The sequence below is a fragment of the Anastrepha obliqua genome, chromosome 6, assembly GCF_027943255.1.
Source record: "Anastrepha obliqua isolate idAnaObli1 chromosome 6, idAnaObli1_1.0, whole genome shotgun sequence".
NCBI classification, from domain to species: Eukaryota; Metazoa; Arthropoda; class Insecta; order Diptera; family Tephritidae; genus Anastrepha; species Anastrepha obliqua.
In genome coordinates this window covers 49,907,470-49,979,558 of record NC_072897.1, presented here as the reverse complement: position 1 = coordinate 49,979,558, position 72,089 = coordinate 49,907,470, and the positions used below count along the sequence as shown (strand labels likewise).

The 72,089-nt window shown below is 35.0% G+C and overlaps 4 pseudogenes; all 4 read left to right on the top strand.

The window, feature by feature from the left end:
- Positions 1-35,837: 35,837 nt before the first annotated feature.
- Positions 35,838-36,021, top strand: LOC129250978 (U2 spliceosomal RNA; annotated as a pseudogene).
- A 5,158-nt stretch (positions 36,022-41,179) lies between these two features.
- Positions 41,180-41,363, top strand: LOC129250977 (U2 spliceosomal RNA; annotated as a pseudogene).
- Positions 41,364-46,523: 5,160 nt separating this feature from the next.
- On the top strand, positions 46,524-46,707 carry LOC129250975 (U2 spliceosomal RNA; annotated as a pseudogene).
- Positions 46,708-48,201: 1,494 nt separating this feature from the next.
- LOC129250974 (U2 spliceosomal RNA) lies at positions 48,202-48,385 on the top strand (annotated as a pseudogene).
- Positions 48,386-72,089: the final 23,704 nt, after the last annotated feature.

Sequence of the window (72,089 nt, the reverse complement as noted above, 5' to 3'; positions counted from 1 at the left end):
GGCCGCGGCTCCGTATGTATGTATGCACCCTTATATGTTTGTAAATATGTCTTCTAACTGTGCGACAGTCGCGAGTTAATGCGACTTCCAGCGAATCACACATTGCTGTCCGCAAAGCCGCATATATGTACCTTATGATCAGAAAGTACCGGGAATGTTTAAATTAAACAAAACAGAGTTAAATTTAAGGAAAATTTATATTATCTCCTTCAAAATATGACCCGTCTGAAGCAACACATATGTGCCAACGCTTAACCCAGTCCTCCAAACACTCCCGGCAGGCCGATTTGTATTCTCTTTGATCAGTGCGATGGCGCGTTATCATCATGCAAAATCTGAGAATTGTTTGCTCACATTTCCGGCGGTTTGCAACACACAGCATCTCTCTAAGGTTTCAAAACGAATAAATAATATTCTCTATTGACTGTCTGGCCCGATGGAAGGTACTCATGGTGGACTATGCCTTGGCAATCGGAGGAAACAGTCAACATCACCTTCCCGGTTATTTTTGCTCATAGGGTATACATATCCCATCTTTTCACTGACGGACAAGAAGACGGTCGCAGTTGTTGTTTTTTATATGCATACATTTTGCGTCCGTTGAAGGTTTGCATATATTTGTATACATATGCGTGTATGCGCGTTTGGCTTTCTGGATGCATCCATGGATATTAGAATATTTTCTCATCAATATGTGTATGTAAGTAGTTCAGATTTGACTGAAGAAATTAAATATAGGAATGCATATTCATATGATTGTCATTATGGCTGTTTTACATATAAATTAATTCAAATGAAGTATTAATAATGTTATATAGAAAATAAATTTATAAAAAACAGGTATTAGAAAAACCTGAATACACTATTTTAAATCAATTTCAATTAAACCAAATATAAAAAATGAAATAAAAATATCGAACAAAAAACTGTGCACAGGATTTGAACCTGAGTCAAATATGAGACGATTTACTGCATACACAACACGTCTTTCACGATGGCGCTAATTCTAATCTACAATTATTTATGATCTTTTCTAAATCACTCATTTATTCGATTCGCAGTTTTATATGCACATATTCTGCGTTAGTTGAAAGTTTGTATGCGTAATTATATGAATATGCATGTGTGTATGCGCGTTTGGCTTTCTGGACGGATATTAGAATGATATTTTCTCATCAATATAATTTGGATTAGATGAAATAGATTATAGATATATGTACATATTTTCTGTTTTGATTGATTTATATAAAAGTCAGGTTATATCCAGTATGAACTATTTTATACCGAAAAGAAATTTCCATATATAAAATACAAAAAAAAACAGTATTTTAAAGAAATTTTAATTAAAATAAACTCAAAAATTTTACCAAACTTTCCTGGTTTGAATTGTAAAAAAAAAATGTGCAAGAAAAAAATATGACTTCAGGACTTGAACCTGAATTATATACGTGCCAAAAAACAAAACGAATAATTCCGTCGACTTTAGCTTCTGCACCACAAATTAACTGCCGCGCGGCCTTCTTAATCGCAAATTTATTCGCTTCGATTTCCTTAGTAGTGTGCCGAAAAATCTTATGAACTTCCTCAGTAGTTTGGTAAACGCAGAAAATATCTGAATTCTTGTCCTAGCGTGGTAAGTAAATATAGAAACCCTCCACTCGCGTCACTCGCGTGGTAAATATCTGCAATTCCCCACTCGTGAAGATAGTTGAATTTGAAATGACCTTATTATGAATCTATAAATTAGAACTCGAAAAAAGCTCATTTAACATTTGCTCCTTCTCATTGCATTAACATTCTCTGGTTATAATACCAAAAAATGTTAAATGAGCTTTTTTCGAGTACTAATGTGTAGATTCATACCAGAGAATGTTAATGCAATGAGAAGGTGCAAATGTTACTGTGAGCTTTTTTTAGTACAATTGAGATTTGAAAGATTTGAAGTAAGGGAATTTAGCACACCGAGTTTATAGACACCTCACTGACTTTTGCCCACACAAAAATTAGAAACACCACACATCTTTCACCTCAACACACAACACATTTCTCACCTCGACATTAAATCAATTAAATTTTTACTATTTTCGTATTTTTGAAATAATAAGCGAATACGTAAAATTTATTACATAATTTTTTTTTTCAATTACATTAAAAAAAAAACGATTTAAAAAAAACAATTTATAAAAAAAGTTTGCGCCGGGAATTGAACTCGAGTCTAACATGTGGCGAGGAAAAATAGGCGGTGCGTTTATTTCTTCGACTGCTTATTTTTTTACCATTTTGTTACTTTTGAAATGATAAGCGGATACATAAAATTTATTACAAATTTTTTTACGATTACATTAAAAAAAAAATTTAAAAACGAAAAAAAAAAAAAAATTGCACCGAGAATTGATGCCGAGTCACGTGAGGAGGATAAATACGCAGAGCGTTTATTTCTGCGCCTGCGTTTTGAACAAAAGGTTTTGTGCATGCGCGCGACGCGAATAAATTTTAATAAAGTTCTGAAAGTAATTCATGAAGTTTTTCATTACACACATATGTACATAAATGAACGTATACTTTATATGTAAATAAATGATGGTATATGATAATATACATAAGCACATAATATGTATGTACATGTCAATAGGAGGTAGTTGCATTCAGAAAAAAAGAACGGTTTAAGATAAATAAACTCTTATTTTATATTGTATGTCAAGTTATGGTTTATGTATTCGACATTATTTACATACATATGTATGTATGTACATTTGTATTTGAAAAACAATAATGCACAAGCGCAAGAACATCATATCACATATGCAAGTATGCCCAAATAACCTTGACTTATGTATGTACACGTCACAGCACATCACATTCTTACAAGAAATCAAATACACATACGCACTAGTGAACGAGTTTCTTCCTAACAAGTGCAAAAACAATTCTGCTCTATGTATGTATATATACCCCCTTTATGTCCTAGCATATATACATACATATACGAGTATACCTACTTGCCTTCTAAACTTCCTACAAAATAATTGTATTCATATGTTACTACATCCATGCACGTTCATACATTCATGCATATGTACATATATGCGCGAGCACAGCGCTCCCTTCTTGCTTCCGTGTACTTTTGTCTATCACCAGTCGATATTCTTAATATTATACTTACAAAAACACAATACTTTGATAGACGCAAAAGCAACAGCAAGCGCAACGCGATGGCCGCTTTGCCACCACACATTCTAAAATGTTCTAGAACACAACAAAAACACATACCTCACATGCGCATGTCGCCCAAAGCTAAAATCTAAGCCTAGCGACTACAAAAACAAAATACATTCGTAGACGCAGTCGCAGCGGCCATGATTCTATCAGCGACGGCGCTGACAATTTAGAACAAAAACAAAAAGTTCATTCATAAGTTAGAGCTCATATTTCAATTTCATTCATAAAACGATCCGCCCATATGCCAATTTTCGCGACCATTCGAAAATAGTCAATATTGGAATATTTCGCGTGGAGTTATTTGCCAATATTTGATAAATCTTAAATTTTTGTCATGTCGAGTGGCCGCGGCTCCGTATGTATGTATGCACCCTTATATGTATGTAAATATGTCTTCTAACTGTGCGACATACGCGAGTTAATGCGACTTCCAGCGAATCACACATTGCTGTCCGCAAAGCCGCATATATGTATCTTATGATCAGAAAGTACCGGGAATGTTTAAATTAAACAAAACAGAGTTAAATTTAAGGAAAATTTATATTATCTCCTTCAAAATATGACCCGTCTGAAGCAACACACATGTGCCAACGTTTAACCCAGTCCTCCAAACACCCCCGGCAGGCCGATTTGTATTATCTTTGATCAGTGGGATGGCGCGTTATCATCATGCAAAATCTGAGAATTGTTTGCTCACATTTCCGGCGGTTTGCAACACACAGCATCTCTCTAAGGTTTCAAAACGGATAAATAATATTCTCCATTGACTGTCTGGCCCGATGGAAGGTACTCATGGTGGACTCTGCCTTGGCAACAACATCACCTTCCCGGTTCTTTTTGCTCATAGGGTATACATATCCCATCTTTTCACTGACAGACAAGAAGACATTCGCAGTTGTTGATTTTTTTATGCATACATTTTGCGTTCGTTGAAGGTTTGTATATATTTGTATACATATGCGTGTATGTGTGTTTGGCTTTCTGCCCAGCAAAACCTGCGTGACCGAAACTCTAACACAATTACACTTTTTTGTATGTTACAAACACATATACACTCGTATTTGTTTGAAAATCGACTTTTGAAGTGAAAACTTCTTTAGAATCGTTGGGAGTGATTTGAGACTCAATGAAACGAAAAAGCGACACCAAAAAGAAGAAGAAAAAAGATATACGTATATATATGTATGTATAGAAAATGCTTCATTACCAGGCACACAGAAGGATGGCATAAGCAAATTTAAATTTGTGAATTTATATATGTATGTATATATGTGGATATATGTATATATGTTGTGTGTATGTACATATGTGCCTCGCCACAGCAAAACATACGGTAAAATTTTTCAAGAAATCCAGCGCGCAGTCATAGGCACAGCGCACATTCATAGGCACAGCATTGCTCTATGAAAATCGTATTCTAGGGATCAAAATAAGAAACTTTGCCGAAGGAACCATACCTCTAAAACGAATTCTGATGTCCCCCAATTTCAAAATATCACCATTTTTGGCCTTTACATGACCAAATCAGCTAAATCTATGTTTTATTTATTTTTATTTATTTATAATATTATCTATTTTTTCTCTTAAGAAATTTATTTAGTCAGAACATATGTAAATGAATGAATGTGAGTTATAGAAAAGAAACTAAAAAGTTCGACCCATATTGAGGGACATCAGAAATCGTTTTAGAGGTATGGTTTCTTCGGCAAAATTTCTTATTCTGATCCCTAGAATATGATTTTCACAGAGCGATGGGCGATTTTTTTGCCTTCCCACAAATCGACCCGTCCTAATGTACAGTAACCTTGAACAGGCAGCTGCGGTTGTCGAGCATTTAGGAACATATACTTACATGCATATATGGGTGCAAACATATTTACGGAGCTGCGGGCACTCGACTTGACAAAAATTGAATAATTCTACGCGAAATATTCCAATATTGACTATTTTCGAATTGTCGAGAAAATTAGCATATGGGCGGCTCGTTTTATGAATGAAAGTACTTGCTCTTAGAACTATGAGCTCGAATTTATAAATTAATTTTTTGATGATGAGTTTTTGTTGCACTGTACAATAGTTGAAACTGTTCGGCGCCGCCGCGACTGTTTAGCGCTATGGCAACTAGGATGATGGCCGCTACGCCTGCGCCTATTAATGCATTTTGTTCTTGTATTCGCTAGGCATAGAATTTTAGCTTTGGACGACATACGCATTTACAGGAATAAAGTGAGTGGCCTGTGTGTGCGGTTGTATGTAGATGCATATGTGTATATTAATAAGCATTGTTTTGCTGGAAGGTCAGAACACAAATATGTATGTACGTCCATAGGCTAGGCCATAGCATAGCATACATACATACAAGTGAAACCTTCCGTAAAACAAACTGAGAGAGAATGAGACGAAAGCAGCATTAGGAGCGAGATAATTATAGGTTCATTATAATATTGCTATAAAGTTCATATTTTATTTTCTTCATTTTATTATTATTCATCCTCAATGTTTACAATTTCAACAAATGATACGAGTGGCTTATGATAGCTAAAATATGACACAAATGCTTTGGTTTCGATGTTGTCAACATATCTTTGAAATACCGCGTCAATTGTTGTTTTTGATCTCATTCTCTCTCAGTTTGTTTTACGAAAGGTTTCACTTCTATCGCGTCTAACCGTTAGACTGGTATTTTTTTGTTTTATTCTCCGTCACCATTGGAAAATGTGTAAGCAGTAAGCAAACTTCATTCATATATTTTTTCTCATTTGTGCATCAATAGAAAAAAAAAACAAAAAAAAAAAACGGCAAGTGGCTGCCAAAGCAATAAGTCAAAAAGATATATTTTCTCTCTTTTTGATATCAAAGTAGGCCGAGAATCAAATTGTCAACCTTTGGCAAATGTGTAAGCAGTAAGCAAACTTCATTCATATATTTTTCCTCATTTTTGCATCAGTCAAAGTAAACAAACGCCATAGCCGAATGGGTTGGTGCGTGACTACTATTCAGAATTCACAGAGAAAACGTCAGTTCGAATCTCGGTGAAAGCAAAATTAATAAAAACATTTTCTAATAGCGGTCGCCCATCAGCAGGCAATGGCAAAACACCGAGTGTATTTCTGCCATGAAAAAAATCTCCTCATAAACATATCATAAAACAAAATAAAATAAATGTATAAAAAAAAAATTTTTTTTGTGATTCGAACCAAGGATTTCGGATCGGAAACCCACATTGCTAGCCGCTAGGCTATTGCGCTGTGCTGTCGGTGCTGGCCTAAAAGTTATTTTGTTCGTCGCTACGTTTATATGAAACTGGCACTGAAACGAATCCATATGTATGAAAGGGATAGAAAATCACACGTACACAAAGTTTTTGGCACGATTTTCCCAACGCTCTTAACAACGTGATTGTAAAGAGGTGTGGTTAGTGACCGTTTAACGTGAATCTACAAATTAGTACTCGAAAAAAGCTCATTTAACATTTGCTCCTTCTCATTGCATTAACATTCTCTGTTCATACTAAGGTAATTTCAAATTCAACTTTTCTCACTAGTGGGGAATTGCAGATATTTACCACGCGAGTGGAGGGTTTCTATATTTACTTACCACGCTAGGACAGGAATTCAGATTTTTTTCTGCGTTTACCAAACTACTGAGGAATTTCATAAGATTTTTCGGCACTCTACTAAGGAAATCGACTTATTTCATGCCCACAGCGAAGCGAATAAATTTGCGATTAAGAAGGCCGCGCGGCAGTTAATTTGTGGTGCAGAAACTAAAGTCGGCGGAATTATTCGTTTTGTTTTTTGGCACGTATTTAATTCAGGTTCAAGTCCTGAAGTCAAATTTTTTTTTTCTTGCACATTTTTTTTTACAATTCAAACCAGAAAAGTATGGTAAAATGTTTGAGTTTATTTTAATTAAAATTTCTTTAAAATACTGTTTTTTTGTATTTCATAAATGGAAATTTCTTTTCGGTATAAAATAGCTCATACTGAATATGACCTAATTTTTATATAAATCAATCAAAACAGAAAATATGTACATATGTCTTTAATCTCTTTCATCAAATCGAAATTATATTGATGAGAAAATATCATTCTAATATCCGTCCAGAAAGCCAAACGCGCATACACACATACATATGCATATAATTACGCATACAAACTTTCAACTAACGCAGAATATGTGCATATAAAACTGCGAATCGAATAAATGAGTGATTTAGAAAATTTTATTATTAATTATAGTTTAGCGCAATCGTGAAAGACGTGTTGTGTATGCAGTACATCGTACCATATTTGACTCAGGTTCAAACCCTGTGCACACTTTTCTTTGTTCGATATTTTTATTTAATTTTTTGTATTTGGTTTAATTAGAATTGATTTAAAATAGTGTATTCAGGTTTTTCTAATACCTGTTATTTAGAAATTTATTTTCTATATAACATTATTCATACTTCTTTTGAATTGATTTTAATGTAAAACAGCCATTAAGGCAATGCATATGAATATGCATTCATATATGGATGTGTGTATTTAATCTCTTCAGTCAAACCTGAACTACTTACATACACATATTGATGAGAAAATATTCTAATATCCATCCAGGAAGCCTAACGCGCATACTCACATATGTGTATAAATATATGTATGTACAAACTACCACCATTCTAATGGCCTCGGAAGACGGTCCAGCATGCTTGACTGAGCTTTGTGTGTGTTAGTGCAGTCGGGTGTCGTCGTGTCACACATACTTGTTGTCGGCTTTTGAATGATGAAAATCAAAAATTTTAGATATTAGCGTCAATCAGCCGACACGCACACATATAAAGTTCTTGTCAAACAATGCTTGACCAGTGCCAGAGGCCATAACAAACCCAGAACACAAGCTTCTGCGCACACTTGACACAGGGCATGTAAAGAACAACAACCATTCGCTGTGGTCGCCTACTCCTTACCCTTCAGGAAAATACGGTATATCTACAATACATATGCGGTTGTTCACACACGATTCGCTAAAAAGGAATCCGCGCGCATTCAAAGGCACAGCATTGTGCCGAAAATTATGAATTATGAAGCGAAAACAAAACTGCCCCATAATATACTTAGATACCTTTTTAGACCTTTTGTATGAAGTGTACTTATTATTTGGTATATGAATACTTATATTAATGTCGAGTGTTAAGTGTTACAGCTTTGAAATAAAAAGTACATATTGATTGAAAAATTTTAGTTACAAATTTTGAGACATCGGTCTCTTTTGTTATGAACAATACTGCACATCAACACAACTCGCAGAAGCTTCAGTGATTTCTTCAATATTAAATGTTTGGCACTTTGTGCTTCATGGGAAGGCTGAATGTCTGCACAGTAGCCTACAAAAAACCGCACTCTTATTTTACAGTAAGTTTATTTCTTTGCTGCTAATATGCATATGCTTTTGTGCACTTTTTATCAATCGGAGAACCACATACGTAAAGGAATATGTTAACTTTATATTTATATACCACGCGAGAACTAAAAATAATGGTTTAAAAATTTTCCCTAGTATCGAAATGTCCTGGCCAGAACTTTTTCATATACTACTTGTCGTTTTTTTGTGCCTATTACTGTAGCTTTTGCGAACACTTGACTCACACCAGCTGCGGCTGTCGAGCAGTTGGAACACATATTTACATACATAGAAGCGTGCATACATATATATGGAGCCACGGCCACTCGACATCACAAAAATTCAAGACTTACAAAATATTGGCAAATAATTTCAATTCGACGCGAAATATTCCAATATTGACTATTTTCGGATGGTCGCGAAAATTGGCATATGGGCGGCTCGTTTTATAAATGAAAGTAAATTGTTCAGCACCGTCGCGACTAAAAGAATCATGGCCGCTGCGACTGCGTCTACGAATGTATTTCGCTTTTGTATGAAGTGAGTGATATGTGTAAATACATATGTATGTAGGTCAAGGTTATTTCGGCATACATACATGTACATATGAAAGGAAGATGATGTTCTTGCACTTGTGCATTATTGTTTTTTATATACAAATGTATATACATATATTAGTGCATAAGTTACGTTCTCTGCAATTGCGAACGCGAAAAAAAAAATACTTTTGAGTATTTCTGCTAGGCTATGCCTGCTTTATTTGAAGTTCAATTTAAAACTTAAAACTAAATTTACATGTTTTAGTTTTTATACAAAATATTACTTTGAATATGCACCAGACGCTTATTAGGCATAAATATGTAATTGCAAAAATAAAAGAGTAATTTCCTGTTTATTACTTTTAACATAAATACCAGTAAATACCAGTCAGCAGTTATTGGTTAATGTAATTTGCAAATATTAATAAAAAGGAAAACAGTTTCCTGTTTACCAATTTATTGCATTTTATTTCGACACAGCTATTATTGGCTTTTGGGTCAATAACTAGCGTAAGTGTCAAGTCAGCGAAGAATTAACAAAGCGCGTGTTAACTCTTCCCCTCTTAGGTCGATTGTCCTCAATCGGCACAAGTGTTATGAAATTATAAAGTGACCTGGAAAAATGGGCCTTTAGGTACGTCTGTTACATATTCTTTAATTACATGCAATTTTTGGTTATAATAATTTTTTTTTTATAAAAAAAATGAGAGAAACAATAATAAAAATTAGCATAATTATTACATCAGTACTTATACTAATTATATGTTTGTTTTTATTATCTTTTACCAACAACTGAATGTCGCTCTTATGTTCTAATTGGCTTACATATAGAGCCTCGATTTTTAAATTTAAATTTGTTTCATTTTTTTCTCTTATATGCGTTATTAAATTTGGTAGAATAAATGTGTCATAACTTTTTAGATTAAAGTTGTTGTAGGTTACGTTTGATATTGTGATTTTACAATTTATAAATTTTATCAAAAATGTTCCTTTATTTAGAAATTTCAAATTGTTACAATCATGATTTATATTTCCATAAAAATGTTTCAGTATTAGTATTCCTGGTTCGATTTCTGTTACTGAAGATTCTGTTAAATTTTTTACCTTACATTGAGCTTCTTTAAACTCCAAAATATTGATTAAACATTCGTGATTTTTCCTAACTAAATTTTTCTCTAAATTATCCCTAACTTCTAAATTGTAAATGTAGTTATTATTATCTACAAGTACTTCATATTCGCTTAAAATAATTGATTTATTTAAGGTATTGGGGAGGGGCTCAAATTTTATTTTGGATAGTATACTTGTGGAAAATTGTGGAATAAGTAAAGCAAGTATAATGGTATTTTCCTGTAATATTACGGCTATCTTGATATTCCTATAGCTGTCGTAGTCCGTGATTAGGTCCAGTTCTTTTTGCGTCACTATGTCGGTGGGAACGATGCCCAATTTGGTAGAAAATATGATTTGTTCAATGTCGTCTACGTGGTTTCTCAAGAGCGTTATATCATTGTTAATCCTATACGTATGCTCAATAAATTCAATGTCGTCTTCTAATGTTTTTATTTTGTTCATTGTGGAGTGTCTGAATGTATTTATGTAGTCGCTTATAAAGGTCTGTTGCCTATTTATGTGGGTCGTAATGTTCTCTATTTGTTGCGTTAGAAAATTGTTAAAGTGCGTTAATTTAATTGCATTGTCTGTAATCGTTTGGTCGTTACTACGTATCTGATCTAGTGCATCCTTGATATCTCGTTCATCGTCACTGTCCATGGAGCCTGCTATAAATTTCAAACCTTTACCTATTACGTTAATTAGTCCTCGTTTTGATTTCGGATTTGGGTGTAATTTGTCTATTTTTGCTTTCAGTAATAGAAAATTTTCGGTAATGGATTCCAAGATTTGCGAGTCCTCGGAGGAAGTCGTTTTTAAAATATTTATGTTGTCCATAATACGTAACATCGTGTCATCGTATGTAGTTAAGTTGATAAAATGTAGTACCTTGTCGTAATGATTAATTGTTTTCAATTCCCCTATCTTAATGGGTATGTATCCGTTGTTATTTGTTAAGTTCTGCACGTCAATTTGTTGGCTTTTGACACCAAGTACGAATGTCATGGCAAATATTGTCGTTAATAGCATTTTCCTGTGAAAAGTGAGGATAGCTGATTTAACTTTGTCTAATATCTTTTTTGTGAACTACCCTGCCTGACTTAGTTTTTATGGTTGTGTTAAAATTTTCTGCTACGATTTCCTTCTTATATTTAATAGGTCTATGGATAAGTTCGTGCGGTTTTGTTTTACAACAGATGGCGTAACTTGATTATTATTCCATCGATCCACATTTCCAAACATTCATTGGAGAGCTACTGTCGTAAGGCACAAACGTCAGTATAAGTTTTTTATTTGAAGCGTAAACAACAATATTTTTACCACACTTGAAAATGTCGAATTTCGTGCCAAATAATGTGTTTTTGCGGGGAATTTTTTAATATGAAGAAAAAAGCAGCCGAAAGTCATCGTATCTTGGTGGAAGTTTATGGTGAGCATGCTCTAGCTGAGCGAACGTGCCAGAAGTGGTTTGCACGCTTTAAAAGTGGTGATTTTGGCCGCGCCGCCAAAGTTCATGGATACCGAATTGGAGGAATTGCTCGATCAAGATCCGGCTCAAACGCAAGAAGAGGTTGCAAAAACTTTGGGAGTTGATCAATCAACCATTTCCAAACGTTTAAAAGCCATGGGAATGATCCGAAATTCAAATTGACAATTCAAACTGACAACTTACTTCCTATTCTCTTGTTTATTTTAACGTATATAGTGTCTCCTTCTGAGAAGGTTTTTGCGGTTTTCCTGTCTTTGTTGTGATAAGAAAGATCCTGTTTTTGTTTATTTTGTAATTTCTCCCTGATTTCCTGTCTATCCTTCTCAAGGAGTTTGGGATCACTGCTAATTCTTCTCCCAAAAAATATTTCTATTGGTCTTTTCCCTGTGGTAGAATGCACGGAGTAGTTGTACTCCTTGACGGATTTTTCTAATAATTCACTGAAGGATCGGTGGCACTTATCGACTTGGAGACAGCGCATTATTTCCTGTGGAGTGGAGTGAAAGCGTTCTACCTGCCCATTTGAAGAACTAGTATATGGAGGTGTTCGATATATATCTGTGCCAAATTCATTATTGATCATGAAGTTTATTGATTCTGAATTAAAGGATCTTTCGTTGTCCATAACTATTGTTTCTGGTACTAAGGTAAAAAGGATATCCCTTAGCGGTTGCCTTGGAGCGAATAACTTTTGCTACTGCATATTTAGAAAATTTATCTACAGCTGTTAAAATAAGTTGTTTTCCCACTATTAATATATCTATATGGACTATTTGACCTGGGAATTGAGGTATGGGTGTGGCTTGTATTTGAGGCTTTGGTGGATTACGCTCGTATTTATTTTCCTTGCATCTAACACATGTTTTGATAATTTTCTTAATTTTATTTGCCATTCCGGGAAAGTAGTACCTTTCTAAAATCTGTGTTTTGTTTTCTTTACTATTCCTGTGGGCTCTATTATGTGTTTTAATAATAATTTCCTCCTGCTCTTTCTCATTAGTTATGTCTTGAACTTCTACTTGTGAGAACCTGATGCGATATTTGCTGAAATGTAATGGGTATAATTCTTGTATTTTTCCCATTATGGATTCTTCGGTTTTAATGCAATTTATCACCGATGGGTTGAGGTATCTCTTAAGAATTGAGATAAGTATTTGTTGAGAGAATTCTACTTCTGTAACCATATGGCGATGATATGTTGGAAATATTATTTTGAATTGGTAAGTGGGGCTCTCGTTGATCTTGAGGAATATCTGATTTTTGAAAGCGTTAATACGTGCTTCAACACTGTATATCAAATTGTGGGATGAACTGTCATCCGAATTCGTTGCCATAGACAAAGTGTTAACCTGTGTTTCCGTATGAGGTATTCTCGATAGGGCGTCGGCTACGACATTTTGTTTACCAGGTTTATAAAATAATTCGTAAGAGTATTCCTCAAGAGCTGCCTTCCATCTCTTCATTTTCGAATTGTCATTTTTATTGCTAAGCGCGAATGTAAGTGGTTGGTGGTCAGTAAAGATTTCCACCTTGGCTGATCCGTATAAAAAATTTCTAAATGAGTTTAAAGCCCAGATTATGGCTAACATTTCTTTTTCGTTAGCCGCGTAATGTTCTTCGGCTCTACTTAGAGTTCTTGAGATGAACGCTAATGGCTTAGAGTCCTGCGATAAGACTGCTCCAAGAGCAAATTTGGAGGCATCTGTTACTAACTGAAAGTTTTTGTTGTAGTCGGGATATGCGAGTACAATGTCCTCAGAAGTAAGTGAAAGTTTTATGTTTTTGAAGGCTCTTATGGCTTCTTCGTTTAAAATTATTCTAACTTTTGCAGATTTATTCTTCGATATTCGCCCTTCTTCCCCTCTAAGAAGGGTTGTTAGGGGTTTTGCTAATTTTGCGTAGTCTTTTATAAATCTACGATAATATCCGGACATTCCTAGAAAACTTCGTAGCTCTTTTGAAGTTGTGGGTTGCGGAAAATTTGCAACCGCTTGGACCTTCTCAGGGTTAGTTTTTATGCCATTTGAGGATATAATGTATCCTAGGAATTCAACTTCCTTTTGAAAAAATTTACATTTGTCCAACTGGACTTTCATATTGGCCTCTTCTAAAGTTGCAAAGATTTTTCTAATATGATTGAGGTGTTCATCCCCAGTTTTACTAAAAATAGTAATATCGTCAATATAGACGTAACAGTATTTCCCTATATGCTCGCGCAAAATGTCATCCAGAGCTCGTTGAAAAATGGATGGCGCATTTTTAAGCCCAAACGGCAAACGAGTAAATTCGTATTTGCCGGATTTGATTGAAAATGCCTTTTTTCGATATCAGATTCCTTTAAAGGAATCTGATGAAAACCGCTTTTCAAGTCTAATACGGAGAAATATTTGCTTTCTCCAAGATTGGAAATTACCTCCGATATCTCGGGTATCGGGTACCTGTCGGCCATTGTAACTGAATTCAATTTTCTATAATCGGTTACCATGCGATACTGCTTGTTACCTTCTGAATCTGGTTTCTTAGGTACAACCCACAAGGGTGAATTATAGGGAGATCTGCATGGCCTTATAATACCATCATTTAGTAATGTTTTCACTTGTGATTCTACCTCGCCTTTCAAAGATGCTGGATAGGGGTAGAATTTTGAATATACAGGTGAATCATTCAATGTTCTAATTTGTCCTAAGACCTTTGTTGTATATGTTAGCTTTTCATCGGGTTCAGAGAAAAGATTGGGATATGTATTTACGATGTCTTTCATAATGTCCCTCTGTTTGGGGGATAAGCCTTCCTCTTTTATATTTATTGCACTTACGCTTTGTGAAGCCTTCTGCTTAACACGTTCCCTGTCCGCTGAGCAACATATGGTTCAGGAAACGTGCGCCTGATAAGCACTGATACGTTCCTGAGCCATATGTGTGTCAGGGGGTATATGAAACTTCTGAAGCAAATTATTCGACTGGAAGTAACGGAACTGTACAGTTTCTGCACTGAAAGTAAAGAAAAACGCCGGGACATACGAAAAAATATTTTTATTTTACGCAGAAATCACAAATTATTTTTAATTATTTCTTATTACGACACTCCCAGGCTTATCCAAATCACCAATCTCGGGGTCACGCCCTATGTAAATATCATAATTCCAGACAAACCCCTCTTCTGTGCACAGTTTATAGATTTCCAAGCCGTATTTATGAGCTTTTGATGGGTTGTATTGACGGAAAGATATCCTGCCTCTAAACGGCATCATCGACTCGTCAATGACGATACATTCACCAGGTGTTAATAAGCTCTTCCAGTTATTGTTAACAAGGTCCAAAAGTGGTTTTATTTTGTATAGACGTTCGTTTTGATCCCTCGGAGCTTCATTATCAACAAAGTGCCAGCAACGTAATATTGACGAGAACCGATTATGTGACATGTTTACGTTGTGAAATATTGGACTTGTCGGTCAATTTTGCATTCTTGTATTGGGACAGGGAACGTGTTAAGTCTGACCATACGGCCATTTCTTAAAATCATCTTATTATCCGCGGTGTATATTACTGCTTTTAGTGCTCTAAGTGTGTCGTTTCCCAAAATACCATCAAATGATTTCAATAAGGGCATAAGATAAAATTTAATTTTTTCTTCTATATTAAAGAGTTTTACGTAGGTGTGTTCTACTATTTTTACATCTCCTACAATTGATTTTGCATAGAAAGGCTTTTTATTTTGTATACGTTTTTTGGCTTAATTTGGTTTCGCATAATTTTTACTAGAGCCTGTATCTATATTATTAGAAATCTCAAAATGTTTCCGCTCTCCGTCTTCACTTCGATGTATGGAAGCGAAGAGCTAATCATGCTAAAAAATGAACGTCATTGCATTCTGCATATTCGTCATATTCAGTTTCCGCTTGGTTGCCCTCTCCTGATGTGTCTATATGAAAAGTCCTTTGATTTTTTGTGGGTGGCTGATTGTTAACCGATGGCGGTCTTTTGCCCTGAAACTGATTCTGAGGTGGTCTATTCATATAGTTGATTTTTCGTGAATGTAAGCTTTGATCCACTTCCATTGGTTCTGGCTTCGGTTGAGGCTTCGGCGGCCTTGGAGGAGCATTAGTAGATTGATTTTGGTTGGAGTATTGTGGTCTAGCCTTCCACCAATTGTTCGTAAGCCAATTGTGGGTAAAAGGACTGTTGTTGTGTTGGATATTTTCCCGAATTTGGGTATCCTTTTTTAATATTTTGTGCATGATTTGTACGATAATTCTGGTTGACCAGTTTCATGCATAAATGCAGAGCTTGGGGAAGATCAGCAGGCTCTCTGATACCTAATAACCGTGGTAGATCCCCATTCAGACCCCTGACGAATGTATCAAGTGTCTTGTCCCTATAAGATTGGGTCATCATGCGAAGAAATTCGCTACCCATTTCTACACATCCTAATTTGTTAAGTATTAACGATAGATACTTATACACTTGTTGGTAGAATTGCGCTACAGTTTTATTACCTTGCACTAAGGTGGTTAGTTGATATTCCAAAGTGGAAATATCCCGTTTGTCTGCATAATGCATTGCAAGACACTTTACAATCGCTGACCAATCAAGTGGGTTCATATAAACTCCCCATTTACGATCTACGCTTTTCTTCCAGGAGTTAAATTCCCCAGGACGTCCAGAGAAATCCTTGAGACATTTAACTACGTCTGGTATTTTATCTAAATCTGCCAAGTTACCCCGATGCCTATCCTCAATTGTTTGGTCTATCGCTGAACTTAAAAATGCATTTGGATTAAGGGTAGCCTGTACTACTCTTGGTCCCTGTTGCTGCAAAATATCTGTTGCTATGTTCGTTATTAAGGGGTTATATACCTTGTGTTTTTCAAAAAAATCAAAATAAATTTTATTTCTTTATCGTAAAGTACAATCCCTTGAGAACATTTTCCAAAAATTTCATAGAGATCTGAGCAATAGATCGAAAGTTACAGCGTTTTAAATTGTGCGTCGTCACGTCCTGAGCGTACGGCCTCATGCGGCGCTTGAAACTTTAAACGCGATTATCTCAAAAACGTGTTTTTCCAAAAATGCTTTTGCGGTGGACGCGATTGCAAAAAAAGTATTCAACCGATTTTTATAATTTTTTTTTTTAATTGTTCGTAATTGATGTCGCCTCTTAGTGAATGATCAACTTTTTATGTATAAATTTTTATTTTGCAGATATGAATTTTTTAATGCCAATTTTAGGACTGTAGAAGTGGAGTTTTTTAAAAACATGTTCCTATTTTCACAAAAATCAAAATATTTAATATATTGATCGTTCACTAAGAAGATATAACCCTATACTAATGAAATCTTTTCGATTTTTTGATTTCAGTTGACTTGGTGGACTTGAATCGCGTCCACCGCAAGCCTCTTCCAAAAAAAGGGTCTTGGGGGAAAACGCCATAACTCCGCCATTTTTAAATATTTTTACACAAACAAAGCCTTTTTTTCTTTAAACATTGTAATATCCAATAATAAAAACTTTTATACAATAAAATTATTGCTACATATCTTTAAAAAAAACCCAACTTTCGCTAATTTCACCGGACCACAAGGTATATAACCCCTTAAGGCCCTTAAGTCTTCTACGCTTAGTTGCCTATCATTTGCGGATTAGATTGTTCGGATTTGCCATTTTACAATAATTTAAAAATATTTTCGTATTTATTGTATATATATATATCTATGTTTATAAATATTCCTTTTTTTCTTAATGTTTTTTGATTTTTACTCCTTCTGGGAAGGAGAGCTTTTTTACCCTGGAGGGTCCCGTAGGAATTGCAGAGTTACGCATTATATTATAAGACCGGAGGGTCCCCCTTTCGGTGGTGAATCGCGGCCTTTTATATTTAATTTTATCTGGCTGTACAAGCCGTGAGTTATATTACCTTATTTTTTTGGTCCTATAGTTTTAAAGCTAACACTTTGGCTTAGTCTAGGATCTTATATATACGTATGTAATTCCTTTGAAGTTTCTCACCGTTGCTGCCTGTCTTAATATCTTTTTATCTCTGCTGCTACTTATCTTACGCTTTTTCCTGCTGCTGCTGCTTGTCTTAGCTTTTTTTCCTTTGCCGCTGTTGCTGGTTTTACCACCTTTTCTACTGCTGCTGCTTGTCTTAATATCGTTTTATTCCTGCTGCTGCTTCTCTTAGCTTTTTTTCTTTGCTGCTCTTGCTGATTTTACCACCTTTTCTACTGCTGCTGCTTGTCTTAATATCGTTTTATTCCTGCCGCTGCTTGTCTTAATATCGATTTATTTCTGCTGCTGCTTGTCTTTACATTTTTTATCTTTACCGCTGCTGCTGGTCTTACCGCCTTTTCTACTGCTGCTGCTGAGATTGAGATGGCTGGCACATAATGCCTTCTCTTTTGCTATTTACCGCTACTTGAGGGCCACTTTCCCAATTTCAGTTTTTCCTTTTATAAGAATTTTTTTTTTTTTTTTGTTTGCTCACTCGCGAATTTTTTCGTGGGTTTGTCCTTTTATAAGGATTGTTTTTTTTTTTGTTCACTCGCGAATTTTTTTCGAGAACTGTGCTCGGGCGCCAGTTACGTTCTCAGCAATTGCGAACGCGAAAAAAAAAATACTTTTGAGTATTTCTGCTAGGCTATGCCTGCTTTATTTGAAGTTCAATTGAAAACTTAAAACTAAATTTACATGTTTTAGTTTTTATACAAAATATTACTTTGAATATGCACCAGACGCTTATTAGGCATAAATATGTAATTGCAAAAATAAAAGAGTAATTTCCTGTTTATTACTTTTAACATATTTCTGTTGACGTAGCTATTATTAGCTTTTTGGTCAACAGCTAGCGTAAATACCAGTCAGCAGTTATTGGTTAATGTAATTTGCAAATATTAATAAAAAGGAAAACAGTTTCCTGTTTACCAATTTATTGCATTTTATTTCGACACAGCTATTATTGGCTTTTGGGTCAATAACTAGCGTAAGTGTCAAGTCAGCGAAGAATTAACAAAGCGCGTGTTAACTCATACATATGTACATATATATGAAGTCGCGACCATACGACCGTTCGCCCTCTGTGTAATAAATACACTTTTCCGCGTAGAGTAGAATGGGGTAAGATAGGTCATTTTTTTTGGAGAGCTCTTGCTACGGTGTTTTTGCATTGATTTTGAAAAATAAGCAAGATTTTGAAAGGTTATTTATCTGCTAACATTTTGGTTATACTGACTTATGTTTGCCTAAATATTTTGGAAGCTGCATTCAATAAGACAAAGGTACTTTTTTTCGATATTTTCAAAATCGGGGGGCACGATAGGTCACTATATGTGAGGGGAAAAGAACAATGTACATGGCTTGGAAATTAACGTTTTAACTTTTATTTATAGAGTATGAACACTGCACATGTTATAAAAGTTAGGAATTTTTCTTTAATTAGTTTTTCTTCTCTTCTTTGGTAAATTTTTGGCGTTTTTGTATGAGTTTCTGCCTTTTTGCAGCCTCTCTTTCTTTTTTTCTTTCGGCGGCAAATTGTTTTTTGCTTCCGCGTCCGATTTCTTTTGAGCTGCAGCTGCTTGCTCAGCGCGTTATGACTCTAACATCACTGCATCTGTGAGAAGTGCAGCTTTACGTCGCTTACGGCCTCGATTTGATGGTTTGCGCAGTGGAGCTTTAGGAAACGGCCGAAAATCCTCAATTGGAATTAATAGGTCGAGATTCGATCGATCTGGCTCTTCATCGGCATTCGATAAAACAGACTCTTCATGGGGTCTCGAGATATAGGTCAAAACGTGGACCCGGGTAACCTTTGGTTGTGTATATACAATATGGGTATCAAATGAAAGCTGTTGATAAGTGCTTTAATACGGGGTAATTTGTTATGTTATGTTATGTTATGTTATGTTATGTTATGTTATGTTATGTTATGTTGTGTTGTGTTGTGTTGTGTTGTGTTGTGTTGTGTTGTGTTGTGTTGTGTTGTGTTGTGTTGTGTTGTGTTGTGTTGTGTTGTGTTGTGTTGTGTTGTGTTGTGTTGTGTTGTGTTGTGTTGTGTTGTGTTGTGTTGTGTTGTGTTGTGTTGTGTTGTGTTGTGTTGTGTTGTGTTGTGTTGTGTTGTGTTGTGTTGTGTTGTGTTGTGTTGTGTTGTGTTGTGTTGTGTTGTGTTGTGTTGTGTTGTGTTGTGTTGTGTTGTGTTGTGTTGTGTTGTGTTGTGTTGTGTTGTGTTGTGTTGTGTTGTGTTGTGTTGTGTTGTGTTGTGTTGTGTTGTGTTGTGTTGTGTTGTGTTGTGTTGTGTTGTGTTGTGTTGTGTTGTGTTGTGTTGTGTTGTGTTGTGTTGTGTTGTGTTGTGTTGTGTTATGTCATGTTATGTTATGTTATGTTATGTTATGTTATGTTATGTTAAAGTATATGTTATGTTAATGTTAAATTTTCTAGAGCATCTCTAATGGAGTCATTTTTAAGTTGTTTTATTTCTTCTTTTAGTTGTGTAGGGAGTTTATGGAGTTTGGTTTTGTCTTGTGGTGCTCTGGTTTGTTGCCATTTTCTTCTCAATCTACGTTTATTTTTTATTAGCATTAAAATCTCCCTCGGATAACTATTTCCTTTAAGTCTTCTTTTTATTTCCGGTGTGCATTGCCAGGCCGCTTGTTGGATAATTTTGATATATTTTTCGATTTCTTCGTCTAATTTCTTTCTCGATTTTATGGAAGCATTCAGATTTATATTTTCCTTTAGAATTAACTTAAAACTTTGCCAGTCGGTTTTATGATTCACGAGTGTTGGTTTGTTTATTTTTGATATTAAGTATTCGCTTAAAGTGAATACAATTGGTGAGTGATCAGAGTTTAAATCAGCGCTTTCTTCTACTTGTAGATATGTAGTTGCAACTGACATTTTTTACTATGAAAAAGTCTATTGAGTCTGGAACTTTGTTTTGATCTGAGGGCCAGTATGTTGGACTCCCTGATGAATAAGTTTCGCAATTATACTGGTTTATTGCACGTAGTAACTCCTTTCCTTTGTTGTTGTCAATCTGGATCCCCAATGCGTGTGCTTTGCGTTGAGGTCGCCACCTATAATAAAGCGATCTCCAACATGTTTGAAGAATACAATATAATCTTCTGTTTTAAGTGCATGTTTTGGTGAACTATATAGACTTGCTAGCGTTATGCTGTACTTCTTTGTATAAATTTTAATTAGTGTTGCCCGAATTTTTTCCATTTGATATTTTGGTTCTTCACTGTACTTTAACGTTTCTTTGATGATTATGGCACTACCTCCTCTTGCTGAATTTGATGAATGTATTATGTGATACAAGTTGTAACCTTTAAATTTTATAAACGACGGTTTTGTGAAATATGTCTCTGCTATTAAGCAGACATCTATGTTGTTTTCGTCTAAAACAATTTGTAACTCATGTTCATGTTTAGAAAGACCGTTTGCATTCCATAGCATTACTTTGAAGGTATTCAATATGTTTACTTCTTCTTTTGGATACTCCTTCCGTTATTATATTCTTGTTGTTTTAATCGTTCATCAATATTTGTAATAGCTTCTTCCATATTTAATAGCTTTGACAAAATATTTTGTAAGATTTGACTAGTATCAAAGTTTTCGGTTGGCTGCGGTGCATTGTCAGATCGAACTATAGTAGCATATGTCTGTTGTGCTCTTGTTTCTAAATTTTTATTTTCAGGTTCTCTTTCATGCGATTTAGTATTTAAACTATTGCGAGACTTATTTCTGAGCTTTTGCAGTTCCTTGGCAATTGCACATCCCCTATAATTTGCTGGGTGCGCTTCTCCCCAGTTGCTACATTTTGGTTTTTCAGTTGACAGTTTTGTACAATAAACTGTAAGGTGCTTTTCTCCACATTTTACGCATTTTGGTGGTTTTCCACAATAATTTTTAGTATGTCCATACGATTGGCAGTTCTTACATTGTGGTATTAATGTCGAACTTTTAACTGGTTCTACATTAACTTCAGTATTTAATATTCTATTTATCTTGAATATATCTTCTATTTTATCGGTCGGTTCAAAGCTGACAAGAAACATATCTAGTGGCTTTTTGGTTTTCCAAGCTAGTTTGTTAATAGCACTTTTCGGCTTAAAACCTTGTCCTTCTAAATTTTTTAGTAAACTGCTTAGTTGATTTGAGTGGAGCAAATTTTTTATTACAACTTTGATATCTCTGGATTGCTTATTTTCATATGTGTCCCAGGATATATTTTTATCGGATAATATTTTGGTTACTACTCTGTAGTTATTTACATCAAACATGTTTATTTTGTGCACATCATTATTCAGTAATTTAATATTAAATTCAATTTCCGAGTTATCTTTTATATAAGAATATAGTTTTTGGTAATCACTTACATTTGTCACCATTATAGGGGGCGGACGCTTAGCAATTGATTTTTTCATCACCAATTGCTGCACCACACTGTTGCTGGTTTTGCTGTAGGAGTTGTTTGGTCAGCGTCTTCCAACTATTCATCAACTTTTCTCTTTTTAGCTGGCCTTCTTGTTTTTTTTAGGATCCAGCCGATTCCTCGGTTAAGTTCTTCCTCATCAGTTTCATAATTAGCGACAATTTTATCTTTCAATGTCCCTGTATTTAGTGAACCTTTTAAATTTAGATTTTCATCCTTTAGCTTAGCATTATCAGCTTTAAGTTGAAGCATTTCTTGCTTAAGTTGCATACATATTGCTTCAAGTTCAGAGATCTTGTTTTGTAAGAAAATTTCAGATTCGCAATTATAGTAATTTTTTTTTTGTTTTGAGCCCCACTTGGGTTAATGTCGGCATCAGTTTGCTTTGCAGCGCCACCTAGTGGTGGGGAGCGATTAATAGTGGCTCGATTTTTTAACGAATTTCCACCGCCCGGTGGAGGTATTCTTTGCAAATTCATTTTTTTTTTATTTAAATGGCAGCCCTATTCGTCGATAATGCAGGTGGTGTAAGATTTCTATGCCAGTGCATAGGTGGCGCGCCGCACAGTATTTAATTTTGATAAACAAGTGCAGCTGAAGGCCGCTCTCCTCTCTCTGCCGCAATTGTTTCAGTTTTTTTTGTTTTTTTTTTTGTTTTGCTTACTTATCTATTTGTTTACTTTTCAATTTGTTCCAAGTGATTTTGCTGATGTCCAAGACGGGTATCCAATCGCTGGTACCTAGTCACGGTAACTTTTGGTTTAATTTGACACTTTAAAATTGTTTAAATCGCCGGAAGTTTTGCCTTTTTGAGATCCCCGCAAACTTTCCATTGGTGTGCTGAATACTTTATCTAATCCAATACAATTTCCAAATTATCATAGGCATCTTTAAGCTTCGTCGAATGAACTATTGGAATTGGCACTAATATGTCTCCAATGTGAAGCAAGACAGCTTTGATACTTCTAGTTGATGAATCTATAAAGAGTCTCCACTCATCGTCTTTATAGATATTAGATTTTAATTCATTAACCAAGCCCTTAACATTGGAACACCGAGTTCTCATCGCCCTTTGTGAAAAACTTCCGGAACTCCTCTTCTCTATTCCGATAAAAGTAAGCCGTTACCTTTTCAGCTAACATATTTTTATTTTTTGGTCTTGATGCCAGTAATTCAGCTCCATCCTTAGGCAAATTTAAATCTCGTATGATATCATTTAGTTCTTCTCGAGTAAATGTTTTAGGGTCTTTCGTTTTCCCATCTGGCATGAAATCTCCGTCTTTGGGATTTTCATCTTCAGAAATTTCTTCTTCCGCTTCTTCCTCCATTGGCACTTCTTCTTTTTCTACTTCCATCTCTTCAAGAGCTTCGGATTCATCAACAATAACTGTTTTCTGTGGCTTAACAGCTGACGAAACATTGGCGAACTGTATTTAACTTCTATTCGATGAAGTAAAACCGGCAATTTCAGTCATACAGAAGTAACAGTTATGCGAACTAGTTGGAGAAGTCCAGGTCAGGAGAATTGTAAATTTCAAGTTTTCTCTGTTTGTGGTTTTTTCCCATCCCCAACATAATATTACATCGACCAAACAAAGTGTGGGACCCAGGCTGAATCCAAATTTGTAATTTGAATGCAAAATAATCCTTCATAATTTCGTTTTAATCTATCTGAAAACGTTCTGCGGTTTTTTACCGGTTCAAACTCCCCAAAAACGTAACAAAATAAATCAGGACTCTTATTGCATAGATGAGTATTGCTTCTTGTAATAGTATACTCTCCAGTAACCAAGCTTTCCACTACTGAAGAGCTGCAGTCGCTGAATGACGACGCCTGCGGGCCTGCTTTCTCACCCTGACCAGACGCCTATATTGAGTTTCCGAATCCCTGCATCGTTAAGTACTCATCACTTGTACCTGCCATGACGGCACACACGACGTTAACCCATTGCGGTTTTTTGCAGTTTTATGAATGTCTGAGGGGACTATGGGCCAAATTCATTGCAGAATTGAATCGAGCAGATTAAATTACATGAAAATCTTCGTCAATCCGGATCCACAAAATTTTGTATACCAAAATATTCCAATTTTCTCCGATTTTTGCAATTTTTAAGGAAATTTTACAATTTTTTTAGAATTGAAAAAGTTTATGATTAAAGTACGATCGAAATTGTATGTAACGGATCGAAATACATAAAAATTATGCTCTCCTTAGATCTCAAATTTTTTGCCATTTGATCGAATTTTCGCTATTTTTTGGGTTTTTTTTGCAATTTACTCGAAATTGAAGGCTGGACGGCCCAAACTGACTTGAAATTTGTATTCAGCAGGTCGAAAAACATGCCCGTAGATAGGTGGCGCCCGGTGTACCGACAATTTTTTTTGTTTGTGTGCCGGTGTTATATATAATATATAATATATACATATATATTATCTTATCAAATAAACAGTACACATAATACCTAATATCTTTAAACTATTAGTATGGGGGATTGGAGTAACTCTGGGAAAGAGAGGGAAAGAGAGGGAAAACACATTTATGTTTCCTACAGATATGGAAAGATGTGCTTTTGTTAACAGACAGATTAGCTCCGAATATTTTTGACCAAGTGTTTACGTCCGCCAAGATGTTAGAGAACGCAGTTTTCTTTGTAGCTAGGTCTTTGATTTTTGAAAATATATGGACGCCATCGGCATAAACGTAATATTCAATTTGGGCGAAATTATTCTCCTAATTCCATTGAACGCAATCGTAAATAGGATAACTGATAACGGCGACCCTTGATACCACTGTAAAGGGCAACAATTTTTGATTTCAGATTATTTTCACGAGCAAAAAATTTGCGATTGCCAAGAAAGGATTTTACGATATTGTAGTTATTATATAATATATTTTTTCACCAACTTTCCAACGTTTAAGTTCTTGTAATACGCAATGCGCTCCAATTCTGTCATGTGCCTTTTCAATGTCTAAACTAAGTATTGAGACGTAATTTTTAGACGATAGGGGTTTAGTAGTAAAATGATGATATAATAGAAGAGGATCTATTACGCTTACATCTTTCCGAAAAGCAAATTGATGTGGGTTTATTAGATCATTTTGTTCGGCAAACCATACAAGTCGTCGAGTAATAACGAAATTGGTTAATAATTTGAAATCAGAGAATTGGGTCTGCTTGGTTTAGGGAGCATGTTTCCCATGCCTGTGGGTATAAACCTCGGTCTAAAATCAGATTATATACTCTTACAACACTTGATTTCACAACAAAGGGAATATTTCGTGAAATAGGATACGATATTTTGTCTACACATGGAGTTTTGCCTTTCATTGAGAAAATAGTACTATCAAATTCAAACAGGAGCATCAGCACTTGGAGCAGACAGTGTAGGAGAGTGATTTTGATAGTTTTCGCTTTTGGTGTTTGCATTTAACTTATTAAAATCTGGACTAAAATTTGAAGAATGTGAGTAGTCTGACCATGTGTAAGTAAGTTTTTCAAGAGATTTTTGTTCTGAAGATTTAAGTTCTCGCCTGAAAAGAGCATTGACTTTTTTGTAGTTTACATAATTTTCGTAAGTTTTTCATAAGTTTTTCTTTGTATTTTTTGTGTTTGTTTGTGGTATCGCAAGGTGAGCAGCTGATCGAATTATCAATTTGATGGTAGATGCCTCTTCATTGATGTTCGGTGAAAAGGTTACTTCTAGACAGATAATAATAAAGATTTGCAGAATTGTGGCCAATCAGCTTTTTCTGTTATGAATTTGGCAATAGGTTTAACTTGGTAGGAAAAGTAGTTTCAAGGAAAGAAAATGATAGGGAAGTGGTCATCATTATGCAAGTCATCCAGTGTTTTGGATCATAGTTTAGGAGTTATGGATGCTGAAGGTAGGATAATATCAGGGTGGGAGAGGATTTATGAGTGGAAAAATGGGTGGGTGCACAATCATTAAGAACAACTAAATTTTTGGAGAAGCCTATGGCCTCCATTATGGTTCCTCTTATGTTGGCAGAAGCGGAGGCCCAAAGGGGGCTCCATGCGTTAAAGTTTACTAATAATATGACTGGAGTTGAAAAAGGGTCTAGAATATTGAATCGATATCTGTTATTAAAATTTTGATTTGTAGGAATGTGGCACGTAATTATTGTTACTTTAAAACCAAAATCGACTTCAAAAGCTAACGATTGGATGTTTGAGTTGATAGGTATTTGCTTATGGATAACTAATTTTTTTACAAATACAGCAATGCCTTGTTCGCTGCAAGTATTTTGTGAACTATTTTGGAAATAACTCACATATTTAATAGGGGGATTAGCTGAATTTCTGGCTGGGATATGTGTCTCTTGTAGTGCTATTATTTCGGGAGTAAATTTTGTAATTAATAAATTTAAATCAGGATAATTGTTAAGAAGGCCATTAACATTCCACTGTAGTATTCTAATGTTTCATTATCATTCATTGCTACTGTATTACTAGTACAGTCGAGTCCCGATAATTCGAAATGGCAAGGGGATCAGTTATCAGTCGATTTACACAGAAATTCAAAGTATCGCGATTTCCATTAAACGAGGTTAAAAAAAAAAATTCAAATAAACGAGGCTTTTACATGTATCATGTATACATATATAAATTTAATTAAAAAAAATATTTAAGTACATTCAATTGTACGTTTTTCATAATAAATCATAATTGAACAGTGAATACAATTATAATAACAAAATTCATAGTTTTTAAAAAAGTCTGTTATTTTCGATTGTTTGACGCTTTTTGAAGTGAAAACTTCTTTAGAATCGTTGGGAGTGATTTGAGAAAAAGTGAAACGAAAAAAGCGACACTCTTGGCTACGAATATTACATATAAACGTAGCGACGAACTAAATAACTTTTAGGCCAGCGCCGACAGCATGGCGCGATAGCCGAGCGGCTAGCAATGTGAACTTCCGATCCAAAATTCTTGGTTCGAATCACAAGAAAAAATATTTGTTTATACAATTATTTTATTTTATTTTATGATATGTTTATGAGGAGCTTTTGAAGTGAAAACTTCTTTAGAATCGTTGGGAGTGATTTGAGAAAAAGTGAAACGAAAAAAGCGACACTCTTGGCTACGAATATTACATATAAACGTAGCGACGAACTAAATAACTTTTAGGCCAGCGCCGACAGCATGGCGCGATAGCCGAGCGGCTAGCAATGTGAGCTTCCGATTCAAAATTCTTGGTTCGAATCACAAGAAAAAAAATTTTTTTATACAGTTATTTTATTTTATTTTATGATATGTTTATGAGGAGCTTTTTTTCATGGCAGAAATACACTCGGTGTTTTGTCATTGCCTGCTGAGGGGTGAGCGCTATTAGAAAAATAGTTTTCCTTAATTTTGGTGTTTTCACCGAGATTCGAACTGACGTTCTCTCTGTGAATTCTGAATAGTAGTCACGCACCAACCCATTCGGCTACGGCGTTTGTTTAATTTTACTGATGCAAAAATGAGGAAAAATATATGAATAAAGTTTGCTTACTGTTTGCACATTTTCCAAAGGTGACGGAGAACCAAAAAAAAAGACGATTTTCAAACAAATACGAGTGCATATGTGTAATTGTGTTAGAGTTTCGGTCACGCCCCAGCAAAACCTGCGTGCATATGTGTTTGTAACATTCAAAAAAATGTAATTGTGTTAGAGTTTCGGTCACGCAGGTTTTGCTGGGGACGCTCATAATAGCAACCGCGTGTGTATTTTTATATTCGTAAATATTTTCATTTTTAAATATTTACCGCAATTATGCCGAAAAATAATACAGAAAAGTGTCGTGAGTATCGACAGAAAAAAAAATCAATAAATAGCATCACGGAATTCATTCACGAAAATTTAATAAAGTATACACCAGAAGTATCGCGGATACTTAGAAAAGATTACAATAAAGTTCCAATGATTTTAAGTGGCGATTTTAACGTAAATTTTGCATTGGACACAGCGGTTCCTTTAATTGACGTTCTCAATACAACATTCAATTTAAAAATGTGTAACAATCGCACTGAATCGACAACACGATCAAAAACAACCATTGACGCGGTATTTCAAAGATATGTTGACAACATCGAAACCAAAGCATTTGTATCATATTTTATCTATCATAAGCCACTCGTATCATTTGTTGAAATTGAAAACATTGAGGATGAATAATAATAAAATGAAGAAAATAAAATATGAACTTTATAGCAATATTATAGTGAACCTATAATTATCCCGCTCCTAATGCTGCTTTCGCCTTATTCTCTCTCAGTTTGTTTTACGGAAGGTTTCACTTCTATCGCGTCTAACCGTTAGACTGGTATTTTTTTTCTTTAAGTTTTTCTATATCATTTTCCAAACTAATAAGGCAATCAAAGACACGGTCTTGAATATCATTTGTTGAAAGAAAATATTTCAATCGATGTACTAACGCTATGGCTTGTGTGGTTGTTAAAGTTTCATTTCCTTCGGCGTCATCATCATCCTCGTCACTTTCATTACTGACATGCAAAACTTCTTCCAAAATGTCGTTATCTGTTACCATACCAGTTACAGCAATGTCAACGTTAACATATTCCTCGAAAGATCAGACATTTTCAGAGTATTCAGATATAGCTTCCCACAGATAATCTATGTTTAATTGACTATCTTCTAAATAATCATCATTTGGAGCATTCCATGAAAAAGTGGAACTCTGAACTGTTTTACAAATATGCATTTTTTATATATTATTGCACGTACATAGTGAGATTATGTTCTCATCTATAGTAATTTACAAAAGTTGTAGTGAGTATGTCTCATTTTTAGGAAATACCTTTATTTATTGAGAGTAACAACAAGTTGGATTTTTTCATTAGTCTTTACACAACTTTTTGCGAGGTCGCTGCCGCCATTGATAGATAGAAACTAGATTTCTGTTAGTTATAGTGTATAGTTCGCTGTATTTAACTGTATACTCATTTTTTTGCTTAAGTGTTTTTTTGATAAGAAATTAATCATAACGGAAAGGTAAGTTTCGATGTCCCATACGTGACGCTTAATTCCTTTTTCTATTAATAATTGTAAAACAAGTCGACTATACAAATTGAATTTTTCTGTTAACAGCTAACTTTTAGCGGTCTAAAAACTGGTGAAACAATTTTGTTTGAAATCGCTTTGCTTACAATAATAAAGTGTCTGTACGTGACGCCGAAGAATAAGTTATCTGACATCTTCAACTTTTACTGGCGTTTGTCATAAACAAAGCCCTTTTTTGTACTGCAAATCTCAATAACGCAAAAATGAGCGACCAGCAACCATCAACCAGTGCTAGCCGCATGCGAAAATTTCGAGAAAAGCAAAAAGAGAAATATCCAAACTTTATCGCTAATGAGACTAAAAGATTGCGTGAGCTTCGTAAACGAAAAGCAGAAAATTTTTCTGAAGGTGAGTTAAAAGCAATTTCACTTAAGGAAAGGGATAAGAAGAGATTGCAAAGGGCAAAAAAGCGGGTTGAACTTAAAAATCCTACTGATTCTCCTGTAAGTACTGAATCTCCGTACAAGTCGAAACAGACTTTATCTAAAGCTGTTCAAAAGTCTCTAAAAGCACTGCCTCAATCACCAAGAAAGAAAAAGCGGTTGTTACAGAACTAGCGCGTAAAATGAACATTGCTCTAGCAGAAAGCCCAAACATTAGCACATCAGGTGTCGATACTCGTTATAACGATGACGGCATTAAGAAGAAGTGTCAAAAGCATTATTTGACTTTGTACCTACGAGAAGCCTTTTTCATTTTTAAAGAATTTTTTCCTAATATCGAAATTGGATTTTCAAAATTTTTTAGTCTAGGACCGAAAAACGTTTTGCTAATGAAAGACACACCTTCAGACCAGTGCAAATGTTTAACTCATGAAAATTTTATTTTCAAATTGAAAGGTTTGAAACAAAATTATTTTAACGACTGGTGGACTATGATTTAATGTGATCCTTCTTTGAATTCGAAGTGCTGGAAAAATGAATGTGATACTTGTTCTGATGGCAAAAAAATTTTAATTTCTATGGACTTAAGTACAATCTGTGTATAGAAGGAATGGGAAAAAAACTCAGAAAATAAACTACGTTTAGTAAGCCACGAAACAAGTTCAGGTGAACTTAAAGAAAAATTGATTGATTCTATCCATATTATGATGAAGCATGTTAATTTAAAACGAGTTCAAGCCGGTGAATTTCAAAAAGACCAACGCAATGAAAATGTGCGAATCCTTCAAGTTGATTTTGCGATGTCTTTTGGCTGTGAATACCAGAATGAAGTTCAAGGCGCACTCTAGTCACGAACAAGTGTTCTTTTATTTACTGCTGCAAGTTTTTACAAAGGATGCTTTCCATTTCAATTCAACCGGGCTGCTCGGGTCATGTTCTTCGATTTCGATGTAACTTAAATATGTTGCTCTCTGGTCAAAATAATGAGACACGTATTTTTTTGTTCGCCCGAAAAAAATTTTTTTCAAGAGTTATCGGCAATTTTGTTTTTTGCCTCAAACTCGATTTTTTTTAATTATATAAGAAAAAAATTTTTTGAAATGCCCATAACTTAGTCAAAAATGAACCGATTTTAATAATTCTGGGTTCAAAATGATCGTAATTACTTACACAAGCGACTTCATGTAGAAACAATTGCAAAAAAGTAGTTGAAAATTTTTTATTTAGTAAAAAAGAAAAAAAATTTAAATTTTTTCAAAATTCAATATTTCAAAAAGTGCATTTTTTTTTTTTTTATAACTTTTTCCAAATCAAAAAAACATCTCAAACTTTAATTGAGCTGCATGCCTAGTAGCTAAAATGCGTTGTTTTTGAGTAATGAATTTTTAAGTAAACACCCTGTTTCGCACTTTTTGTTTTTTGCAAAATAAAAAATTTTCAACTACTTTTTTGCAACTATTTCTACATGAAATCGCTCGTGTAAGTAATAACGATCATTTTGAACCCAAAATTATTAAAATCGGTTCATTTTTGACTAAGTTATGGGCATTTCAAAAAATTTTTTTCTTATATAATTAAAAAAAATCGAGTTTGAGGCAAAAAACAAAATTGCCGATAACTCTTGAAAAAAAATTTTTTTGGGCGAACAAAAAAGTACGTGTCTCATTATTTTGACCAGAGAGCAACATATTTGAGTTACATCGAAATCGAAGAACATGTCCCGAATAGCCCTTTTGAATTGAAATGGAAATAATCTATATAAGAAAATTTTTTTTAATTGCTCATAACTTAGTCAAAAATGAACCGATTTTAATAGTTTTGGGTTCAAAATGATCGTTATTACTTACACGAGCGATTTCATGTAGAAATAGTTGCAAAAAAGTAGTTGAAAATTTTTTATTTTGCAAAAAACAAAAAGTGCGAAACAGGGTGTTTACTTAAAAATTCATTACTCAAAAACAACGCATTTTAGCTACTAGGCATGCAGCTCAATTAAAGTTTGAGATGTTTTTTTGATTTGGAAAAAGTTATAAAAAAAAAAAAATGCACTTTTTGAAATATTGAATTTTGAAAAAATTTAAATTTTTTTTCTTTTTTACTAAATAAAAAATTTTCAACTACTTTTTTGCAATTGTTTCTACATGAAGTCGCTTGTGTAAGTAATTACGATCATTTTGAACCCAGAATTATTAAAATCGGTTCATTTTTGACTAAGTTATGGGCATTTCAAAAAATTTTTTTCTTATATAATTAAAAAAAATCGAGTTTGAGGCAAAAAACAAAATTGCCGATAACTCTTGAAAAAAATTTTTTTCGGGCGAACAAAAAAATACGTGTCTCATTATTTTGACCAGAGAGCAACATATTTAAGTTACATCGAAATCGAAGAACATGACCCGAGCAGCCCGGTTGAATTGAAATGGAAAGCATCAAAGGCAATTGCCAAACATATCTTATATGCTCAGATGCAAATTCGAAAGACAAGGATACAGAACTGTTTTCATCAATAAGTTGTTTGACTTGATGCATAAAGAAAATGAAGACTTACTTTCAGCGGAAATTATTTGGAGTGACGGCCCTTCATCGGAATTTAAGAACCGTTATATGGTTAAACTAACAACAATGTTGAGTGAAAAGTACAAAAGGCCCTTTTATTGGAAATATTTTGCTACATCGCATGGAAAAGGTGTGATAGACGGAGTTGGTGGAAATATCAAAAGACTGGTAAGAGAGAAAATGATGAGCCAAAATGAACATTTTGTTGTCCAATCAGCCAAGGACTTTTCTGATTTAGCTTCTCAATTAGTCACAAAAACCCGTGTGATTTATATGCCATCCTCTGAAATTTATGAAAGGATTAAAAGTGCATCGCCGTGGGACAATGCCAAAGCGATAACTGGAGTTTCCAACTTCCATTTTATTAAAACTGAGGAGAAAGTTGTGGAGTGCAGAAAACATTGCCTTTCCCAAGACAAAACTGTATTTACCTATTGATTTTTACATATGTTATAGATTTAAGTTGAACTATGTCCCGTACGTGACGCGACTTGTCTGTACGTGACAAATATAAAAAAATGTTTTTGAATTATAAATATGTGTTTTAATTAATATTTTTTTTCGCTAGTAGCAAGCTTGATTCTTAGTTATAATTTCCTTCGAAGACACTTTTTATGCACCTGTAATATATTCGCTGAAATCTAAATAAAACTATAACGATTTCGAATGTTGGTTGACTTGATATGTCCCGTACGTGACGTGGGTTGTTTGTATTTTTCTTCAGTATTTCATGCCTTTTTTTAAATGTTTCTTCGCACTATTAAAGACTAGTGTATAATCTATTAAACTAGAGAAAAAAAGTATATATCTGATAAAACAATTAAATGCTATTTGCAATATAAACCGCAAAATTAGTTGAACTTGTCTGTACGTAACAGTGGAATGCACCATTTAATGTTTTATTGAAACCATAAGCATGGAAGCAGTTTTGAGTGCATGAAATGCTTACAATTTTTCAAGCTTTGTAAGCAATTTGTGTAGCTGTTAGCATTGTGCAACTAAACTTTTTCTTTTGATCAATGCTGTTAACTAGATTAATAACCATTTCCTGCGGTATAAGGATTTAAAATCTTTTATAACGCCCATGTCAAGGGGCTGCAGCTTGGATGTGGTGTTAGGTGGCAAAAACTCAATCTTTACGTAGCTCAGATGTCTATAAATAACAATATCATTCGATTTTTAGCTGCCATAGTGCCATTTAATATTTGAACCCATTCGTTAAAAATTATTGATGTCATCCAGGCCTTCTTGTTGTGCCGATAATGCACTGGAAAGTAAGAAATGTTTTTAAAGCACCTTGGTTTTGCTGACTTCCCAATAAGCAATTTCTTAAGTTTTCCCGTGCAATACTGGTTTACGCAAAATAACAAAGTCACTATCTCCTTACTGTGCTTGCCTTCATGACATTTTTCATTTTTAAAGAGCAAAATTCAACATGCACAGCGACATTAAGGCGTCATAGCTGTTTGCAAAATGCAACGGTAATTTAACGACAAAAAGTTTCCAATTGCTATACGAATTATAAGAGGTGACGAAAACAAAATTTCAATTTATAAGAGGTTTAATATTCTATGAGTTGTGAAAAAGACTACGAATTAACGAGGGGACCAAAATGTATGGAATTTTTACAAATTAACGAATTTTTATCAATTGGATAGAATTTTTTTCGATTTATCGCGATTTCCGATTTAGTGGGTTACAAATTATCAAGACTCGACTGTATCAGAATTCGGGGGAGGGAAAGCAGTAGAGGAGCTGAGATACGAATTGAGTTGTGGTATTAAGTCTACTCAGAGACGTTTGAGAGATGAAATCGTAAGAGAGAGTATTGGTTATTGTTAGAGTATCGACTGATCCAACTGTGTGTGAAATGTTGGAGTATGGTGCGTTTTGGCTGTTTTCTGCGTTTTCTTTGTATACATTGTTTCGTTTATCGCTTATGCAGAGAACGTTAATGTATAGAGAAATCTCTCGGGCTACGAATAGTGTGAATTGTCAAAAAATAAGTCTAACCACCGCCGGGGTGGGGTGAAACTTTTAACAGAGCTGATTACAGCGAATTCTCTCTTTAGTATATTGGCTCTGTACAGTTTTTGGCTTCTGTAGGAAATCAAATTGACGAATAGCCGACGGCATTTTGCAAAAAATTTGCTTGTGCATTTCTATTTATGTTGCCTTGATAAACGAAAATTTATTCTATTTATATTTTTAAACTAACTTAATTTGAAATTATTTATATGCGCCAACATTTAAAATCAAAATAATTTTAATGTTTGTTGATTTAATGTAAAACGAAGAATTTAAACTAAATACATTATAAAAAGACCTCTCATTTTGGTGTGTGCGTTTTAGTACCTAAATTTAAAACTTTATACAAATTTGATGAAAATTTTTAGTAATTTTTTGAGAAGAAATTGATTTTAGGCAAGAATTCGTAGAGCATACAAGTGTTTTTAGTTATGATTGTTCAAAAGTTCAATTGCATCTTCAGTTCTTATAGTGTTGTAATACGTTCACATATGCATTAATCTATATATATAAAAATGAAATGATGTTCGTTTGTCCGCATTTTTTTGGGCCGATACGAGGCCAATTTTATTCGTTCTTTTTTCATATTATAGGGATCCACTAGGGGAAGGTTTTTAGCAAAAAAAAAATTTCTTTTAAATATTTTCTTCATATACAAAAAAGAAAAAATTAAAATATTGTCCAAAACAAAACTTGCTCGATTGTTAGATTAAAGTAAGTTTCGAATCGACATTCATTTTATGTGTAATTTTATGTGTACAACTTTTTTTGAATTTTTTGTATTTGTATTGTGATACAGAAATGTATTGTATACAGAAATTTCAAATGATTCGAATGAAATTTTTTTTTTTTTTTTTTTTTTCTTCCATAAAATATTACACCTGTCGTTAGACAATAAGTAATTTGATTTACAAAAAGATGGAATGAGAGTGATATTGAAGGGCCAATGCCCCCAAGCTCATTTAGAAGAAATATATACATCTATATATATAAAAATGAAATGATGTTCGTTTGTACGCATTTTTTTGGGCCCATACGAGGCCAATTTTATTCGTTCTTTTTTCATATTATAGGGATCCACTAGGGGAAGGTTTTTAGCAAAAAAAAATTTCTTTTAAATATTTTCTTCATATAAAAAAAAAGAAAAAATCAAAATATTGTACAAAACAAAACTTGCTCGATTCTTAGATTAAAGTAAGTTTCGAATCGACATTCATTTTATGTGTACAACTTTTTTTGAATTTTTCGTTATTGTATACAGAAATTTCAAATGATTCGAATGAAAATTTTTTTTTTGAAGTGAAAACTTCTTTAGAATCGTTGGGAGTGATTTGGGAAAAAGTGAAACGAAAAAAGCGACCAACTTGGCTACGAAGCGTTATATTATATGTTGATATAAACGTAGCGACGAACTAAATAAAAATAACTTTTATTTTTTCTTGTGATTCGAACCAAGGATTTTGGATCGGAAGCTCACATTGCTAGTCGCTCGGCTACCGCGTCATGCTGTAGGTGCTGGCCTAAAAGTTATTTAGTTACGAAGCGTTATATTATATGTTGATATAAATAATTTTTGTGAGCGTGTAATTCTCAAAAGGCTTATTAGGTTTATTATTTAAAATGTATTGACTAGGTAGTGTGGTTATCAGATTAACATCTGATAGATCCTCCATCGGAGGGCAACAAATGTTAAACTAATTTTTGGAAATGGGCGGAGTGTTTTAGGGGCTTGCTCCACCTCTGCCACGGGTTGACCCGGTATTGCAGTACCGCCGGGATTTCGGCCTTGAATAAATACAAGAAAAAATATACTAATACATTTAGCTTCGGTGGGAAGAGCCATAAATTTTTATATGAATACATGTAGACGAAAATGGATTTTTTTTTTTTTGAAATTTGCATTGTATTTATTGAAAACACCCAGCAAAACCTGCGTGACCGAAGCTCTAACACAATTACACTTTTTTATATGTTACAAACACATCCCAGCAAGAAGAGTGGTGGTCAGGTTACCCTGCACATGACCGCCACGCGTGGTCGTTAAACTGTCACTAGCCCCGCCCCTTTACAATCACTTTGTTAAAAGCGTTGGGAAAATTGTGCCAAATTTTTTGTGTGCGTGTGATTTTTTATCCCTTTCATACATATGGATTCGTTTGCCAGTGCCAGTTGCATATAAACGTAGCGACGAACAAAATAACTTTTAGGCCAGCGGCGACAGCACAGCGCGATAGCCCAGCGGCTAGCAATGTGGGCTTCCGATCCGAAATCCTTGGTTCGAATCACAAAAATTTTTTTTTTTTTTATACATTTATTTCATTTTGTTTTATGATATGCTTATGAGCAGATTTTTTTCATGGTAGAAATACACTCGGTGTTTTGCCATTGCCTGCTGATGGGCGACCGCTATTAAAAAATGTTTTTATTAATTTTGCTTTCACCGAGATTCGAACTGACGTTTTCTCTGTGAATTCTGAATAGCAGTCACGCACCAACCCACTCGGCTACGGCGTTTGTTTACTTTGACTGATGCAAAAATGAGGAAAAATATATGAATGAAGTTTGCTTACTGCTTACATATTTGCCAAAGGTTGACAATTTGATTCTCGGCCTACTTTGATATCAAAAAGAGAGAAAAGATATCTTTTTGACTTATGGCTTTGACAGCCACTTGCCGAAACAGTGCGAAACAGGGTGTTTACTTAAAAATTCATTACTCAAAAACAACGCATTTTAGCTACTAGGCATGCAGCTCAATTAAAGTTTGAGATGTTTTTTTGATTTGGAAAAAAGTTATAAAAAAAAAAAAATGCACTTTTTGAAATATTGAATTTTGAAAAAATTTAAATTTTTTTTCTTTTTTACTAAATAAAAAATTTTCAACTACTTTTTTGCAATTGTTTCTACATGAAGTCGCTTGTGTAAGTAATTACGATCATTTTGAACCCAGAATTATTAAAATCGGTTCATTTTTGACTAAGTTATGGGCATTTCAAAAAATTTTTTTCTTATATAATTAAAAAAAATCGAGTTTGAGGCAAAAAACAAAATTGCCGATAACTCTTGAAAAAAATTTTTTTCGGGCGAACAAAAAAATACGTGTCTCATTATTTTGACCAGAGAGCAACATATTTAAGTTACATCGAAATCGAAGAACATGACCCGAGCAGCCCGGTTGAATTGAAATGGAAAGCATCAAAGGCAATTGCCAAACATATCTTATATGCTCAGATGCAAATTCGAAAGACAAGGATACAGAACTGTTTTCATCAATAAGTTGTTTGACTTGATGCATAAAGAAAATGAAGACTTACTTTCAGCGGAAATTATTTGGAGTGACGGCCCTTCATCGGAATTTAAGAACCGTTATATGGTTAAACTAACAACAATGTTGAGTGAAAAGTACAAAAGGCCCTTTTATTGGAAATATTTTGCTACATCGCATGGAAAAGGTGTGATAGACGGAGTTGGTGGAAATATCAAAAGATTGGTAAGAGAGAAAATGATGAGCCAAAATGAACATTTTGTTGTCCAATCAGCCAAGGACTTTTCTGATTTAGCTTCTCAATTAGTCACAAAAACCCGTGTGATTTATATGCCATCCTCTGAAATTTATGAAAGGATTAAAAGTGCATCGCCGTGGGACAATGCCAAAGCGATAACTGGAGTTTCCAACTTCCATTTTATTAAAACTGAGGAGAAAGTTGTGGAGTGCAGAAAACATTGCCTTTCCCAAGACAAAACTGTATTTACCTATTGATTTTTACATATGTTATAGATTTAAGTTGAACTATGTCCCGTACGTGACGCGACTTGTCTGTACGTGACAAATATAAAAAAATGTTTTTGAATTATAAATATGTGTTTTAATTAATATTTTTTTTCGCTAGTAGCAAGCTTGATTCTTAGTTATAATTTCCTTCGAAGACACTTTTTATGCACCTGTAATATATTCGCTGAAATCTAAATAAAACTATAACGATTTCGAATGTTGGTTGACTTGATATGTCCCGTACGTGACGTGGGTTGTTTGTATTTTTCTTCAGTATTTCATGCCTTTTTTTAAATGTTTCTTCGCACTATTAAAGACTAGTGTATAATCTATTAAATTAGAGAAAAAAAGTATATATCTGATAAAACAATTAAATGCTATTTGCAATATAAACCGCAAAATTAGTTGAACTTGTCTGTACGTAACAGTGGAATGCACCATTTAATGTTTTATTGAAACCATAAGCATGGAAGCAGTTTTGAGTGCATGAAATGCTTACAATTTTTCAAGCTTTGTAAGCAATTTGTGTAGCTGTTAGCATTGTGCAACTAAACTTTTTCTTTTGATCAATGCTGTTAACTAGATTAATAACCATTTCCTGCGGTATAAGGATTTAAAATCTTTTATAACGCCCATGTCAAGGGGCTGCAGCTTGGATGTGGTGTTAGGTGGCAAAAACTCAATCTTTACGTAGCTCAGATGTCTATAAATAACAATATCATTCGATTTTTAGCTGCCATAGTGCCATTTAATATTTGAACCCATTCGTTAAAAATTATTGATGTCATCCAGGCCTTCTTGTTGTGCCGATAATGCACTGGAAAGTAAGAAATGTTTTTAAAGCACCTTGGTTTTGCTGACTTCCCAATAAGCAATTTCTTAAGTTTTCCCGTGCAATACTGGTTTACGCAAAATAACAAAGTCACTATCTCCTTACTGTGCTTGCCTTCATGACATTTTTCATTTTTAAAGAGCAAAATTCAACATGCACAGCGACATTAAGGCGTCATAGCTGTTTGCAAAATGCAACGGTAATTTAACGACAAAAAGTTTCCAATTGCTATACGAATTATAAGAGGTGACGAAAACAAAATTTCAATTTATAAGAGGTTTAATATTCTATGAGTTGTGAAAAAGACTACGAATTAACGAGGGGACCAAAATGTATGGAATTTTTACAAATTAACGAATTTTTATCAATTGGATAGAATTTTTTTCGATTTATCGCGATTTCCGATTTAGTGGGTTACAAATTATCAAGACTCGACTGTATCAGAATTCGGGGGAGGGAAAGCAGTAGAGGAGCTGAGATACGAATTGAGTTGTGGTATTAAGTCTACTCAGAGACGTTTGAGAGATGAAATCGTAAGAGAGAGTATTGGTTATTGTTAGAGTATCGACTGATCCAACTGTGTGTGAAATGTTGGAGTATGGTGCGTTTTGGCTGTTTTCTGCGTTTTCTTTGTATACATTGTTTCGTTTATCGCTTATGCAGAGAACGTTAATGTATAGAGAAGTCTCTCGGGCTACGAATAGTGTGAATTGTCAAAAAATAAGTCTAACCACCGCCGGGGTGGGGTGAAACTTTTAACAGAGCTGATTACAGCGAATTCTCTCTTTAGTATATTGGCTCTGTACAGTTTTTGGCTTCTGTAGGAAATCAAATTGACGAATAGCCGACGGCATTTTGCAAAAAATTTGCTTGTGCATTTCTATTTATGTTGCCTTGATAAACGAAAATTTATTCTATTTATATTTTTAAACTAACTTAATTTGAAATTATTTATATGCGCCAACATTTAAAATCAAAATAATTTTAATGTTTGTTGATTTAATGTAAAACGAAGAATTTAAACTAAATACATTATAAAAAGACCTCTCATTTTGGTGTGTGCGTTTTAGTAAATTTAAAACTTTATACAAATTTGATGAAAATTTTTAGTAATTTTTTGAGAAGAAATTGATTTTAGAAAAGAATTCGTAGAGCATACAAGTGTTTTTAGTTATGATTGTTCAAAAGTTCAATTGCATCTTCAGTTCTTATAGTGTTGTAATACGTTCACATATGCATTAATCTATATATATAAAAATGAAATGATGTTCGTTTGTCCGCATTTTTTTGGGCCGATACGAGGCCAATTTTATTCGTTCTTTTTTCATATTATAGGGATCTACTAGGGGAAGGTTTTTAGCAAAAAAAAATTTCTTTTAAATATTTTCTTCATATACAAAAAAGAAAAAATTAAAATATTGTCCAAAACAAAACTTGCTCGATTGTTAGATTAAAGTAAGTTTCGAATCGACATTCATTTTATGTGTAATTTTATGTGTACAACTTTTTTTGAATTTTTTGTATTTGTATTGTGATACAGAAATGTATTGTATACAGAAATTTCAAATGATTCGAATGAAATTTTTTTTTTTTTTTTATTTCTTCCATAAAATATTACACCTGTCGTTAGACAATAAGTAATTTGATTTACAAAAAGATGGAATGAGAGTGATATTGAAGGGCCAATGCCCCCAAGCTCATTTAGAAGAAATATATACATCTATATATATAAAAATGAAATGATGTTCGTTTGTACGCATTTTTTTGGGCCCATACGAGGCCAATTTTATTCGTTCTTTTTTCATATTATAGGGATCCACTAGGGGAAGGTTTTTAGCAAAAAAAATTTCTTTTAAATATTTTCTTCATATAAAAAAAAAGAAAAAATCAAAATATTGTACAAAACAAAACTTGCTCGATTCTTAGATTAAAGTAAGTTTCGAATCGACATTCATTTTATGTGTACAACTTTTTTTGAATTTTTCGTTATTGTATACAGAAATTTCAAATGATTCGAATGAAAATTTTTTTTTTGAAGTGAAAACTTCTTTAGAATCGTTGGGAGTGATTTGGGAAAAAGTGAAACGAAAAAAGCGACCAACTTGGCTACGAAGCGTTATATTATATGTTGATATAAACGTAGCGACGAACTAAATAAAAATAACTTTTATTTTTTCTTGTGATTCGAACCAAGGATTTTGGATCGGAAGCTCACATTGCTAGTCGCTCGGCTACCGCGTCATGCTGTAGGTGCTGGCCTAAAAGTTATTTAGTTACGAAGCGTTATATTATATGTTGATATAAATAATTTTTGTGAGCGTGTAATTCTCAAAAGGCTTATTAGGTTTATTATTTAAAATGTATTGACTAGGTAGTGTGGTTATCAGATTAACATCTGATAGATCCTCCATCGGAGGGCAACAAATGTTAAACTAATTTTTGGAAATGGGCGGAGTGTTTTAGGGGCTTGCTCCACCTCTGCCACGGGTTGACCCGGTATTGCAGTACCGCCGGGATTTCGGCCTTGAATAAATACAAGAAAAAATATACTAATACATTTAGCTTCGGTGGGAAGAGCCATAAATTTTTATATGAATACATGTAGACGAAAATGGATTTTTTTTTTTTTGAAATTTGCATTGTATTTATTGAAAACACCCAGCAAAACCTGCGTGACCGAAGCTCTAACACAATTACACTTTTTTATATGTTACAAACACATCCCAGCAAGAAGAGTGGTGGTCAGGTTACCCTGCACATGACCGCCACGCGTGGTCGTTAAACTGTCACTAGCCCCGCCCCTTTACAATCACTTTGTTAAAAGCGTTGGGAAAATTGTGCCAAATTTTTTGTGTGCGTGTGATTTTTTATCCCTTTCATACATATGGATTCGTTTGCCAGTGCCAGTTGCATATAAACGTAGCGACGAACAAAATAACTTTTAGGCCAGCGGCGACAGCACAGCGCGATAGCCCAGCGGCTAGCAATGTGGGCTTCCGATCCGAAATCCTTGGTTCGAATCACAAAAATTTTTTTTTTTTTTATACATTTATTTCATTTTGTTTTATGATATGCTTATGAGCAGATTTTTTTCATGGTAGAAATACACTCGGTGTTTTGCCATTGCCTGCTGATGGGCGACCGCTATTAAAAAATGTTTTTATTAATTTTGCTTTCACCGAGATTCGAACTGACGTTTTCTCTGTGAATTCTGAATAGCAGTCACGCACCAACCCACTCGGCTACGGCGTTTGTTTACTTTGACTGATGCAAAAATGAGGAAAAATATATGAATGAAGTTTGCTTACTGCTTACATATTTGCCAAAGGTTGACAATTTGATTCTCGGCCTACTTTGATATCAAAAAGAGAGAAAAGATATCTTTTTGACTTATGGCTTTGACAGCCACTTGCCGAAACAGTGCGAAACAGGGTGTTTACTTAAAAATTCATTACTCAAAAACAACGCATTTTAGCTACTAGGCATGCAGCTCAATTAAAGTTTGAGATGTTTTTTTGATTTGGAAAAAAGTTATAAAAAAAAAAAAATGCACTTTTTGAAATATTGAATTTTGAAAAAATTTAAATTTTTTTTCTTTTTTACTAAATAAAAAATTTTTAACTACTTTTTTGCAATTGTTTCTACATGAAGTCGCTTGTGTAAGTAATTACGATCATTTTGAACCCAGAATTATTAAAATCGGTTCATTTTTGACTAAGTTATGGGCATTTCAAAAAATTTTTTTCTTATATAATTAAAAAAAATCGAGTTTGAGGCAAAAAACAAAATTGCCGATAACTCTTGAAAAAAATTTTTTTCGGGCGAACAAAAAAATACGTGTCTCATTATTTTGACCAGAGAGCAACATATTTAAGTTACATCGAAATCGAAGAACATGACCCGAGCAGCCCGGTTGAATTGAAATGGAAAGCATCAAAGGCAATTGCCAAACATATCTTATATGCTCAGATGCAAATTCGAAAGACAAGGATACAGAACTGTTTTCATCAATAAGTTGTTTGACTTGATGCATAAAGAAAATGAAGACTTACTTTCAGCGGAAATTATTTGGAGTGACGGCCCTTCATCGGAATTTAAGAACCGTTATATGGTTAAACTAACAACAATGTTGAGTGAAAAGTACAAAAGGCCCTTTTATTGGAAATATTTTGCTACATCGCATGGAAAAGGTGTGATAGACGGAGTTGGTGGAAATATCAAAAGACTGGTAAGAGAGAAAATGATGAGCCAAAATGAACATTTTGTTGTCCAATCAGCCAAGGACTTTTCTGATTTAGCTTCTCAATTAGTCACAAAAACCCGTGTGATTTATATGCCATCCTCTGAAATTTATGAAAGGATTAAAAGTGCATCGCCGTGGGACAATGCCAAAGCGATAACTGGAGTTTCCAACTTCCATTTTATTAAAACTGAGGAGAAAGTTGTGGAGTGCAGAAAACATTGCCTTTCCCAAGACAAAACTGTATTTACCTATTGATTTTTACATATGTTATAGATTTAAGTTGAACTATGTCCCGTACGTGACGCGACTTGTCTGTACGTGACAAATATAAAAAAATGTTTTTGAATTATAAATATGTGTTTTAATTAATATTTTTTTTCGCTAGTAGCAAGCTTGATTCTTAGTTATAATTTCCTTCGAAGACACTTTTTATGCACCTGTAATATATTCGCTGAAATCTAAATAAAACTATAACGATTTCGAATGTTGGTTGACTTGATATGTCCCGTACGTGACGTGGGTTGTTTGTATTTTTCTTCAGTATTTCATGCCTTTTTTTAAATGTTTCTTCGCACTATTAAAGACTAGTGTATAATCTATTAAACTAGAGAAAAAAAGTATATATCTGATAAAACAATTAAATGCTATTTGCAATATAAACCGCAAAATTAGTTGAACTTGTCTGTACGTAACAGTGGAATGCACCATTTAATGTTTTATTGAAACCATAAGCATGGAAGCAGTTTTGAGTGCATGAAATGCTTACAATTTTTCAAGCTTTGTAAGCAATTTGTGTAGCTGTTAGCATTGTGCAACTAAACTTTTTCTTTTGATCAATGCTGTTAACTAGATTAATAACCATTTCCTGCGGTATAAGGATTTAAAATCTTTTATAACGCCCATGTCAAGGGGCTGCAGCTTGGATGTGGTGTTAGGTGGCAAAAACTCAATCTTTACGTAGCTCAGATGTCTATAAATAACAATATCATTCGATTTTTAGCTGCCATAGTGCCATTTAATATTTGAACCCATTCGTTAAAAATTATTGATGTCATCCAGGCCTTCTTGTTGTGCCGATAATGCACTGGAAAGTAAGAAATGTTTTTAAAGCACCTTGGTTTTGCTGACTTCCCAATAAGCAATTTCTTAAGTTTTCCCGTGCAATACTGGTTTACGCAAAATAACAAAGTCACTATCTCCTTACTGTGCTTGCCTCCATGACATTTTTCATTTTTAAAGAGCAAAATTCAACATGCACAGCGACATTAAGGCGTCATAGCTGTTTGCAAAATGCAACGGTAATTTAACGACAAAAAGTTTCCAATTGCTATACGAATTATAAGAGGTGACGAAAACAAAATTTCAATTTATAAGAGGTTTAATATTCTATGAGTTGTGAAAAAGACTACGAATTAACGAGGGGACCAAAATGTATGGAATTTTTACAAATTAACGAATTTTTATCAAGTGGATAGAATTTTTTTCGATTTATCGCGATTTCCGATTTAGTGGGTTACAAATTATCAAGACTCGACTGTATCAGAATTCGGGGGAGGGAAAGCAGTAGAGGAGCTGAGATACGAATTGAGTTGTGGTATTAAGTCTACTCAGAGACGTTTGAGAGATGAAATCGTAAGAGAGAGTATTGGTTATTGTTAGAGTATCGACTGATCCAACTGTGTGTGAAATGTTGGAGTATGGTGCGTTTTGGCTGTTTTCTGCGTTTTCTTTGTATACATTGTTTCGTTTATCGCTTATGCAGAGAACGTTAATGTATAGAGAAGTCTCTCGGGCTACGAATAGTGTGAATTGTCAAAAAATAAGTCTAACCACCGCCGGGGTGGGGTGAAACTTTTAACAGAGCTGATTACAGCGAATTCTCTCTTTAGTATATTGGCTCTGTACAGTTTTTGGCTTCTGTAGGAAATCAAATTGACGAATAGCCGACGGCATTTTGCAAAAAATTTGCTTGTGCATTTCTATTTATGTTGCCTTGATAAACGAAAATTTATTCTATTTATATTTTTAAACTAACTTAATTTGAAATTATTTATATGCGCCAACATTTAAAATCAAAATAATTTTAATGTTTGTTGATTTAATGTAAAACGAAGAATTTAAACTAAATACATTATAAAAAGACCTCTCATTTTGGTGTGTGCGTTTTAGTAAATTTAAAACTTTATACAAATTTGATGAAAATTTTTAGTAATTTTTTGAGAAGAAATTGATTTTAGGCAAGAATTCGTAGAGCATACAAGTGTTTTTAGTTATGATTGTTCAAAAGTTCAATTGCATCTTCAGTTCTTATAGTGTTGTAATACGTTCACATATGCATTAATCTATATATATAAAAATGAAATGATGTTCGTTTGTCCGCATTTTTTTGGGCCGATACGAGGCCAATTTTATTCGTTCTTTTTTCATATTATAGGGATCCACTAGGGGAAGGTTTTTAGCAAAAAAAAATTTCTTTTAAATATTTTCTTCATATACAAAAAAGAAAAAATTAAAATATTGTCCAAAACAAAACTTGCTCGATTGTTAGATTAAAGTAAGTTTCGAATCGACATTCATTTTATGTGTAATTTTATGTGTACAACTTTTTTTGAATTTTTTGTATTTGTATTGTGATACAGAAATGTATTGTATACAGAAATTTCAAATGATTCGAATGAAATTTTTTTTTTTTTTTTTATTTCTTCCATAAAATATTACACCTGTCGTTAGACAATAAGTAATTTGATTTACAAAAAGATGGAATGAGAGTGATATTGAAGGGCCAATGCCCCCAAGCTCATTTAGAAGAAATATATACATCTATATATATAAAACTGAAATGATGTTCGTTTGTACGCATTTTTTTGGGCCCATACGAGGCCAATTTTATTCGTTCTTTTTTCATATTATAGGGATCCACTAGGGGAAGGTTTTTAGCAAAAAAAAATTTCTTTTAAATATTTTCTTCATATAAAAAAAAAGAAAAAATCAAAATATTGTACAAAACAAAACTTGCTCGATTCTTAGATTAAAGTAAGTTTCGAATCGACATTCATTTTATGTGTACAACTTTTTTTGAATTTTTCGTTATTGTATACAGAAATTTCAAATGATTCGAATGAAAATTTTTTTTTTGAAGTGAAAACTTCTTTAGAATCGTTGGGAGTGATTTGGGAAAAAGTGAAACGAAAAAAGCGACCAACTTGGCTACGAAGCGTTATATTATATGTTGATATAAACGTAGCGACGAACTAAATAAAAATAACTTTTATTTTTTCTTGTGATTCGAACCAAGGATTTTGGATCGGAAGCTCACATTGCTAGTCGCTCGGCTACCGCGTCATGCTGTAGGTGCTGGCCTAAAAGTTATTTAGTTACGAAGCGTTATATTATATGTTGATATAAATAATTTTTGTGAGCGTGTAATTCTCAAAAGGCTTATTAGGTTTATTATTTAAAATGTATTGACTAGGTAGTGTGGTTATCAGATTAACATCTGATAGATCCTCCATCGGAGGGCAACAAATGTTAAACTAATTTTTGGAAATGGGCGGAGTGTTTTAGGGGCTTGCTCCACCTCTGCCACGGGTTGACCCGGTATTGCAGTACCGCCGGGATTTCGGCCTTGAATAAATACAAGAAAAAATATACTAATACATTTAGCTTCGGTGGGAAGAGCCATAAATTTTTATATGAATACATGTAGACGAAAATGGATTTTTTTTTTTTGAAATTTGCATTGTATTTATTGAAAACACCCAGCAAAACCTGCGTGACCGAAGCTCTAACACAATTACACTTTTTTATATGTTACAAACACATCCCAGCAAGAAGAGTGGTGGTCAGGTTACCCTGCACATGACCGCCACGCGTGGTCGTTAAACTGTCACTAGCCCCGCCCCTTTACAATCACTTTGTTAAAAGCGTTGGGAAAATTGTGCCAAATTTTTTGTGTGCGTGTGATTTTTTATCCCTTTCATACATATGGATTCGTTTGCCAGTGCCAGTTGCATATAAACGTAGCGACGAACAAAATAACTTTTAGGCCAGCGGCGACAGCACAGCGCGATAGCCCAGCGGCTAGCAATGTGGGCTTCCGATCCGAAATCCTTGGTTCGAATCACAAAAATTTTTTTTTTTTTATACATTTATTTCATTTTGTTTTATGATATGTTTATGAGCAGATTTTTTTCATGGTAGAAATACACTCGGTGTTTTGCCATTGCCTGCTGATGGGCGACCGCTATTAAAAAATGTTTTTATTAATTTTGCTTTCACCGAGATTCGAACTGACGTTTTCTCTGTGAATTCTGAATAGCAGTCACGCACCAACCCACTCGGCTACGGCGTTTGTTTACTTTGACTGATGCAAAAATGAGGAAAAATATATGAATGAAGTTTGCTTACTGCTTACATATTTGCCAAAGGTTGACAATTTGATTCTCGGCCTACTTTGATATCAAAAAGAGAGAAAAGATATCTTTTTGACTTATTGCTTTGACAGACTTGCCGTTTTTTTTGTTTTTTTTTCTATTGATGCAAAAATGAGAAAAAATATATGAATGAAGTTTGCTTACTGCTTACACCTTTTCCAAAGGGGACGGAGCATCAAAAAAAAAAGTCGATTTCCAAAGAAATACGAGTGCATATCCCAGCAAAACCTGCGTGACCGAAGCTCTAACACAATTACACTTTTTTATATGTTACAAACACATATGCACTCGTATTTCTTTGTAAATCGACTTTTTTTATGCTCCGTCCCCTTTGGAAAAGGTGTAAGCAGTAAGCAAACTTCATTCATATATTTTTGAAGTGAAAACTTCTTTAGAATCGTTGGGAGTGGTTTGAGGAAAAGTGAAACGAAAAAGCGACCCTCTTGGCTACGAAGCGTTATATTAATATATATGTTGATATAAACGTAGCGACGAACTAAATAAAAATAACTTTTATTTTTTCTTGTGATTCGAACCAAGGATTTTGGATCGGAAGCTCACATTGCTAGTCGCTCGGCTACCGCGTCATGCTGTAGGTGCTGGCCTAAAAGTTATTTAGTTACGAAGCGTTATATTATATGTTGATATAAATAATTTTTGTGAGCGTGTAATTCTCAAAAGGCTTATTAGGTTTATTATTTAAAATGTATTGACTAGGTAGTGTGGTTATCAGATTAACATCTGATAGATCCTCCATCGGAGGGCAACAAATGTTAAACTAATTTTTGGAAATGGGCGGAGTGTTTTAGGGGCTTGCTCCACCTCTGCCACGGGTTGACCCGGTATTGCAGTACCGCCGGGATTTCGGCCTTGAATAAATACAAGAAAAAATATACTAATACATTTAGCTTCGGTGGGAAGAGCCATAAATTTTTATATGAATACATGTAGACGAAAATGGAAGAAATTTGTAAGTCTGTTTCTTTGGTCCGTTTGGGTATTTTTTTTGACAACATCGAAACCAAAGCATTTGTATCATATTTTATCTATCACAAGCCACTCGTATCATTTGTTGAAATTGAAAACATTGAGGATGAATAATGATAAAATGAAGAAAATAAAATATGAACTTTATAGCAATATTATAATGAACCTATAATTATCCCGCTCCTAATGCTGCTTTCGTCTTATTCTCTCTCAGTTTGTTTTACAGAAGGTTTCACTTCTATCAAGTCTAACCGTTAGACTGGTATTTTTTTTTTTTTATTTCTTCCATAAAATATTACACCTGTCGTTAGACAATAAGTAATTTGATTTACAAAAAGATGGAATGAGAGTGATATTGAAGGGCCAATGCCCCCAAGCTCATTTAGAAGAAATATATACATATTATTTAAAAACAAGTGGTTAACAAACAATGACATATACGATTAGTTGACAATTGATTACAAGGATTTTGCAAGATCTGTTGGTGTTTGACGGTTAAGTCGACTTTGGGTAGATTTTTCTTTATTTGGTAGTCTTCTCATCATAGGATTTGTATGCGTTAATAGTCTATTTATGTGTCTTCTGGTAGCGCTTTGTATTGTTTCATCAATAGTATCGATGTCAAGGTCGCGATGAATATCTGCGTTAGGTATGTACCAAGGTGCATTAGTTAAGGTCCTAAGTATTTATGAAAATAATGTTTCAATTCAATTGAGCAATGCTTTCTTTGACCAATTCTATATGGAAATGAATGCGTTTGCAAACGATGTTTTCGGCTATGAACAAATATTGGAATCGAATGAAAAAGGAAAGAAACGCGAAATGATAAAAAAAATTCTTGGAAAATTTAAAATGAATGGTGCTTCATTGGAAAAATTCAAAGGTAATAAGAACATACACAAGATAAAGTTAGAATTCGAATTTTTAGATTTATTTTGTTTATTTCTCATTTTTCAGAAGTACACCACACAACAACTCATTCCAACTCTGATTTTGAAATCCTGTTGGAATTGGTGATCGATAATTTTGTCACTATAATGGTCAATGGAAATTTGCGTGTATCAGACCCTGCATATTATTTACCATATCAACTTTTTATAGAACATATGGATCAAATGAACACAAAAAAATAATTTAGTTTTGTTTTGATTTTTTGCAACATTTTGGTTTTCAGTTAATACAATAAAAACAATATTGTTTTTTCGTGAACACAAAATTCTAAATTTATTACGTTGTTTGTTTAGAATTTTTTTAGAAAAAAAGTAAATTTTTTGGGTTTGAGGAAATTTGTTTATTGTTGCTATTTGTGAAAGCGTAGATATTTGTAAGTATTTGACTATAATCCTAAAAGTTAATGGAATACCACTATGACACATAGAAAACATTTTTTCAAAGGGGTGTTTTTCGAAAATTATAAAAAAAATTGTTTTCAAAAATTTTAAAGAAATAAAGTAAAATAAAAAAATTTCGAGAGCATGAAATTTTTTCAAAACCAAATTTTCCTCAAAAAGATAAAAGAAATTTCTTCGAAGAGGTGTTTTTCTAAAATTACAAAAGACAAAAATTCAAAAATTTTCAACAAATAAAATAAAATAAAACTTTTTCAAGGGTATGAAATTTTTTCAAAACAAAATTTTCTGAAAACCAAACAAAATTAAAAAAAAAAATGGTGTTTTCAAAGCATTTCATATTCCACTATTAATAGAGAATACATTTTTTCGAGGGGGTGTTTTTCAAACCGGAAAAAAATCTTTTTTAACAAATCAATTTAAACTTTTACAAAAGTTTGAAATTTTTTCAAGAACAAAATTTTCTCAAAAACGTTAAATTAAAAAAAAATAGTTTTTTCAAAATATTTAATTTTCAGCAATTAACTGAGAAGAAATTTGTTAGAGCGAAGTGTTTTTCAAAACTTCAAAAAACACTTTTTAACCAAAAAAAATAAACCTTTTTTCAAAAACAACAGGAATGATAACATTGCCTAACAATTTCTGCACTTTTGCACAGTCTAAAGAGGCATTGATACAGAGTGTATTTCCAAACATAGTTCAACATTACAAAAACCATGATTGACTCAGCGAAAGAGCAATTTTAGATGGGAAAAATAAGGACGTCAATGATATAAATTCAGCTATTTTAGATCAAATACCTGGTGACATAGTTGCGTATAAGTCAATGGACACTATTACTGATCAAGATGAGGTCGTAAATTATCCAACTGAATTCTTAAACTCACTCGATTTGCCAGGCTTACCACCTCATAATTTACGATTAAAAATTGGAGCACCGATTATTATGCTGCGCAATAGTAATGTGCCCCGACTTTGCAACGGTACCAGACTCGCTGTGAAGAAGCTAATGGGTAACGTTATCGAAGCAACAATTTTGAAAGGGAAGTACAAAGGAGAAGACATTTTGATACCCTGAATTCCACTGATTCCGGCGGATTTACCATTCGATTTCAAACGTTTGCAGTTCCCTATTCGCCTTGCCTTCGCTATGAGAATTAATAAGGCGCAAGGACAGTCTCTACAAATGTGCGGTATTAATTTAGAATACCCAATTTTTTCTCATGGACAATTGTATGTAGCTTGCTCACGAGTTGGCAAACCATCGTCATTATTCACGCGAAAGATGAAAAAACCAAAAACGTTGTCTACCAAAAAGTGTTACAATAAAGTTCGAATGAAATTGTATCAAAGAATTTGCTTTGTTTCGTATTAATTTTATTCTCTTTCAGCAAATCATTGAATTTATCGTCTAGCGAAGCGGGCGAGGGTACGCTAGTCACCTATAAATCCACCAAACTAATCTAACCGTTCACATATGGCAGATTACCTGCAAAATTGACAATCAGGCTTCAATGCTGCTTTGAGAGGTTTTTCTTCATGTGCTTTTGGTTTCTTTAATTATTTCTAACGATATGAAGAAAATACGAGGGGTACTTTTATATGTCGGGACTTGGCAACCCTGGTATTGCAATCTGGCAACTGACAACTGTATCGCAAAGTTTGACATTTTTTGGCTTTTACGTACTCAGAACGTTTTGAAATACCAGCGCTATTTGTGTTGTTTACAGAAACTTAAAAGATTCATCTGGGTCCAAAAATGGAATTAAATCGTGAACATTTTCGTGCGATTATTTTTTACAACTTTCGACGTGGAGTAACTCAGTAACATGGCATGGATGAACTTAATTCATTTTTTGGCGATGAAGCTCCATCAAGGACCAGTGTTTATCGATGGTATGGTGAATTCAATCGTGGTCGTAGTTCACTCCACGACGAATTTCGTGAAGGTTGTCCAAAATCAGTTGTTGTTCCGAAAACCATTGATGCTGTGCGCGAACTGATATTGCAAGATCGTCATGTGACCTATCGTGAGATTGAGACAATCTTAGGCATTAGTGGGACTAACATACATTCAATATTGCATAAACATTTGACTGTCAAAAAAATTTGTTCGCGTTGGATCCCACACAATTTGTCAATCGCTCAAAAAAAGGCTCGTGTCGATTGCTCTAAGGAAATGCTCAAAAAATACGATCGCGGGGCTTCGAAACAAGTCTATGACATCGTGACAGGTGATGAATCATGGATTTACGCGTATGAGCCCGAAAGTTAACAGCAGTCGACTGTATGGGTGTTTCAAGATGAGCCAAATCCAACAAGAGTTGTTCGCGCACGAAGCACTTCCAAGCAAATGGTCGCCTGTTTTTTCGGAAAAACTGGACATGTCGCAACCGTACCACTAGAACAACGCAGAACAGTAAATTCTGAGTGGTACACAACCATTTTTTTGACAGTTGTTTTCCAAAAAATTAGGAAAACCAATCGCCAAAGACGGATCACTCTTCACCAGGACAATGCGAGCTCTCACACATCGGCTCAAAAAACTGCATTTTTGACCACCCAAAACATCGAATTAATGCGTCATCCGCCGTATAGTCCTGACTTGGCACCGAATGACTTCTTTTTATTCCCGTACGTAAAAAACAAACTGAGAGGTCAACGTTTTTCGACACCTGAAGAAGCGGTTGCGGCATTCAGAATGCAAGTTAATATCCTACTCTGGTAAGCCGCATAACGGCAAATATATACAAAAAGTTAGAGTAAGCAATGCTTCTTAAAGCTAGCATAAGCACTAATTGGATGATGAAATAAGCTCATCCAATAGTGAAATATTTACTGTAAATATAAACAATTATTTGTTAAGGATAGAATTACAATAAGCAATACTTTTTAAAGCTAGCATAAGCACAAATTTATAAACATAAACAATTATTTGTCAAGTACTTTTTAAAGCTAGCATAAGCACAAATTTATAAACATAAACAATTATTTGTCAAGTACTTTTAAAGCTAGCATAAGCACAAATTAGAGGATGATGAAATAAGCTCATCCAGTAGTGAAAGATTTATTGTAAACACAAACAATTATTTGTTAAGTATAGAGTAAGCAAAAATTTGGTATAAAAGAAATAACATAAGAATAAAATAATCAGTTCAAGTTATACTTTGGAAGCAAGCGTTTTATTTTTTTAACGCTCACCCGCGTTATAACTTTAATTTGCATGTTTTGGAGGTGCCTCATTCAGAGTGGCAAAATTGCTTCGACAATTGGTTCAAACGCATGCAAAAGTGTATAGATCTTCATGGAGAATATTTTGAAAAACAATAAAGTGATTTTCGATGATTAAAATTTTTTTTTGTTCTCTAATCTCGACATATAAAAGGCACCCCTCGTACAAGGAGAAGAAATAGCTAATTTAATTGCGGAATTGGCTGCTAATAATAAACAGTTGGAGGAAATCCATATGCGACGTTTACTGAGGTTGCAAAAAATTATGGCAACAATACGGATGGGAAATTCTATATTAAATTTTATTTTTATTTTATTTATTTTATTTATTTTTTAACCCTTTATAAGGCAGAAGGATTTAGAGTAATAAAATAACTTGCGCTTAAATTTTTGGCATGTTTTTATTTATATAACAAAAATAAACTTAAAAGAAAAACACTAATTATATTATTTCGGAAGTTTTGGAAAAATAGGTGGTAAAAATATTCCCACTGCCCGTTAACAGAGCCACATGCAAGCTGAATTTGAGGCATTATTTTCTATAAAATTGTGCAAAACAAGGCGTGATGCAAAGAGGGACATTACACTTGCTGCATTTTATTTTGCTACCCTTATCTTTGACCTTTGTGCTGCACAATTTACAGCGTCGGTAAGTCTCCAACTCTGCTGGCATATGGTCACCTACGTTTACAAACCGCAGTTCTTCAGGTACAGCAGTTACAGTTTTTTGATATACCTCTGGGCATGCTATGCGTGATTTCTTGCAGATATAGGTAGGCAAGCTTGATCTTCTTTTTCTGCTGCTATAGCCATTAATCAATCCTCTGGCAACAGCCACCCGAAATTCTAAGTTGGTAAGCTGTTCGACTCTCGACGCTAGGGAATATAAAATGAAAGAGTTTGTCAAACTTGCGTCCACCAAGAAGTAGAATATCCGCAACCACCAGCGTTTACTTCTCCTTCCGACAGCATACGTCCCCTTCACTTGGTCAAAACGGTCGACACCGCCCATTCTTTTGGTGTATTCTTTCATAACCATAGGACAACTTACAGCTTCCCTGGTGCCATTTTTTTTTGCGTTCTTTGTTCAGTTGTTACTTCCACTTTAGGATGAAATGCAGTTGTCAACAATAAAACCTCTTTAGTATCTTGCCACACAGTAAATGCTACATCTTGTTTAGTTCTCCACTTGAATTCACCTTTTTTCAGCTATAGGCTTTGGTTTCTGCCGTTTCTTTTTGTGTTATTTTTTATTATCTTAGGTAAAATTGCTCTATTTCTTCTTACTGTTCCAGTGGCATAAATATTTTTTTTATACAAGTACTGCATGAGAGAAAAATCGCAAAAAAAGTTATCGAATGTAACATGAGACTTGAAATCTTCTTGTGCTAATTTACTTGACAATTTCTTTACGACATTAGCCCCTAGACCCTCTTCTGTTCCTTGTCCTGTTTTACCTGTATAAATTTCATAGTTATACAAGTACCCTGTGCTACTATCACAACAACACCACACTTTATAGCCCCTTTTTATGGGCTTTAGCGGCATGTACTGCTTCAAACTGGACCTTCCTTTGAATAGTATCATGCTCTCATCAATACTTTGGGAAGAGGAATTGAAGGCATTGTTTTGAAATGATTGACTAAGTAAAGATATAAGAGAACGAATTTTATACAATTTATCAAAATTTACATCTTCTCTACTTGGTTGTTGACTATTATCGTTCAAATGCAAAGTCTCTAAAATTTTCTTGAAGCGTTTTACTGGCATAACTTCAGCTATTTCATTCACACGAAATCCAGGATCCGATGACCAATATAAATCGATATGTGGAAGAATATGATAACCCATTATAATGAGAATGCCTAAAAAAGCACTAATTTCCTGTGTGTCAACAGACTGCCAATTTTTTATATTTTGCTGCTCCGCAAACAAGTTTGTCGGAGTAACAATCAAATCGAAGACTTCATCACTAAAAAACTTTTTGAAATGCGCTACTGGACGTGCTCTCCTATTCAATAAATACCGAGGTTTTATTGTCACCTTATCAAATTCATCGGGATCTGGCCTGGATGTCCAGAAAACCTTCCCCCATGACTCAACTTCACATTCAGATTCATCAGTCAATTCTTGTTCTAAGGGTGATGATGACTGTACTATCAAAGGCTCTTCTGGCTGCGAATTATCTAATTGTGAACATAGTGCTATTGTAGATGTACCTGACTCGGAACAACTGTTAGGTGTAGAATTCAAATGAGTGGGAGAATTTTGTAAAAGGTCACTTGAATCATCAGGTGCTTGAAGTAACCGTTGTATTGTATTCATGTTGAACTCTTCTGCCTCATCAGACTCAAATCCGTCTTCTGAGCCATCATCGGGCATGTCCAACATCTGCTCAATATCATTTTCATTCAAATAGCGCGGCATTTTTCATGAAAATCTGAGAAAAGAAGGAACTAGTTCAACAAATGTACATAACACGCCACGGGCAGCGGGAATATTTTTCCCACCGAGTAAAAAGTCTTCTCACATCTAAATACGATAGTAACTTGTAAGGTATAGCAATCAACTTGTAGAATAAACATAAATACATAATAAAAAAACAGTTTCTTACCTCCTTTCAAATAAAAAATATGAAGATTCACGGAGTAACAAATTTTCTTTCAAAATTACCGCAATTTTTGACAGCTAGTGGCGCCAAGAAAAAATATGTCACACAAACGTCATTTTTTTTTTATAATAATAAACCAGACCTTCTTAGTTGCCAGTGCAACAAATTAGGACTCCTTTGATAACTTACATAAAGAGATAAACAAAGTTTTTGTTGGTGGTAAATATATCGCCTCTGCCTTAAAAAGGGTTAAGAGGACAAAACGTTTATGGACAATTTAAAAAAACATTTTATTAGAATTATGTTTACAGGCCTGTTTTCTTTGCCGGCATCCATTTCATTTAGTTTTTATTTTGATGTTTCCCCTTACATTCGTAATAATAATTGTCGATAACACAGAAAACACAGGGTTGTATGTCAAAAAGTATCGTTATTATCTAGGATTTATTTACAAGCTCAGATTTTGGAAGAGAAATTCTTTATGGGAAATCGCGCTTTTTAATTACGGATTTGAGTTAAGGGCAAAAAAGTAGATCATCTATTTATATGTGAGCGTATTATTACTTTAGTGTTACATATGTACATATGCACTGACCCACCCCACGAGCATCGCCTTATCATATTTCATGCAATGATTAGGGAGTAAATATCTGAATGATAGAGTTCCTGCCTAGCAAATGGTACAACAATTCTCTTTTGCATATGCATGTATGTATATTAGCGTGGCAGTTATTTGACCTGTTTTTTTATATACAATATTTTTTCGCGGGCTACCCTCCAGTTTGGTTCCATTCTATATAAAAATGACCTCTGTGAAATTTGGTGCCAATCGGATAGGGGAAAGGTGTGCCCCCGAGCCTTTCAATATGCAAAATTTACCCCAAAATGACAAAAATTTTAATTTCATTAAAAGTGTGATTTTTATTTTACATGAGTATATATACAGCGTAAATAAGTAGTAAAAGAATTTAATTGGAAAAGTATTTTAAATTATATATATGTATATAAATTGAAGAAGGAAATTATTATCCATACAGTATTTAGCATATATAGTTCCATATAACGCTTACTTCATTGCAATTTAGTTCAATAACAACAAAAAACTAAAAAAAAGAAATAACTCATTGAAGAAAATAAGATAAAAATGAATTAAAAATCTTTATTTTTAGATATAGTTTGTTTATTGCTGTCTGGGAACTTCTGTCGATAGTCAGTTACGACTTGGAGCACGTACTGCATTTGTCGCTCGTTTTTTGTATAAAACTTATTAAAATCCTCTACTAGTTTAACACCTCTCTCCGTCGTATCATTTGTTACTTTAAGTTTATTAACTACTTTTAAAGCTTGGACGAAATCTTCATGTTTGTGCCACCGGGCAGGATCTGTGCATAGGAATTCGTCATTTATGTTAAATCTTCCAAAGAATCGTTTTGTTTTGGTGGAGACAAATTGTTCAAGTCCTTGGATTAATAATTCAGGAACTTGGCTTGTTTCCTCGGTTATCCTTTTAATACTTTTTTCACATTCAGCATCAGTTTTACGATTCAACGCCTTTACCATTTTAATTTTTGATTCTGCCGTCACATTTGGGTCAAAGAAGGCCAAGGCGATGGATTCAGGTGATAAATACCACAACTGGTTTTTGATTTTTTGTAAAGCCACACGAGAGATGTCTTCGACAACTGTCCTGTATTTATAAATTTTGGAAAGAACACTGAAATCCAAAAATGGTGCTTTGGCTGCAGAAGGTGCACAAAACCACGCTTCGATATATATACTGATAAAGAAAATGCAAAATATCACAAATTGCATTTTCCTCACGCGGTGATAATTTAAATTTATCGCGAAACATGAATATCTTAAAGCAATAAATAGCCTTAGCCATCCACCTTGCATGATGGATAGTTCCTGGAGCACGGAAGGATACTCCACGAGAGGGTATTTCGCCAAGAAAAATAGCAGCCAATTGTAAAAATTCTCGATAATCCTCTCTCGGTTGTTGTTTTTTCAACGTGCTTCGTATAAAATCAAGAACTCGGGAAACATCGACCGAATCCAAATGTTTTCTGATCTTCTTATTCACGATTCAGGTTTTAAAATTATTTACATTTATTTTAGGCCAAGCAGCTTGGAACTTTTTTAAGATTGGTACGGTTGGGCCGGTAGTTTTACCAGAGAATGTTAATGCAATGAGAAGGTGCAAATGTTACTGTGAGCTTTTTTTAGTACAATTGAGATTTGAAAGATTTGTAATAAGGTCATTTAGCACACCGAGTTTATAGACACCTCACTGACTTTTGCCCACACAAAAATTAGAAACACCACACATCTTTCACCTCAACACACAACACATTTCTCACCTCGACATTAAACCATTTAAATTTTTACTATTTTCGTATTTTTGAAATAATAAGCGAATACGTAAAATTTATTACATAATTTTTTTTTCAATTACATTAAAAAAAACGATTTAAAAAAAAAAAAATTATAAACAAAAGTCGGGAATTGAACTCGAGTCTAACATGTGGCGAGGAAAATAGGCGGTGCGTTTATTTCTTCGACTGCTTATTTTTTTACCATTTTGTTACTTTTGAAATGATAAGGGGATACATAAAATTTATTACAAATTTTTTTACGATTACATAAAAAAAAAAAAATTTAAAAACGAAAAAAAAAAAAAAATTTCCACCGAGAATTGATGGCGAGTCACGTGGGGAGGATAAATACGCAGAGCGTTTATTTCCTTGCCTGCGTTGTGAACAAAAGGTTTTGTGCATGCGCGCGACGCGAATAAATTTTAATAAAGTTCTGAAAGTAATTCATGAAGTTTTTCATTACACACATATGTACATAAATGAACGTATATTTTATATGTAAATAAATGATGGTATATGATAATATACATATGTAAGTACATATGTTAATATGTATGTACATGTCAATAGGAGGTATTTGCATTCAGAAAAAAAGAATGGTTTAAGATAAATCAACACTTATTTTATATTGTATGTCAATTTATAGTTTATGTATTCGACAGCATTTACATACATATGTATGTATGTACATTTGTATATGAAAAACAATAATGCACAAGCGCAAGAACATCATATCACATATGCAAAGTATGCCCAAATAACCTTGACTTATGTACATATGTACACATGTCACAGCACATCACATTCTTACAAGAAATCAAATACACATACGCACTAGTGAACGAGTTTCTTCCTAACAAGTGCAAAAACCATTCTGCTCTATGTATGTATATATACCCACTTTATGCCCTAGCATATATACATACATATACGAGTATACCTACTTGCCTTCTAAACTTCCTACAAAATAATTGTATTCATATGTTACAACATCCATGCACGTTCATACATTCATGCATATATGCGCGAGCACAGCGCTCCCTTCTTGCTTCCGAGTACTTTTGTCTTTCTCCAGTCGATATTCCTAATATTATACTTACAAAAACACAATACTTTGATAGACGCAAAAGCAACAGCAAGCGCAACGCGATGGCCGCTTTGCCACCACACATTCTAAAATGTTCTAGAACACAACAAAAACACATACCTCACATGCGCATGTCGCCCAAAGCTAAAATCTAAGCCTAGCGACTACAAAAACAAAATACATTCGTAGACACAGTCGCAGCGGCCATGATTCTATCAGCGACGGCGCTGACAATTTAGAACAAAAACAAAAAGTTCATTCATAAGTTAGAGCTCATATTTCAATTTCATTCATAAAACGAGCCGCCCATATGCCAATTTTCGCGACCATTCGAAAATAGTCAATATTGGAATATTTCGCGTGGAGTTATTTGCCAATATTTGATAAATCTTAAATTTTTGTCATGTCGAGTGACCGCGGCTCCGTATGTATGTATGCACCCTTATATGTATGTAAATATGTCTTCTAACTGTGCGACAGTCGCGAGTTAATGCGACTTCCAGCGAATCACACATTGCTGTCCGCAAAGCCGCATATATGTACCTTATGATCAGAAAGTACCGGGAATGTTTAAATTAAACAAAACAGAGTTAAATGTAAGGCAAATTTATATTGTCTCCTTCAAAATATGACCCGTCTGAAGCAACACACATGTGCCAACGTTTAACCCAGTCCTCCAAACACCCCCGGCAGGCCGATTTGTATTATCTTTGATCAGTGGGATGGCGCGTTATCATCATGCAAAATCTGAGAATTGTTTGCTCACATTTCCGGCGGTTTGCAACACACAGCATCTCTTTAAGGTTTCAAAACGGATAAATAATATTCTCTATTGACTGTTTGGCCCGATGGAAGGTGCTCATGGACTATGCCTTGGCAATCGAAGAAAACAGTAAACATCACCTTCCCGGTTCTTTTTGCTCATAGGGTATACATATCCCATCTTTTCACTGACGGACAAGAAGACGGTCGCAGTTGTTGTTTTTTGTATGCATACATTTTGCGTTCGTTGAAGGTTTGCATATATTTATATACATATGCGTGTATGCGCGTTTGGCTTTCTGGATGCATCCATGGATATTAGAATATTTTCTCATCAATATGTGTTCAGATTTGACTGAAGAGATTAAATATAGGAATGCATATTCATATGATTGACTTTATGGCTGTTTTACATATAAATCAATTCAAATGAATAATGTTATATAGAAAATAAATTTTTAAATAACTGGTATTAGAAAAACCTGAATACACTATTTTAAATCAATTTCAATTAAACCAAATATAAAAAATGAAATAAAAATATCGAACAAAAAACTGTGCACAGGATTTGAACCTGAGTCAAATATGAGACGATGTACTGCATACACAACACGTCTTTCACGATTGCGCTAATCTACAATTATTAAAGATCTTTTCTAAATCACTCATTTATTCGATTCGCAGTTTTATATGCACATATTCTGCGTTAGTTGAAAGTTTGTATGCGTAATTATATGAATATGCATGTGTGCATGCGCGTTTGGCTTTCTGGACGGATATTAGAATGATATTTTCTCATCAATATAATTTGGATTTGATGAAATAGATTATAGATATATGTACATATTTTCTGTTTTGATTGATTTATATAAAAGTCGGGTCATATCCAGTATGAACTATTTTATACCGAAAAGAAATTTCCATTTATAAAATACAAAAAAAAACAGTATTTTAAAGAAATTTTAATTAAAATAAACTCAAAAATTTTACCAAACTTTCCTGGTTTGAATTGTAAAAAAAAAATGTGCAAGAAAAAAATATGACTTCAGGACTTGAACCTGAATTATATACGTGCCAAAAAACAAAACGAATAATTCCGTCGACTTTAGCTTCTGCACCACAAACTAACTGCCGCGTGGCCTTCTTAATCGCAAATTTATTCGCTTCGATTTCCTTAGTAGTGTGCCGAAAAATCTTATGAACTTCCTCAGTAGTTTGGTAAACGCAGAAAATATCTGAATTCTTGTCCTAGCGTGGTAAGTAAATATAGAAACCCTCCACTCGCGTCACTCGCGTGGTAAATATCTGCAATTCCCCACTCGTGAAGATAGTTGAATTTGAAATGACCTTATTATGAATCTATAAATTAGAACTCGAAAAAAGCTCATTTAACATTTGCTCCTTCTCATTGCATTAACATTCTCTGATTTTACCCATCTTCTCCTCGAAAACGGCTTTTAAAATGATTTCGTATATGTGATGGCGGCAAGGCAAATATAAGCTTTTTCTAGAAAGCTTTCAATCAAAACACACGCACCATTAAAAGCGCCCGTATTAAAGGCCGTAGTGTCAAAAACCAATGCTTTTACGTAGTCCTGAAGGCCCCATTCAGTAAGGGTTTCGCAAACAGCTGTTGCCTGTTCTTTTCTACTCCCTGATTGCAATGCAGGTACACCAAGAAGTTGATCAGCACCGCAATTTCAAAGAATAACAGGAAGTCGGTCTACTGTCTCTTTACCTGTTAGTGATGGCAGTAATTTACTATCCCAATGTATCGTAGCCGCAGGCAATTCCTTATCCTTAAAGATATTTTTGATTTCGGTAGCTTTCTTTTCGCTGAGTTTCTCACGAAAATTGTTAATATACTACCTGTTGATCGCAAAAGTCTCCACATCTTGACCAAGGGCTTCAAGTGTAGCTATAAGAATATGAACTGCATTCCTGTCACTGATCTTGCACTTATCCAAAGCAGTAGCAAGCTTGGGAGTTATTATTATTTGTCGTCCTCTTTTTTGGTTTGCTGGTACAGACAAATGTTTTGAGCATTGCGGAATTTCCTCTGAAGCACGCGATTCTAAATCTTCCCCGCTGCTTGAACTCGACGTCATCAGTATATCAGATTGAGCTAGAAATAGTACTAACAATACACGATAAATACTTACTCAATTGAAGAACTTCATTATTGCTTCGTTCTTTTCTCTTCTCCTCTCGTAATTTTGGCTCAGAAACTCGAGTCTCTTTCCCACTTAGCTGGTAATCAATTCCATACATAAGCCCCGGGCGTCCTTTCCTCCGCTGATTGTTTAAGAACTGCTTATCTTCTTCAATGGATATGATATTCAATGCATTGGCGTGTGCAATATCGAAGAGATCCTCGAGTTTTTCAACGAAAGCTTTTTCTTTTTTCTTATGATCCATCGACGTTCTTGCAGCATGCTTTTGAAGTTGCCGCCACTGCCGATAGAGACCTTCTAACAGTTCTTTAGTTCTTGCGTAGGAATTCGGGCTTTCTCCCAATATATCATCAGTTCCCGCACAGCTAGTGAAGCACTGCCTCGTATTGTTAACTTATACACCTGTAAATTGAAAAAAAAACTTGTAACGTTTGTTTTACAGATGGAAGTTTGTTTCCAAAAATTTCATTTGAATAATACCCGAGCAGATAAACTTTTTCTCGTAATAGAGGTCGCTTCAAATGTTGTCCGCAACTAATGATTTTTTTAAAAAACTTTAATACAAAACTTGTTTAGCCATAAAAATTTGAATTACCGTTGTTATTTCAAGCGAAATGCTCGCCTACTTTATTTGATACTAGTACTAGTTTTTGATATTGATATTATCCAAGACACGATGTGTACGTTAGTCAAAACGGGAACCCAATTTTTTATGCGCGGAAATCTGTTTGAAGAACTCTATTTTCATTTCGAATTTCAAAATGTGATCAGTTGATAAGTTATCTCACATGTTTTTGGTTTTGTAATTCAGAAATTGAAGAAAAATGAAAAATTTTTGACAGAGTTGTCAAAAAGCAAGGGTCGAACGACTTGGTAGATTCTGCATTGAATATATTTTTTTTAAACGTAATAATTTGAATTATCATTGTAATGTGATAGACTAAGTGCTCGGCTACTTTACTTACTACTAGTACTTATACTACGAATTTTCGGGTTTTTTGAAACTTTGAAGGCCCAGGGGCACACTTTCCACTTACCAGATTTACTTCAAACTTTTTTTCCACCATTTTTATATATAAAGGAACCAATCTGGGGGGTAGCACCAATAAAAAAATGATCTTGTAAAATAACTGCCACCCTAATGTACATATTTGTATGTGCGCTTGCACACTTCATGCCCTAGCCTATTTTTTTTTTTTTTGTGTTAACGTAGGGGGAATCTTTCATAGATACCGTCAACTTAGACGGCACGCACGATTCATACTGCTTGCTAAGGGTACACCTCATTCGCGACCACGCACAGTCAGTAATTTTCATTTTCACAGTACACCTACGTACTAAACCCTACATACTAAACCCTTGAACTCCTTCACCACTCTCCCTGCGGAACTGCTTCAACGTATTACTTCGCAGGGCTGGTTAGCTATATAGCTTCGTCAATGTCTATCGGCTAATGCGTCTCATTTGCTCAATGTATCTGAGCTCTTTTTGAATTTTAGTAGCGTATGCACCTACCTCCTCCCACTTTTCTTCCGACTGCAACATGAACTCGACTACGTCAGTTGCACTTGGAATTACTCTTCCTGTTATAAAACGTGGGCAGTGGAAACTGGCATGTTCCACGTCTTCTTCTACATTGATGCACACAGGGCAGTAGGGGCTGTCATCATGCCCGAACCTATGCAGATATTTCCTAAAGCCTCCATGTCCAGAAAGGAACTGTGTCACGTGGTAGGTTGTATCTCCAAGACTCCGATTTAGCCATGGTCGCAAATCGGGAATCAGTTTATAAGTATTCCATCGGTCTTGCCACCTTGTTAGTGACACAAGCCGCTCTTCTTCTCTCAAGGCTTTTTATTTATTTCGACATCCGCTGCACATCTGTCATAGACTCGCTTTATTTCACTCGCGAGAATATCCACTGGTATCATACCAGCTATGACAAACGCCGCGTCATCCGATATTGTTCTGTAGCTTCAACATGCCCTTAGGGCATTTAGCCTAAATACAGACAATAGCTTCCTTTCGTTATCCTTCAGTTTCGCCGCATTTACCCAAACTGGGGCTGCATACAGGAGGACTGAAGTGGTCACATTTGCCAGGAATTTTCTCCTAGTTGACTTAGGACCACCTATGTTAGGAGGGATCCTTGAGAGTGCCGCTTGTATGCTAGCGGTTATCTCTACCGCGTAGGTAATATGGGCCTTAAAATTTAACCTACAATCGATCATAACTCATAGGTATTTCAGAGCCGGTTGTGAGTGAACAATTTGCTCTCCCACTCTGGTTCTCATATGCTCGAGTCTTTTACAACTTGTTATCAGAACCACCTCCGTTTTTTGCTCTGCCAATTTGAGTCCCATCTGTTCCACTTCCTGTATGTGCTTAGCCACTATCACTATCGCTATATCATCCGCAAAGCCTATTATTCATACCTCTCTGGATACCGGTAAGCTAAGGACTTTGTCGTGCATGATATTCCAGAGGACAGGACCTAGGACCGATCCCTGCGGCACGCCAGTAGTAACTTTGTACATTTTAGTTCCATCACTGTTCTCATACATCAGTTCTCTATCAAAGAAGTAACTCCTTAATACCCTGAGAAGATACGGCGGAATGCCAATTTCATATAGGCTATTCAAGACGTGCGACCAACTTGCCGAATTTAAGGTGTTTTTGACATCCAATGTGGTTCCAGCACAGTATTCCTTGGTGCCCCAACGCCACCGCTTTCCTTCCATTGCCTTAATAGCCGTTTTGACAACCGTAGTAATTGCATCAATCGTCTAACGGTTTCTCCGGAAGCCAAACTGCATGGTACTCAATGCTACCTTCTGCTCTAGTATAGGCAATGGTCTATTGCAAATAATATGCTCGAGTATTTTGCCTGTTGTGTCCAGTAGGCAAATCGGCCGGTACGAGGACGGATCATCGGCTGCTCCTTTTCTTTTTGGTATCAACACAAGTCGTTGCAATTTCCATTGTGTAGGAAAAACACCTTCGTCTAAGCATTTTTGTAGTACCGCAACAAATATTTCGGGACGCAAGCGAATAGCCGCCTTAAGGGCTACATTTGGTGTGCCATCCGGTGCTTTTCGGTCGACGATTTTCTTGCACGCTTCCATTATCTCTAGTGCAGATACGACTGGAATCTGCTGGGTGTTTACGGTATTTGCAGATTCTAATCTATCTATACTCGGTCCCTGGGGAAATAGCGTCGCTACAATTGGATTAAGCATAACTGGGCATACGACTGATGGAGCTCGTTGTTCCGCCAGTTTTTTTAGTACCATTTTGTATGCAGTACTCCATGGATTTATGTCCGCATCGTTGCACAGTTGCTTAAAGCTCTCGACTTTACTTTTTTTAATCGCTTCTTGTAGTGCTTTCCTTGCCTTTCGAACGTGCGCTAGCACCGTTTCATAGCAAGCTCTGCCCCTGGACCTTTGCATTTTACGCCGCGCTTGTAGGCAGATCCGTCTCAGTTGCGCTATCTCCTTAGTCCACCAATAGCAAGGCGCTCCTTGTCGATTTGGCCTTCTTATAGGCATTGCCGCAGCGCAAGCTTTAGACAAAATGCTCTTTAGTTGTCGAGCTTGCTCACTTACTGTACCTCGCTCTAATCTTTGGTCGTTTAGTGCGTACCCAAAGGCCTCGGTGTCCATCTTTCTGTCATTCCACCTGGATCCTACTGGCTTAGTTGCGCGTACTCTTTTATTCCTTGATAGTTCGAATATAATTGCCTGATGGTCACTGTGAGTAAACTCCTCACTTACTCGCCACTCGATTTTCTGCAAAAGTGAACTGCTGACAAGTGTTAGATCAATAATAGATCCCGTACCGGCCTTGCGATATGTACGCGCGCAACCATTATTCGCGATACTAATGTCTACTCTAGCAATGGCTTCTAGCACGCTACGTTCTCTGGCGTTGGTAAGTCTACTACCCCCTCTCGGTAGTCCAGCCGTTGAAATCACCGCCAATAACTACTGGCGATCTAACTTCAACGTCCCGCGTGAGGTCACGTTTCGAAGCGCTCTCCCGTCCATCTAGGCGGGGCATAGCAGCAATACATATAAATGTGTTCCACTTTAGCTCTTACAAAGCCCTCCAATTGATCATAAATCTCTTGAAGAGGGTGTTTGCGCGTCCAAATGACAGTTTCCATGTCCTTGCTTCGCAGTCGTTTAAGTTAATCTGGATAACTCTCATCTCCTTTGGTCACTCAGAGCTCTCTTGAAGACTGGGCATCTACCGCTGCCCTCTATATGCCGAAAATTGGATTCCCCCTGGCTTTGCAGAGCATGCATTCTGGGTCCTTATTGCATTCCTTCGCGATGTGGCCTTCCTCACCGCACTTTCTACACTGTTTTGAACGATCCGCTTTGTTTTTGCAGTCGCGCCGAATGTGTCCAAACTCTAAACATTTAAAGCATCTTGTTAATATTAGGCGTTCACGGATCCGACAGTTTACCCAGCCACTTTGACTCGTCCAGCAGCGAGAATTTTATTCGCCTCTGTTTCTGTCAGGCTTAGGACTGCGGTCTGTGTTCCATTGAACGTGTTTCGTATATTTACTACCTCTACAGTTGATGCCCCAATGTCGAATTGATTGCATATTGCGCTTATGATATCTTCTTTGGGAGTGACCTCGACGATGTCTTTACACTTGAGAACCTTTTTTTGTGTTAGGCTCCTCGTTCTCCTAGTGTATTGCCTATTATTGAGGTGAACTCTTTGGTTTGTTCACCCGCATTTGATAGCTGGATGAGTATTTCAGCCTTTTGCATTCGCCTTATTTTTGAGACCATTTTACCAAGTTCTCCGAGTTTGGGTAGAATTTACTGACTTCAGTATTTCACCCTTCGCTTCTATCACTATCCCGTCAGGCCTAACTCTCCTTGGTCTTGCATCTCTTGGCTTGGTTTTCTTAGCTACCGTTCTCCACTGGGTTGCATCCGCTTTTTGAGTTTCCCTCCGTATGGTGGAGGTAGATGGTGTTCCGGTAACTTACTGTACGCCTGTTCTATTCTTCTCCAATTTGGTCCGCTTAGGTTTTGGAGTCAAAATCGCACCATCCAGTTTCCTCTTGGGGTCTGGGTTGTGCCTTAGCCATGGGGATGTTTGTACACCGCTGTTTTTCCTTATTACCTCCTTGGTCTCCCTGCTCAATGGCTGCCAGCTCGTATAGTGCCCTGATACTCTCTACGGCATCTCTCATAGGCTGGTGTATAGAGCGCCTTTTGCCATCCTCCAGCATTTCAACTAGGCTACGTATTTTCTCGCCTAGCCCGCAGAATGCCGTTCGCTTACTATCCGCGTTGTCCACGATATTACCTTTCATCGCCTCAGTCTCATTTTCACGCGATACAGCAGCAAGAACGGGAGATCTGAGAGTTTTTGATGTCCTCCGGAATTCATTGGCCTCCGCCAATCCTACCTCATTATCTCTACTGCCGTTATTGTTGCCGCATTTCCCACTCAGGTCCGTTATCTCTAATTAAGGAGGCCATGCGAGGGTTGACACAAGTCTTTATGGGTATATGTGTTCTCAGCCGGGTCAGCGCTAACCAGAAAAAGATTCAATTGGACCTACACGACCAAGTGAATGGTGACGTTTAGAGAGCGTTACCTGAGGCCTGCTTAGGTTTTAACGGGACGGGGGCTACCGTGACATTAACCCAGGAGCCATTTCGGCAAGGTGTCCCCCTTGCCTACTAAAGTCCTAGAATAACACAGTAACCAGCCCATGTCGAACTAAATTCCTTCCCATTGCCAGTTTGCCATAATTAAGATCTTACTGGTCTCGATCTTAATGGGGTCCCCCCTCCCCCCCGCCGTTTACCTTACCTGTTTCCCTCAGTCTATTATAGTTGAGTTAATGCTCATAACTAACAGGCTGGGGTGTGGATTTTAGTCGCCTCTTACGACAGGCATCCATAACGCGGGAAAATTCTATCCCCTTAACCCGCTAGGGTGAGCCTATGTACGTACATATATGTGTTTTGACATACCTATATATATGTGTATATATAACATATAAACTTGACGAAATCCCTTTAATAAACTCAAAAAAATTCTTTATAGAAAACGCTTCATTACCAGACACACGGGAAGATGGCATATTCAAATGTAAATACAGTGCACTCGCGATAACTCGAACTAATTAAAACAGGCGCTGTTCGATTTATCGAATTTGTTCGACTTATCAATTGAGTGTGCTATGTTAAAAAAACAGTCATCGATATCGATTTTTTTCAATTAAATTTATTTATTTATTTACATATGGATATGAACATGAATATGTTTAAAATAATTAATTCGTTTCAATATTTTTCATCAAATATTTGGCAGTCTTTGTGTCAGTTACACAAAAAAAGTCAGCTTTAACAGAAAAGTTAGGCCGAAAAGAAAGTTGTAATGTGTGTTTGTCTTTTCTTGCCTGCAGCAATGTTGAAGAGTGTTAACCTTTGCGGGGCTTACTTGTTCAGTTGTGGCCCACTGAATTACCTTATTGATAGAGCTAACTGCCTCCTCAGATGATATCCGCTCACATGTCTCAGTTGTGTTGTTAAACTCAGACTCAGAATCACTAGTTTCAATTATTACTTCTGCGTCGGTAAATTCGGCACCATCATTCCATTTGTTAACATCATAAAGCGTAAATTCGACCTGTAAATTATGTTTTTCATGTTATGTTCTTTCAAGATGAGTCCACTTATTGGGTAATTCTTTTTTCTTTGGGACAGAAACCATTTGTATAAAGCGGCTTTCATTTTAGGAAACTCAGAAGCTTTTAAAGTTCTCCTCTTCCCAGGACCCAAAATCGTGTTGTTTACTGCTTTTAAAATTGCCTTGTCTTTCTTTTTTATAAGACTTAGGGTGGACTTGGCTACCCCATATTCCTTCGCTAGAGAAGTAACACTACATCCACGTTTAATTTTGTTAAGGACTTCAGCCCTCTCTTTTAATGTTAAACACTTCAACCTTTTACGATCCATTACTCACGTGCACTGATACACTACAAATGACAAATTTAAAGCAATTTGGTCAATGCAAGATGTTGTTCCCAGAAAACTAACGGGATATTAACGTCGAAATATTCATATGGACAATACACTAATATAGTATACATATAATTTATATACATATACTATTACATATGTATGTATGTACAAAATGTACATGTTTGAAAAGAATGTGTGTACAAATAAATTTGTTTTTTTGTTCGAGTTATAGCGCTTTAATATTGTTCGAGTTACAAACTAGTCAATAGGGAAAAAAATGTGTTCGAGTTAGCACGTCGTTCGACTTAGCGGCTATTCGAGTTACCGCGAGTGCACTGTATGTGAATTTTTTATACATATGCTATATGTGCTATGGCAACTAGAATCATGGTCTAGCCTATGTACGTACATATTTGTGTTCTGAACTTCCAGCAAAACAAGGCTTTCCTGTTTACTTTTTTCCTGTGGAACGAAAATTTATTTTTTTAATACTAATCCTTTTGTAAAGGGTTTTTCAGTAAGAGCGCTTCAACTTTTGAACTTTTTTGAAAAAAACACAAACGGTTTGACTTTTTTAACTAATTTTTTTTTATTATCGAGTTTGAACATATACATTTAAGTATGAAATTCGATTTATTTTGCATGATCACCGCGTGCACGTTTTACGAAGTCCAATCGTTGAACCCAATTTTCGACCACTCGTTTGCATAAATCGGCCGAAATTCCAGCAATTTAGCGTTCAATATTGGCTCTGAGCTTACAAATCGTCGCCGGCTTGTTACTGTAGACCAATGACTTCACATAACCCCAAAACGGGACGGCTTGTTAAATGGACCGTAAAATGGCCGTAATGCTCTTAAAGTAGCAGCAACAGAACGATTATTTTCATAAAAAATTTGCACGATTTGCAATCGTTGCTCAAGTGTGTAGCGTTCCATGATGAAATGTATACTAATGAAGTTTACAAATGACAAGCGAAAAATAAAAAATATTGCGTCGTTCGCCTTCCCTATCGGAAAAAAGTTGAAGCGCACCTATTGAACAACCCTATATTTGTTTAAGAAGCAATTGCCCAAAATTTTGAGTCGTCACGCCCCACGGTTTGACCGCTGCCGAAAGTTGCATGTGAGCAACTTTGGGCAATAATGGTATATATGTTTGTTTTAAACAATTTTTTTCTTTCAAACAACTTTTAATTATTTTTATTTATTTTAGAAAATTAGGTATGGTAAGACAAAAAACAGTTTTTATTGCTACTACAGCAAAGGTGGACTTTGCATATAAGGCATTTAGACATTAGGGTTCCTGTCTTGCACAATCGGCTACGTCCCTTTCCTCTGACGCTGTGAGACTGAAGGATTCGGTTGAAACCTGTACTTTTTCGACTGTTGGGAAGACACGCTGCTTGATGGGGAGCCCAATGATACTATCGAGCTAGTTCTTTCAACATTCGATTGTCGGCTTTTCCTTTTTACGAGCGAATTAGTGGCAGTAAGCAACTCATGAGCAATTTCAAGTTGAAATTTTATTAGAGGAATATGCTTTTGCCTCGGGTTTATCAACTTTAAATGCTTTCTATATAATAGCCATGCGTTTGTAACGGATGTTCCGAGGCACCAATAGAAGATTCTTATGTACCACTTCTTTGAACGGTGGTTGATCTTGTAGAGCTCCATGAGCATACCAGCCAAATCTATTCCTTCGATATTCTTATTGTAAGAACCAACAATCGCAGGTCATGCTACATCAATATAAGCTTTTTCCTTTGGATTACAACGTTTACATATACGAACAAGTTCAATGCTTTCACTCGAGGATATAAGTTGAACTGGCTTATTGTCAAACCACTTGACGCATAAAATATTATTGTTTATTTCACATTTCATATCGCAAGATCCCTTCCTCGCTTTTTAGCTCAGCATCTGAAAGTAGCTGGCATTTGCTTATGCGGTTTTTACGTACAGTTCCTGTTGCAAATATGCCCATTTCTTTCAACGAGATCAGAAGGCTTTCTGACGTAAACCAATTATGGAAATAAAGCTTAAAATGTTTGTCCTTAGGAAAATCTTTTGCCAAATATAAAACTATATCCGAAGATAGGCCCAATTCATATGCAGGACAGGTACCTTCACCAACATACAACGTAAAGTCGTACACTAATCGAGAGGTTCCAGCACGCGTAAGCATTTTCAGACCCCATTATGAGGCTTAGCAGGGTTGTATTGTTTAAATGACGACCGACCTGTAAAAATTTTAATTAAAATGTTAATTGTGACATTTATGCAATGATTTGTTCATCAATGCTTTGATGTTCCTCCTGTCTTTGAGACTGTCTAGTAAAGGACGTATTTTGTATCATACAACTTGTCATGGTTCAAATCACCTTTTTTGGATTGTTTAGTGTTATCGTTGAAATGTAACATGGTTTAATTTTTCAAACTTTCCGCGCTGCATTGAATCTGTTGTAACGGTAAGATTTAAACCTTTTGACCATGCCATTTTGAGTTGAGGCCATTTTAAAACACCCATGTACAACAAAATACCAATATAGCGTTTAATAACTTCAACAGTGCATTTGAGCTCAATGCCGTGTTCTTGCAGCGCATACAAATCTGTTTGTTGTGTGCTCAAGCCAAAAACTTGGCTATTAAAAAAAATGCAGAAATATTCTACTGACGTCATCACATCGTCGACCTTCAAAGTATTTACTCCCCAACTGGTCTCCGAAGGTACAAATGGCCTTTGTGAACTTTTTCAAAGCATTTATCAGCTACACAAGATTTCGGCTAACATTCTTCTGCAATCATATTTTCGAGAAGGTCAATCTCTATAGTTTCCCCTCTTTGCACGATCCCTCCAAATTCTTCTCTAGCGCAGAAATGTTATCCATCTCGTCATCACTTTCGTCGTTGAAAGAGGCATCCTAATCAAAGTTAACAATCCTCTCAATATCGTCATCTGACAATCATTTCTCTTTCGGTCGCATAACTACATAAGAT